The 72,089-nt window shown below is 32.5% G+C and overlaps 1 protein-coding gene across 1 annotated transcript; it reads left to right on the top strand.

Moving 5' to 3' along the window:
• The first annotated feature begins 22,116 nt into the window (after positions 1 to 22,116).
• On the top strand, positions 22,117 to 68,649 carry LOC147072661 (zwei Ig domain protein zig-8-like). The gene is made up of 5 exons (XM_085946254.1): positions 22,117 to 22,599; positions 28,505 to 28,721; positions 32,751 to 32,895; positions 35,832 to 35,998; positions 68,513 to 68,649. The coding sequence occupies exons 1-5, from the start codon at positions 22,117 to 22,119 to the stop codon at positions 68,611 to 68,613; spliced, it is 1,113 nt and encodes a 370-aa protein (XP_085802380.1). The 3' UTR covers positions 68,614 to 68,649.
• Positions 68,650 to 72,089: the final 3,440 nt, after the last annotated feature.

Genomic DNA, 72,089 nt, shown 5'->3' with positions numbered 1-72,089 from the left:
TGTCGAGGGTCCTAGGTTTGCATACTGGGTCTAGAAAATACACATATTATTTTTCAATTTGTGTTAGGAGTCAGAGAATGGATTTAATAGGTTAAGCTAATGGCTAACATCCATTTCTCGTAAAAGCGAAGATAGGCTCATAATATGATCGTCTAAAATGCTTATGAAAATCTATACTTAATGTTCTGCAGCGATTTTCATCATGAATCCTTGATCAATTTATAAATCATTATGGATATTCTTTTACAAAACTATTTTAATTTTAATTATACCATTTAATCCCTGTATAAATAGAATACTAATAATTACAAGATAAAAAAGAACTTTTTATATACCACGTTTTTAAATTTTCTGTTGAATCATATAAACTTGACAATTCTATGTAGGTATTAAAAAATATAGAATACTGAAATGTCATTTTGACATTCCATATTGATTTCCATAGCAACGCACGTATATATTAATAATTTAGTTGCTATGACACCCATAGCAACGAATTTTTTCCGAAATAACTTTCCATACAAAACAAAATTAACTGAAAATGAATTCAATTCTTTTTAAAAATGGCTAAAAGTATTAAAAGAATGCATTGTTCATATTATTATATTTGTACATATATTCTAAAAGCTTCAAATGTCTAGCTAGTCGAGAAATAAGTTAATCGATTGCAAGATTGGACAAACAAGAAAAAAATTATACTGGACACACAAGAAAAAATCTGTACCGGACAAACAAGAATACGAGCTAATAAAAACGTTGCAATAAAAATCAAAAATATCTATTTAAATTTACTTGTGTACATATTATAAAGTGAAATAAACGCAGTATTATAAAAACAGTATAAAGAGTGAATACAAAAAATGTAAAGTAGATACATGGAAGTACGCTGAATGAGCCAAATAGACACGATTTTAAGAATTTATAAAACAATTCTACCCATATTCATTCTAACGTAGGTGGAATAAATCAATATTTGAAGCATTTTGGTTGAACAGAGTCATTATTATATTTTATTTAGGTACGCTCACGATGGCTAAGCAGTAAAGTGTCAGCTTATAATTTCGTTGGTCTTGGGCTCAAATCTTGGGTCTAGAAAAGTCTTATTCTTCTTTTTTCACGCTGTCACGTCCCAGCATTGGGGCATATTATGGACAATACAAAATCGCGCAATTTCTCACAGTCCATTGACAACCTCTTACGCCATACCAGACCTGTTGCACGTAGATCGTTTTGGGTGAGGAACAACCGGCCACGGCAACAGAACCCTTGACGCTGTGCCAGAAGGGTACAAAGTGTCGCATTCTTTGGTGGCATCTGGAATACATGTTCCAGCTACGTAAAGCGTCTCTTCGTTATTACCTCAATCACCGACGATTGCTGTGTCCGCTCACGAACTCGAGTATTTGTAACACGGTCGTACCATAGTACCACTAAGATTCAGCGGAGACATCGATTCTCAAAACCAAAAGCCGATTTATTTGAAGCTTTGTAAGATGCCACAAATACGCGTTGAAAAACGACATAATTTGGTCCTCACAGAATACAGCCTTGACCTCCATGCGACTCCAATTTGGCTAAATGCAGACCCGGCCAAACTCATTCGGAAATACCTACCACCCATCTGGAAAACTCACATGTTATTTAATCGAAATGTTTTTAGATCCAAAATATGAACAAAATAAATTAAGCAAGTGGCTAATTTTTTCTTAACCTGATTACTGCCAGAGCCGAGTTAACTTATCAAAGCATGTATATTGCGTCAGGCCATGAACGAGCTAACTCGCGCGTTCTTGTGAACATCATAACTTCTGAATAATTGAACATATTATATAATTTTTAAAACACTTCTGAGAAAATATAATATTCTTTTCTTTCGACCAGGTCCGATCCTAATTGGATCATATGGGCCTCCACAGAGTTCGAATCCTGGGTCTGGCAAGTATACATATTGTTTTTCAAATATAATATAACAAATAAAAAGAACCTTTTTTGAAAAAAATACGACGCCTAGCTGGAATCGAACCTGCATCTATCGGGTTTCGCGCCCATGCACATAGACCACTATGATATATGTACCATACTTAATTGCGATAAATTTTAACTAATGGCTCTGAAATATTCATTGAACCGCTTTCAAATTGAGTTCCTGTTGGCAATCGGCTTTTGTATTTTTTTTAAATAAAAGTAGGTAAAACTTTACTGACTTACCGACGTCACGGATCACTCCAAGATTTTTTGTTGTAATTACTTGAAAATTTACCACTCCCACACACCATATGGAACATTGGGCCCATTGACCATAAAGTCTAGTTTGTAACCCCAAACTGTTTATTTGTAAGATCTTAAATTTAAAATGGTATTTCTTCTCAAAACGCGTGTTTTCGAATACCTAATAATATACACTGTTTTCAATAGCAAATATCTCATAAACGGTCGGAGATAGAAAAAAACGTATGATATAAAAATTTTAGGAAATTTAATAAGCTTTAAAATTGTATAAAACAATATTTTTATATTTAACTTGCTAATAATTTAATTAACTATTTTTTTAGTTGTTGAATTGGGATTTATTTTGTTCCAAAAATAGCTGGCCTACGTGTATCGACCTAGTAAAAAATAGCTGGCAGTGAGAAGGTTTAAAACAAAAATCTTTTACTACAATATCCACTCTATGGATGTCTATTATATTAATATGATATTAGAATCTAACAATGTGATGTAATATAAAATAATCTTTGTATGTATTCACGTTTTCCTTTTGTTAAATGTACCTAACTAAATCGGAAAAATACCACATGTAAAATGACTAATTTATTTGCTATATTGAATGACACGTACCGGCGGGGGGACATGCTCGTCGAAGGTCAAAATTGAGTTTTTATTGTATTTTCAAACCATGATCCTGGACACTCCTTAAACGTTGTAGATAATCTATTTATATAATTTTGAAGCTTTATTATCCTTTATAGTTATTTTAAACATTTGATGACTGCATAAAGTATTTTTGTTACATAAAATAGTATTCTTTTAAACCTCTCGCTATAATGTTTTAGAATATAGTCATATTTCGGTACATAACTGTGCAGTGGTGTTAAGATTTTTTACATTTATTAATTTTTAAACGCATTTATAAAACCATTAGCATAATTTATTGCGAGATAATTTTTGTAAAATATTCACGATAAAAAATTATATTGATAATCTCTGTGATCCCAAATTTGACAAGAATTAGGCATTTTATTATTCAAAAAATCGGCAAGATTAACACATTTGAAGATGATTTTAAAGATATTTATTATAAGCTATGTCCTTGACCATTCAAGTGTGATAAACATCTTATGAATAATGATTGCTTTATAATAATTATTGACCTAAGAATAAGGTAGTGTTTTTTTGAAATACGCCATTTCTTTTGTCATTCCCCAGTGGTTAAGCTACAACATACGGCCGTAGCCATAAATTGACAAACTATAATTGAAGTAGGGAGTAAAATGATATTGACGCGCGTGTTTGAACATGTACCTAACCGAATTTTTTTTTATTTTTTTTTAAACGGTACATGTTCAAACACGCGCGTCAATATCATTTTACTCCCTACTTCAATTATAGTTTGTCAATTTATGGCTACGGCCGTATGTTGTAGCTTAACTACTTGGGAATGACAACAGAAATAGCGTATTTCAAAAAAACACTACCTTATTCTTAGGTCAATAATTATTATAAAGCAATCATTATTCATAAGATGTTTATCACACTTGAATGGTCAAGGACATAGCTTATAATAAATACCTTTAGAATCATCTTCAAATGTGTTAATCTTGCCGATTTTTTGAATAATAAAATGCCTAATTCTTGTCAAATTTGGGATCACAGAGATTATCAATATAATTTTTTATCGTGAATATTTTACAAAAATTATCTCGTAATAAATTATGCTAATGGTTTTATAAATGCGTTTAAAAATTAATAAATGTAAAAAATCTTAACACCACTGCACAGTTATGTACCGAAATATGACTATATTCTAAAACATTAGAGCGAGAGGTTTAAAAGAATACTATTTTATGTAACAAAAATACTTTATGCAGTCATCAAATGTTTACAATAACTATAAAGGATAATAAGGCTTCAAAATTATATAAATAGATTATCTACAACGTTTAAGGAATGTCCAGGATCATGGTTTGAAAATACAATAAAAACTCAATTTTGACCTTCGACGAGCATGTCCCCCCTTATTAGGTGATGTCAAAACACATTAAATTAAAATTGTGATAGAAAAACATATTCTTATTAATATATTGTATAAATTTGATAAAGTAGCTCACGACTATATGTTTATGAAAAAAACGCCGATTAGGTACAACACAATTAAATTAATTACCCCTCTGCATCTATTATAATTCTATACACGAGACTACTATCGGCGGCTAGTTTATCAAATTTATGTACTTAGGTATTAATTATAATTATTGATACAATAAGTTGGTTTTAAATGTTACAATAAGTGCTATGTTTTAACAGCACCTCTCTAGGCTGTGTTAACTTTTAGAGCAAGATAGACAGTTTTGACAGTTTAGACGGCTAACTTATTGTAACAATAATAATTAATAAAAAAAATCAATAAACTTTAAAATATTACCCCAAACTAAGTAAGTATAATAAAATTCTATAAAAAGGGAGGTCATTGAACTGTATAATACTTTAAAACAATTGTGCATCTATTCTATACACAAGGCTGCTTTTGGCGGCTATCAAGGGTAGTTTATCATATTTATATATTAAGACTGTTAATTGTTACAATAGGTTGACCGTCTATACTCTAAACATTCGAAAGTGCTATGTTTTAACATCCCCTCTCTTGACGCTGAAGACGCACCTGGCGCGTAATGACCAAGCGGCCGATCGATGTAATTAAAGTGCATTTTAAAGGTGGTAATTAAAAAATCTCTAATTAGAAAATGCTCGTCTATCCAGCAGAATTAAAGGCATCTTTGTGGTCGTTTAGTGCCCCTTGGGTATCGCTCACCTAGCGACATTTCCAACCCATTGCTATTTCATCTGATTAGTGACTTTTATCACATCGTGTACTTTCATCTTCTTTCTTGCCCATTGTTTCATTTGTGTCCTTTGGGCGTTATGCCTAATATGCAGATACATTAATTCTGCGAAGATCTTATCCAATAATTGATTTATCCAATGCTTCTCATTTATTTTTAATTTATATCATGGATCCATGTTCTTTTCGCTTTTTTATATTCTGTTGTTCTATAACTGCAAAAGCATATACATACCAGTTGCGATCTTCTTCTCGCAATCTGAAGAACTACTCGAGTTGGGACTTTCCATAATTTAAATTATGGAGATAGTGATCATTCAAAATATTCTGCGGAAAGACGAAACCATAGCCTCCGCCCCTTGCTGTTAGCTACAGCCTACGCTGCATTGCCCGGAGGTCGCCGCGGGGAGGCCAGCATTGGCATTTTCCAACCTTTGTTATGAACACATCTACTGGCGTCAATGTGTCCACTTGGTTCAGGTTTAGGAATTTGTGTATAGGTGTGAGCGTAGAAAATATGCTTTATAAAAAAAATCTATTAAAATCTCATTTTTGGTCAAAAGTGCAGTTGGCTGGTTTGCAGACAAAGCAGTCAAACAGGAGGTCACGTTAAAATATTACAGTTTAGGCGCCTTATAGAAAATTTAATATTATCACCGAACAATTATTTTTATATAAAAGTTTGGTCATAACAATATCATGACATACTTGTATGTGAAACCGCAAACGACTGGGAAAGTAATATGAACTATACTAGATATAAGGTATATCTAGAGTTGGGTTTCGGAAATTCTCGAGAAATTTTCGAAATTTTCCATCCGGAATGTCGAGAATTGAAATTTTTAACATTTCGGGATTTCTTTATTATCAAATAATAATTGAAAGAAAACGATTTTCTATATGAAAAAAGTGTATAAAAAACACAAAACGTTCAGACTGATCGGGGCATTAAACACAATTAAGCCAACGTCGACTCAAAATGAGCGCAATTTTTGCAACATCAAGGAATTTTGTGTCTCAAAAGCGTACGCGATTGTCAGACGCAGCGATTGACTGTCTTTTTTGAAATTCCATTTTAAGAAGTAATGTTTTGAATTATTTTTGTTTTTCTACTTCTATTTTGTTTTTCTTCTTACATAAATAATAAAAAAAATCATATTTTTTGGAATTTATCTGTTTTTACACTGATTTTAAGATTTTTACAGGGTTTCTTAAATTCCCCGATATCTCGAGAATTCTTTTTTGGTTATCCCGAATTTAGAGAATTCAAAACTTATCATTTCGGGTAATTACGAATCTCGAGATTGAGATTTTCTCGGGAAATACCCAACTCTAGGTATACCTTTACATAGGTAGAATATTGTGAATAGTTATCAAATTTTAATAATGGCTTAATATATATATTATATCAAACTTTCACTGGGGGAGATACACTGTATTATAATTTAAAGAGCCCAGTATTCAACCATATTACATTATTGCCTATGGTAGTTTTTTTAGGTATCATGACAAAATAAAATAAAATTATTACCAAATCCGTTGGTAAAAGAGTACACTCATACATAATCAACGAAACTACCGAAAATCACGCAGTTGTGACTAAACAAAAAAAATAACAAAACACAATAACATCGTGGTTACGTACGTACATAATATACTATCTCACATTATTTTACAAATTTAAATAATATCTCTCATGCTATATACGAATTAGGGTTTGCAATTCCGAGTTCCTGCTTGATTTTATTGATCGCTGTACCCGGGATTTTTACAACGTTTTTCTTAGCTCGTATTCTTATTTGTCCGGTAGTTGTTTATCCAGTAAAAATCTTGCAATCGATTTTTAACTAACTTCTTGACTAGCTAGACATTTGAGACTTTTAGAATATATCAGAACACGATGCCAATACATTCTTTTAGCCATCTTTAAGTAGAATTAAATTCATTTTCAGTTAATTCTGTTTTGTATGAAAAATTTTTCGACACCATTATTGGTTGCTAGAGTCTGGGGTCCAGGCAACTAAATTATTAATAAATTATGTGTGTTACTATGGAAATCAATATGACATGTCAAAATGACATTTCAGTATTATTTCTATCAAGTACAAATTTTTTGATCGTTTAAGCTAGTCAAGTCAAGTTTATATGATTCAACAGAAAATTTAAAACGTTGTATATAAAAAGTTCTTTTTATCTTGTAATTTATTATGTTTATTTTTATAACAAAGGGGACTGTTTTCTTCTATATATATCCTAAGGATGGTGATCACTGACATTACAAGCATTGACAACAATCTTCTTCCATCTAAACCACGGTTTCCAACCTATGGATCGCGACTCCAAGTGGGGTCACCAAGGGTTTTCTGTAGGATTGTTGGCTGAAACTGTAAACATAAAAAATATTGATTTTGAACCAAATTGCACAATCGAGATAGAATAAATTACGATTTTGTTTTATATGTATTTTTAGTTTTCCAATGGAGAATTTAGGCATTAATTTTAAGTCATAGATTTTGTATAATATATCGTATTCGGAAATTTGTACGTAAACAGTTCACCGCAGGACACTTATTCGTGCGCCGCAGTACGTGAAACATGAGTTCGTGTTAATCAAATGACGAGTTCTTCATTGAAAATTTCACCATGGACTATATTTGTACGTATGCTACAACATGTGGAGATGTCTTTACTAGGTTAGGTTAGGTTAGGTTAGGGTTAATCTAATTGGAACAGTACTATTTGCAAACTATCGTCGCATTTTGTTAGATACGTACAAACGTATTCCACGGTGAAATGTTCAACGAAGAACGCGTCATTTGATTAAATGTTATACGAACTCATGTTTCACGTACCGCAGCACACGAATAATTATCCCACGATGAACTGATCGAAACTGACTGATCGAACTGACGAAAAAAATATCTACGACATATAAAATTATTGCTTTAAGGTACGGCCGGCGGCTACAATTAATGATAGGTACGTAAAAATATATTATGCTTGTAAATACAAATGATTATTTTGACATATTATTATATTCCCGTCGGAAAATTTGTTCTTTTCATTTTACATTAAAAAGCTTTATACACCATTCATGTGATGTTTCCCTTAAAAAACTGTTAATAACTGCTGTGATCCAAGAATTAATCACAGCGGGAATTCTGTGTTCACAACAACATTTTCATAACAGGCCTTTCATTTATGTTACATGTCAATGAACTTTTCTTTTAGATATTTTTCATTGATAAAATTATGGTGATTTTAGTATAGTATTTAGGTATTATTTATATATATTATATAGTATTTAAAAATAATAATTGAAAACGTTGAAAGTGTATTTAAATTCATTACCTTCAAGCTATAAGAAGATTGATCTCCTGATATAAAACGAAAAGGACTTCCTTTTTATCTGGGTTTGATTCCAGTAGAGCACACACCAACGATGGTCGAACGGCTTAAGCGTCGGTCTATAGTGTCGTATATCCTAGGTTCGAATCCTGGTTCTGGAAAGTACACATATTGTCAACATTAATATTATTATTAACAACAACGACAATCTGTTAATACTATCGACCGAAGGTACTTGATGTAATTTGAATTTAAATTCTAATGGATTTAAGTGTTGTACTATTTCATTTGGGTCGTTTTTTGCGACCCGGGTTTCGTCTTTCGGTATCCTTAGGCACTATGTACATTCACCAAAAGGTCAATACAAACAAAAAGTAGGTATCATGCAAATTGAATATTAATTGTTTAACTAATAACTATTTAAAGACGGATTTCATATTTTTTTTTACCACGTTTTTCTTAGCTCATTGTTTGTCCGGTGGTTTATTATCCAGTACAAATCTTGCAATCGATTTTTAACTAACTTCCCGACTAAGTAGACATTTGAAGCTTTTAGAATATATCAGAACACGATGCCAATGCATTATTTTAATACTTTTAGCCATCTTTAAGTAGAATTGAATTCATTTTCAGATAATTCTATTTTGTATGAAAAGTTATTTTGGAAGAAATCCGTAATCCAATCCACTATTATTGGTTGCTATGGAAATCAAAATGATATTTCAGTATTCTATATTTGTTTGTTTGTTGCAAAATACCAAAAAAATGATTTGTTGACAATTGCATTATTTGTCATAAATTATTAATACATAGAATTGTCAAGTTTATATGATTCAACAGACAATTTAAGAACGCGTTATGTAAAAGTTATTTTTATCTTGTAATCAGTTTTGTTTCAGTGGCTAGATAAAACAGATTTCTATATTTTGTATTACTATCCCAATCATAGTTCTACAACTTTCCACATAAATGGCATTACTAGTATTGATATGACATCAATTCGAATGTGAATCATGTCTATTTTGACAGTTAATTCAGCAGTATAAAGAGGTATTTGATAACATTAATTTGCTAATACATATTAATTAATATAGTCTGAATATACTTTACGTTTCGATTATTTATTTAAATTGATCCATACACTATCAGAATATGGTAAGTATATACAGTGAAAACATTCCTGAATTTTACAAAACGAGTTTTAACTTTAGGTTCAAATATCAAAGGATCCATTTTAAATTATAGAAAATTTAAAAACGTTGTACATAAAAAGTTCTTTTTATCTTGTTATTATTTATATTTTGTATTTAGAATTGAATATAAATGATAAATGAAATAATCTTCACTGACATTAACTTTATATCATCCTGTAATATATATATGTGTCACACAACAATGTATGGCTTTGGTACGGCATTATGAGTTGAAAAAGATCTCGTTTCCCGATATACTGCTGCCATATTGAGAGACACATTGCGCAACCGTATATACAAACCAACAAATACGCATGAAAATGAGTTGCAACATTGCGCCCGGTTTTGATTTATGACAGAATCCTAGTAGAGACGAAGGGGTGTAAGCATTAATCAAATATTTCCTACATGTATAGAAAATAGTGAAAACACATGGGCTAACATCTAAAGGATAAAGGGGAAAATCCCTGACATTTCGTGTTACGTAAACAACGTATCCGGAAATTTGTACGTAAACAGTTCACCGCAGGACACTTTTTCGTGCGCCGCAGTACGTGAAACATGAGTTCGTGTAACATTTAATCAAATGACGAAGTCTTCGTTGAACATTTCACCGTGGAGTATATTTGTACGTATGCTACAACATGTGACGAATTTTATGAGATGTCTTTACTAGGTTAGGCTAGGGTTAATCTAGTTGGAACAGTACTATTTGAAAGCTATCACCGCATTTTGTAAAATACGTACAATTCTACGGTGAAATACTCAACGAAGAACTCGTCATTTGAACAATTGAAAATGTTATACGAACTATGTTTCACGTACTGCGGCGCACGAATAAGTGTCCCACGATGAACTGCATACCTACAACTTATATGTAACCCGTAAACAACGCTATAGTTATTGCAGAAATAGAATAATATGATATTGAAAAAACCATCTCACACCCCTCTTTACTTATAGCGTCACAACGTATAGGAAGAATTTTTTTAAAACTCTATAACTTAGAATTATATACCAACACAACATTCATTAAGGCAGGTAAAAATTCCTTCGTAGATAACTTCATCAACAATTCTCACGGTCTTGTTCTTATAGTGACACTGAGTGCATTTCCAATAATTGCATAGGCAGGTGCGTATTAGTAATTTTATAATAATACTTAATAAAAAAATAAGCAATCTTATGAAAATATTAATGTCAAGCAGGGAAAACACAATTAATGAAAACTCGCTTACTCAACTGGGTGTTGTAGCACTTTTAAAGCAGGGTTTGCTGTACCGCACCGACTGTTTTCAAATATTAAATGGGCATTATGTATATGTGACAAACTTTAATACATTATATGAGACAGACGTAACTAATGAAAATAATATATTCTTTAACACGTGTTTTAAGTATATTGCATATTTTTCCACACTCGAGACCACCACATCGATTACCATATCCGGTAGAGTAAGTCTGTTTCTAATAATTAATCCAATCAAATAATATATTGGCATAATCGTGAATATGAGATACTTAACGTAAAGTCAGTTGTTATTAGCATACATTTATAATATAAAACAATTATATATGATACAAAACTGATCGCAAGTAGAATATTAATCAACAATAACTTGATTGATTTCTCAGAATATGCACGTAACATCAAGATTAAGATTTTTTTTATCTTTTGACCTTGTCCGATTCTAATAAGGTCATTATTATGGGCCTCCACAGAGTAGAGATTTGTATTAACACATTTTGGTTTTGAGCTTGCTCAACCTATTAGGTCCATACTCTGACTACAAACACACAATGAAAAACAATATGTGTATTTTCCTCACTCAGGATTCAAACCTGGGACCCATAATATTATTATAAGCCGACACGTAAGCCACTCGGCCATTTTGGGAGTCTTATAGATATATTTTAGGTACCTACATATAAAATAATTTCATTCCACGAAATTGGCATGAAAAGAGGGGGTATCCAATTTTAATGTTTCAGGCTGACATGTCCTCTTTCAAACATACCTACATATTTTTATAGAATAGCAATGATGGGCTATTTGAGAATTCATTTACAGAATTTTTAAAACAGTTATATATAATTTACAATCGCATGAATTAATTACCACCAAATAGGTACCTAAATATTTTATATAGCAGATAAACATTTACAAAAAATATTAAATAATACGCAACCGATTCGGCCCTGTATTATACTCCCTCAATTAATCGGAAAAGGCGAAACTTCATATTACGCCGATCATTTGGGGATTTATTCGACTGGAAAACTTTAAAATACATACCTTTCTACATTAATTGTTAGATAAGTCGTATGGTATGCATTTTATAAATTAATATATCCAAGGATAGGTACATTCTGAAACATAGATAATTAATCAAACTAAAAGTATAAGTTTATTTTATATTAAAAATCGACATTATTATGTTCTGATTAAGATAGAAAAAATACGTATTTATATATAAATAATTACAAGATAAAAAGAACTTTTTATATACAACGTTTTTAAATTTTCTGTTGAATCATATAAACTTGACTTGACTAGCTTAAACGATCAAATTTGTACTTGATAGAAATCCTGAATCAATATATAATACTGAAATGTCATTTTAACATTTTTCATATTGATTTCCATAGTAACGCACGTATATATTAATAATTTAGTTGCTAGGACCCCCTTAGCAAGCAATAATAGTGTTTTACTTTTAACGGATTTCTTCCGAAATAACTTTTCATACAAAACAGAATTAACTGAAAATGAATTCTATTTTACTTAAAGATGGCTAAAAGTATTAAAAGAATACATTGGTATCGTGTTCTGATATATTCTAAAAGTTTCAAATGTCTAACTAGTCAGGAAGTTGGTTAAAAATCGATTGCAAGATTTGTACTGGATAAACAAACAACCACCGGACAAATAAGAATACGACCCAATAAAAACGTTGTAATAATAAAATACTGCTAAATAGCTTACCAGAGAATACTGATTTAATCAAATTCTAAAAATCAACAATTGAAGCTATTAGTTTATACTCGTTTGTTTCTTAATTATTATTCAGCAAATACTTTTCCATCGTATGTATGTCACCATCATCAGTCTGAATCTATTCATTGCTGGATAAAGGCCTCTACAATCCGATTATAGGTACTTCTCTCAGTCCTGTGCGTTGCATCGCCTCATACTTTCGCAGAACTTAACCATTTTATCGATCCAGCGGCCTCTTGGTCTACCTTGCGGATTTTTTTTACCTCATCGATACCACTAAATTACTAGATTTATTAATCAAATGTCCCTTCTTCGAGCTATGTGTCCAGCCAATTTTCATTTGAGTTTTTTAGCAAATTCTATTACATCGCACACCTTTGTATGTTTCCTTATCCACTCATTTCTCTTTTTGTCCTTTCGCGTTATGCTCAGCATGCACCTCTTCATATCAGGTTGTGCTACTCTATGTTTCTGCATATCTCTTTTACTTAGGCTCCACGTTTCACACGCATATGTGATTACGGGAAGCACACACTGGTTGAACACTTTAAGCAAACGATACGTACGTATATTCAAAAAATATCAAATACAGCTATATTTGTTTGTTAAATAAAATTAAAACGGGGGTTGATTGCAAAATCGTTTAAATTCATCAGCCGCATTTTTTTATATATTTTACGACTATTTAATATTAAAAATGTTTAATTTATTAATTTTAACGATGTTAAGATATTTGATTTCGCTATTTGTCTTTTCTAATTGTTTACAGAAAGATTATTCTCTATTTGCAGTCCTATATGTGCTTGACGACTTTTTGCAATTTTATCTCAAAACACTAGAATATAGAGATTTCTGACTTTGAAATTAACGGCATCAATTCTGAATACTTTGTTACTGTCTACTATTTTTGGTTTTTCAAAAGGGGTGAGTCGTTCTATTTCCATATTAATGGTATGGTAAAATTATAATAAATAATAAATATAATAAGAATATATAATAAATATATAGATTTTTTTTTAAATCTTTACGTATATCCATCACAGTGAAATGATTTACTAGAATTTAGATAATGACCATATTATAAAATTAGAGACAAGATTTAATACACTACGTGGAAAACAGCAGGCACACTCAACTCGCTAATTAATTGACTATGAAGAAATCCTCATTCAACTCATCGAGTCCGTCACGAGACATACAGCCGTATTCATACAGTCTCGAACCGCACTCAACGCAGTTAGTGGTTTATCGGCCGAATAAGAAAACTATAAAAAATGCATACGTCACGAAGATGCGTACAGGAATGCGCACCAAACTTAAAATGACGGCGATCTGCGCGATCTGTCAGTGTCACTTTAATATACGTCTAAAATGAGTTCATCGCAACAAGCGTTTAGTAGGTTTATTTCGCCTTGATTGAAGTTAACTGCTCGTCGTCCTTCTATAGATGCTATAGATGGATTAATGATGGTAAAAATGCTAAAATTGTAAAAATGTATACAGTTATCGAGGATCGATGGAAATGTCAATATTTTCAATGAGCCCGCGAAGCTTTATTGCCATATTATGGAATTGTTTACTGGGTATACTTTATCCTTTTGTATAGTATAAAATAAATATGATATTATAACAAATCAATTATTTAAAGTTCATGGTCATTATTCAATTATAATTATTAAATTTATATGGTACCGTTTGCACATTTTTACATCTATTCACAATTTCTTAAATTAATAATCGGGGAATCAATATTTAAAAGTTGGTAACATAAGTCACGGCATGACGCGTATTACGTCAGCGACGTGACTTCACTATTTCACGGACTCTATTTAGGTATATGCATGAAAATTTGCATTAAATAGCTAGAATGCAGTTTGCTGTTATATGCATACGCCAGATAGTCAACGTCATTCCACTTCCGAATGAAGTCTATCTAAGCAATCACGTCTTGATCACATCGATCTCACCAGTACATCATTGCACGCGATTATAATATCACGTTATCATCCTTATTATTGTATTTATTGTATTCTTGTATCGACCTATAAACTCCCCACCAAACATCCACGCAGTAACGACCTTCTACATCTCGAGATAGATCGATATAATATATAGGACTTTTTTTAAATCCTTAAATATATCCATCACAGTGAAATGATTTACTAGAAGTAGACAATGACCATATAAAATTAGAGACAAGATTTAATACAATATATGGAAACAGCAGGCACATCCATCTCACTTATTAATTATTATTATTTTAAAGGGCGCTTTGCAATAAAAATATTTAGACAAAAGCTTCAAAACCACTGCTCTGAAGTCAGATTATAATTACAGGTTTCAAATTGTATAGTTTAATAGTTGCTACATCATACCTGAAATTAATGTAACCATTATTATCTTAGTATGCCTCAATTACTATAATAAATTATATCCATTTAAATACTATTATCTACTGGGTCAAACAGTTTGATTATATTTAGATTTCGTCTAAAAGTCCAAGGCCTTTTATTTTGGTTTGTCATTTTAGGATTCACGAAAGAGCTCATGACCCTTTAGTATGGGAGAAAAGGGAAAAAAAGAATAACGGTTTTATATTGTAGTGCAATATATGGATCAGGGGTTCTAAAATATTTCCATGCCCCACACCTTCAGGTAGTCTTTGATCAATGTTTACATTAAGGCTATACTTCAGTTGAGGCATGGTCTAAAAAGATCGTGGCTACCGCAGTACGTGAAACATGAGTTCGTGTATCATTTAATCAAACGACGAGTTCTTCGTTGAACATTTCACAGTGGAGTATATTTGTACGTATGCTACAACATGTGGAGATGTCTTTACTAGGTTAGGTTAGGTTAGGGTTAATTTAATTGGAACAGTACTATTTGCAAACTATCGCCGCATTTTGTAAGATACGTACAAACGTATTCCACGGTGAAATGTTAAGCGAAGAACTCATCATTTGATTAAATGTTACACGAACTCATATTTCACGTACAGCGGGACACCAATAAGTGTCCTGCGGTGAACTGTTTACGTACAAATTTCCGGATACGGAAAAATGTAGTGTTAAATAAGAAAATATCTATTATTATTAGATACTTAAAAAATAGCAAAGAATAAATTGATACAATATCTCAGACATGGCGGAGGATAAGAATGGATTTAACGATCATTTCGGGACAATATCTCTTATGGCTACTTAGATCTTTGATCGACTGGTTGGGGAAAGCAGTTGGTAATAAACTGTCAATTCGGTTGACATCATTGCCAACATGGCCAACGTTTAAGTCTCTGTGACATAAATAGTCGTAGTCGATGTACCTATGGTATAGTCAAACGAATGCGTATGGGTTAACACTTAAGACATAAACAAAAGCATATTATATTAGGGCCCGGTGCTATTCTATTAACCTATTAACCAGTGGCGAAGGGTGGAAGTGGGCTGTTAAGATCCCCCATAAATAGTGCACACTAAATTTTGACAGTTATATGTATTTGTTTTCATTGAAATAAGACTACAATTTACAGATGGTGTCGGTTAGTTTTTTAAATTCAATTAAACCCTGCGAAAACAAAGCAATAATAGATAATAGTATAAAAATACTCGTCTATCTATAAAATATCTAAAATTATGTCATTAAATCATAGATAACTTTGGATATTTTAAAGATAAAATAATATTTTTTATCTAGGTATTAGGGTTTGGTTAGGTAGGGTTTAATGAATTTAAAAAAATGAACCAATAATATGCGTAATGTGTATTCTTAATCCAACGAAAACAAATAAGTATGAATGACAAAGTCTGCACAATTTTGTCGTTTGCCCAAAATATACCAAAACTATTATGGTTTGGTTTAAGCAGGGTTTAATTGGTTCTTAAAAACTAACTAATACCATCTGTAAATTGTAGTCATAGTTCAATAAAAACAGATACGTATGACTAACAAAGTTTAATGTGCACTATTTATGGCGGATCTTAACAGCATACAACCACTCTTCGCTACTACTAGTAACACTCTCGTTACTGTAACGCAGTGGTTAAAGGTGGAGGTAGGCTATTTAAATCTGACATAAATAGCGCACACATTTTTTTTTTAGTCAAACGTATTTGTTTTCATTTTACATAGACAAAAATAAATGCGTCGATAGTGTTTGTTAGTTTATTAAATTCAATTAAACACTGCCTAACCCAAGCCACAGTAGATAATAGTACAAAAATATTCGTATATTTATAAAATATCTTAAGTTATATCATTAAACCATACATAGTTTTTGATATTTGATAGATAGAAGAATATTTTTTCTTGACAATGACTTGGATTTGGCAGGTCACAATGAACCAAAAAAAAACTAATTAATACCATCTGTAGTAATATGTACATATTCTTAATTCAAGGGAAATAAAGAAGTAAGACTAAAAAAGTGTGCACTATTTTTGTCAGATCGCCTCTAGCATATTACGTAAACTATTATGGTTTGATTTAGGCAGGGTTTAATTAATTTTTCAAACTCACAAGCACCATCTGCAAATTGTCTTCCGAGTTCAATGAACACAAATAAATATGACTGACATAGATAAATGTGCACTATTTATGTCGAATCTTTACAACCTATCTCCACCCCTCGCCAATGCTGTAATGTAATATTAGGTTACGTAGCCCATTAAACTACAAATATTTCAGCAAATATGCACTTAGTCATTTCCATTTCTGGAATCATCAATATTGTATCTAATTAAAAAGTTATTATTTAATAATTACAAGATAAAAAACTTTTTATATACCACGTTTTTAAATTTTCTGTTGAATCATATAAACTTGACATCTATATGTATTAATAATTTAGGACAAATAAGGCAATTGTTAACAAATCATTTTTTTGCTATTTTGCAACAAACAAACAAAGAAACAAATACAGAATGCGGAAATGTCATTTTGATTTCCATAGTCACGCACGTATATATTAATAATTTAGTTGCTAAGACCACCTACTTAGCAACCAATAATAAAATTAAACATAAGAAAATTACAAGATAAAAATAACTTTTTATATGCAACGTTTTTAAATTTTCTGTTGAATCATATAAACTTGACTTGACTAGCTTAAACGATCAAAAAAAATTGTACCTACTTGATAGAAATATATTGATTACGCACCTATATGTATTAATAATTTAGTTTCTAGGACCCCAGATCCCTAGCAACCAATAATAGTGGATTAGATTACGGATTTCTTCCGAAATAACTTTTCATACAAAACGGAATTAACTGAAAATGAATTCAATTCTGCTTAAAATAGTCTAAAAGTATTAAAAGAATGCATTGGCATCGTGTTCTGATAATATATTCTAAAAGTTTCAAATGTCAAGCTAGTCGGGAAGTTAGTTACAAATCGATTGCAAGATTTGTAGTGGATAAACAACCACCGGACAAACAAGAATACGAGCTAAGAAAAACGTGGTAAAAAATCGATTACATTATCCAGTAAATACATATTATAATTTGTTGAATAACCATCCGATTTTATTTACTTGAAATAATATAAAATAATAAATGCACATTACAAACAGAACTTAGCATTCCATTACGTACAATAGAGATAGATCTAAAAGTATATGCGACAAAGAGAGACATCCCCAATCGTGAGAAAGTGATAATATGAAAGTAAGGGATGAGTTCAAGATAGTACTATGACTTGTAGGCTGTAAGAATGATTGAGTTTTGATGCCTTTTTGATCATTTTATAGCGTATCTGGAAATTTGTACGTAAACAGAACACTTATTTGTGCGCCGCAGTACGTGAAATATGAGTTCGTCTAACTCTAACATTTAATCAAATGACGAGTTCTTCGTTGAACATTTCACCGTGGAGTATATTTTGTACGTATGCTCATGGCCCCTACAAAGGAAAGGCTGACAGGGCTCTAGCCTGGGGGCCCGGGCTCAGGAAGGGACCGGCATGGCGAGTCGACCAGATAAGTGATATAAACACACATCACAAATTCTCTCTAGTAGTAAAAAAAGTCACTATTTTCTTCAATAATGTTATTATTTAAAATTATTTGGTTGTACGATACAATTTTTAATTGAGTATCGATACTCGACTACTCTATAATTCAAATGGATGTATTAAAATATGTATACAAAAAAACACTAAATATACACATTAATTTTCCGCGTACACCATTTGGAAAACGCTACTGTAGAGCATCACACTGCCTTTATCTTTAACGATAGGTAGAAGGAGCCCGCCAAAAATCCTAGCCTAGGATTCAGCTTCAGAAGGTGGAGATGTCTTTACTAGGTTAGATTAGGTTAGGGTTAATCTAATTGGAACAGTACTATTTGCAAACTATCGCCGCATTTTGTAAGATACGTACAAATGTATTCCATGGTAAAATGTTCAAAGAAGAACTCGTCATTATTGATAAAATGTTATACGAACTCATATTTCACGTACTGCGGTGCACGAATAAGTGACCTGCGGTGAACTGTTTACGTACAACTTACATGTAACCAGTTTGAGTGTATAGATAGCAAATAATGATGAGGAAATCGTATTAGACTTATTTGTTTGCCAAACCATGCGTTTCCTCTTTACTTACTGTAATATTATCAATACCATATACAGTGACGTTACGTGGGTGTAGGCAGATTGAGCGTCGCTTGGGGTGGCAGTTACTTGAAGGGCGGCAAATCGAGGAGAAATAGCTACCTAAACTTAGTAATAACGAAAATATCTTTCCATTAAAAATTCAGCTTCCTGGTTGGAAACATAATATATTAATACTGCCCCCATAAGCAAAAAGGCAGCTTTTTGCCAAAGTCACATTTTGAGATAATGAGACATTAACGTTTTTTCAACTTTTCTTAATAATAATTTGTATGAATCATTTGATATATGGTATAAGCAAAAACCAGTATAATTTTAATCAATGCTGTGTTTTTGCTTATGAAACTCGTTATAATGTCTTTTTGTTTAGAATAACTACCGTTTTTGTGAAAAAAAAACGAAAAACAATATGTCGATTATTATATTGAAATAAATTTTATACCGCTTTTGACCTTATGTCAAATGGTTCAGTATTTCACGTAGAGTATTATCTGTATACTACTTCAATTTGTTATTTTTGTCGAAAAGCTGCCTTTTTCCTTATGAGGGCGGAATACACATAAAAGGTTTAACAGGACTGTAATTTTATTGTTTGGGTTCGCGATGTCTAGTTTACTTCCGTTTTCCTTCGGCGTCCTTGGTGACCACAAACGACACGAGCAGATTTGCGAGTAATTACAGTCTATATTTTCAATTTTGTTAGTAATGTATCCATGCAACATATTTCTTAGATATTGGAGTCATGGAAGGATGATAAAAAATACCGGACAAGAATGAGGCCGCATTTTGGTGCTGCCTAGGGGCGGCATTCTATCTAGGGACGTCACTGACCATATTATACTCCAAAGTGTAGGTACTTTACAATTTGTCGCGTTAAAATTGAGAGTAAAACCATATTTCTGGTACATCAAAATATGTCGGTGGTTATAACCACAAGTTTGAAGCGGACCCTTTTTTGAGTTGCTCCGCTCCGGAACCGAATACTTGCTTCAGCTCCGCTCCGGGTAAAAAAATTTTAATATATATTTATATAATGTACTTATACACATGTTAAAAAAATAATAATAAGTAGTTTTGAAATCAGGTTTATTATTCGTCCTTTTCATTATTAATTCTATTAAACAAAATTACCGTCAGCAAATCGTCTTTCATTTTCTGCCTCTTCTGTAAAAAAAAGTGAGGTTATTTATCACTCGGCAGTGTTGCTGTATTTCAAATAATTCTAGTGTTGCAAAGTGTCAAATATAATTTGGATTTTAGTACGAAAATTTATAATAAAAAAAAACATCCGGAGCAGTGGAGCAACTACAATTTTTCAGTGCTCCGGATAAAACCCCATTGCTCTACTGCTCCGTACTCCTGCTCCAAGCTCCGCTCCAACGCCCTGGTTATAACACTTTTTCAAGGTAGTATTGTGTCAAAATTCGAATTATATCTTCAGTATTAATCAAATTTATACATTTATAGTGTGTGATCGACTCGTAATTTTGCAAAATTTTACGTTCATATACAGAATAGTTAAATATGTACTCAACCTTCTTTAGAGCATACATAAGTGAAACGGCAAATAATTTTTAACTGTAGGTGGGACGAAATTTTTCACTCGTCGCCAATTGCAGACCAATAGTCGAGGTGTAAGCACGTCAATTTATTTTGTGATGGCGTCGGAGGAATATATTCTTAAATCGTGTAAAGATGACTAAAAAACGTTACCCATTTAATCGAAAAAGAAAATATGTCAATGAATATACTATTATTATTACTAATACAACAATAACATAACATTAAATGGACGCGTGTTGAATTTTTATGACAAATTATATTTCGTTCGGCTCGCGTCATTTTCACAATCCGCGCGTCGCCTAGTGACGATCTTTTTAGAGTATGCCTCAAATGATTTCAGACTTATTAATTGCACAAAACATATTATTAAACGGTGACAAACACTCCATAGCCTAGGTACCTTCTAAATTCAAAAAAATTTGAATTGGCTATTAACGTATTTAAATAAAAGCTTGATTAATAAGCTATACAAATAATATAATTTGCCAACGACATCTGACGTCTCTGTAAGAGAGTATTATGAATAATTATTATATAGGTACAGTAAGGTTAAAAAAATGCACATCGCTATCTGTCTTTGACTATTGTATCAGATTATTTAGCTAGGACATTACCTCACGTGACCTCAACACGTCTACCGTAATGTATGCAATACCGTAGTCTTGAAAGGCGAAGCCTAAAATATTTGCGTAAGTATACTATTGTCTATGACTGCAGCTTTGTCCAAAATGAGATGATTTAAAAAAATCTATATCCATACAAATATAATAGATTGTTTTTAAAAATAAAAAATAATTTTATCTAATGACTTTTGATATGTATATTTAGAAAAACACGTAAATTTACTCGTTGCTCAATTTTATATCGCTAGTGAGCTATTGAAATTTCAACGAACTAGTGTGCCCTTGTCATTAGTGTGTACCTACCTATTCATCAGTAGTAATATCGTATTATCTTCTTATTTCCCACCAGACAATTCTTAGTGTACTCTTTTTTCTGATCCCTACACCTACCCTTTTCCAAAGATCACCCTTCGTCACTGACTGTAATATAACTTTCTTTCAGTTACTACCTACCACATCCTACCTATTTAATTTGAAGCACCTGCCGTGGTATATTATATTATGACTACTTTTATAACATGATAATATATTGAAGTTTTTGAATTTGATATTATTCCTGAATTAAATTAATATTAACTTTTTCTTTGCCCACAGAACGTGCGATGCCATCTCTCCCCTATGCGAGTTTGCAAAACAATTTATCAAACAGCGAGCCTAGTTTCAATTTAAACCACATAGCAACCGAAGACAACTTTTACATATACCGCGGCACAACAATGCTACCGCGGTATTTACAATTGGGAAACCAGACCGTAGACCTCAACAAACTGTTCAAAGTTCCACAGGAATCCAACGGAGGAAAAGAAAAGAACCATCTGTCGAACGGACACAGAAGGATTCCGCTCTACGGCGTGGAAGATGGACCAACGAGAGAACAAGACTTTGATAGAAATAGTGAAGAGAATTCAAATCAGAATGTGTATAGTGAAGGAGGTAGAATACAAATTGGAAGTGATGTAGTGGATATTGATAGAAGTGGTGATGTTGTGAGTGAAAGTGAACATGTTAAGAGTAAAAATGGACATACTGGACACAGCGTTCATCCAGGACAGATGCCTTGGCTCAGGACGCAGTTCGAGCATGACAGGAGGCACGGGCCACACTTTGAAGATCCTCCGAAGGACAATACGTCAATAATGGTGCAGGCAGGCCATACTGCTCACCTGGACTGCAGAGTTAGTTACCTAAGAGATAAAACGGTGAGTCATAGTAACATTGTATTAATATTTCGTCTTATAAACTTTTTCCGGGTCTAGGACGATTTGGCACCGGGACAACTGGATGCCACGGAATTTGAAAATAAATAGACGTTAGGTACTTATAGGTACTCAAAAAAAAATATTTAATATTATTATTTATATTTAAATGATTATATTATGATTTAATAGTTTGTGAGAATGTAAATATGCAGGCGTAAATAACGATTTAATCGTGCATATGTTTAAGTTCCAACGAAAAAAGAGTTTTTTATTTTATATAAAGCCTTAGAGATGGTAATTCTCAATCCGTAATAAAGAATACATTATATTAAGAGTAAAATGAATTATACTAAGTAGTAGATAGAAACTGATTAAAATATCTCGTCTACATTCTGTATACGTGTCTAAGACAGTGCGGCGTCCAATTGTCCGGAGTCCAGTTGTCCCATTCCCCTTTTTCCGTAGCTAGAGTAGATGCATACATATCATTTACAAACAAAGAAATAGATAACAATTGGATCGTCTCGATGTTTGTAATTATAACCCCCATAAGGGATGGGGTAGCTGATGGGTCTCTAGCCTGGAGACCTGACGTGACAGGCTGAGCAGTTAAGTGAGATAAACACATCCCAAAAATGTGATCTAATTGTCAGAATATGCAGATCATTCATTTCGTCACTAAGAGACAGAAAATTATGATATAAATTGCAAATATTACTTATATAAATATATATAAATATTTTTTACCATACCCGACACTAATAAAATCATAAGGGCCTCCACAGGGTGGAGGTTTGTATTAACAAATTTTGGTTTCACGAGAAATGGATGTTAGCCACTTGCTCAACCTATTAGGTCCATACTCTGATTCCAATAATTTTTAGTATTTTTCATACTCAAGATTCGAACCGAGGACCCATGACATATTAAGCCGACACGTAAACTGCTCGGCCATCGTGATGTAATGTGCTGACTGAATGTGTTAATAGTGAATATTGAAAAACAATATGTGTATTTTCCAGACCCAAGATTCAAACTTGGGACGCACGATGTTATAGGCCGAAGCATAAGCCGCTCGACCATTGTGGGGGTTATTATGGCTGTGGAACTTATATAAATAGCTTCGTCTTGTATAGTAAATTTTTGGTAAACAACATTGTTTGTCGTAGCAAAATCAGTAGTGCGTCGGACCTCTACGTCGCTAAATGCGCCACTAATAGGGTATGATGATCTAAAATCTCTTCCAATAATAATGTACCCATCTCAAAATTGTAGACTTTAATTTGCGGGCCATGTAGTAAAAATAAATAATAACCAGCCTCCAAAGTGCATCCTGAATAGCAAGCCTTAAGGTTTCAGTGGGTCTATTCTATGCTTATCGACCGCTAAAGTGATAAAGTGAAAAATATTATCAAACTTAGGGTAGGTTTGTATCAAAATATTAGCACTTATTGTAACAATTACACGAAGCCGGTTTTTATTGTTGCAATAAGTGCTATATTTTAACAGCACCTATCTTGCTGCTGTTAAAATATCGCACTTATTGCAACAATAAAAACCGGCTTCGTGTAATTGTTACAATAAGTGCTAATATTTTGATACAAACCTACCCTAAGTTTGATACTATTTATCAATTTAGTGTTCGATAAGTATAGAATAGACCCACTGGTATATAACATAATATTAGTAGTGGATAAATGAAGTTATTGGAGATGGGTGGGTATTGCCCTGAGTTTTTAAGCCCCTAACAATAATCGTAATAAAGATCCTATACTATAACAATATTCATTTGCAAAAGTGAGGCCATTTTTCAAAGTCGATTATCTCCATATTCCACAACTTTAAGATAGTCGCAAGAAATCGTAAATCACATTTAGGATTGCGTATATAATGTTTTCTTTTACAAAACATTAGTTAATATAAAAAACGAATAGAAAAACGAAATGATTTAAAATTAATTTAAATTAATTAAAAAAAATTTTAAAATATGTATTAAAATATAAAAAAATGGCAGCTGATGAATATAACCGACTTTAAAGTCAACCTCTGGTTTTGTACTATTTTACTACAAGTACGATTGAAAAATATTTAAAAAAAAAGAATTGAGAAAAATATTTTAACAAAAATAATGGAGATAACAGAGTTTGAAACCAAGTGCAGTACCTAAGTCAATGAATGGTAATTTTAATAAATTTCGTCATGCTTTACCAGTAAGAATATTTTTAAATTAACCATATTTCTCATTTATACTCAGACTCATTGAGTTTATTAGAATACGTTATTTTCAACAAAGATTTCGTAAACCCTAATCACAAAATCCCCAGATTTCAGCATTTCCAGCAATTCATAAATCCCAGAATTGCAAACCCATAAGAAGCCATTTTGGGCGAATGTAAATAATACGTTAGAGCCCTAGCCCTAAACCCTTATTTGAATGGCAAAAATACCTTATTCATACCTACCTAATCTGAAAATTAAATAACTCGAATATGTCGAAGGAAACCTTCTTCTATCGAGCGGCAGCATACATATATCTTTCGTTGACTGCAAACCTATCACTGAATAAACTAAAATATCATTCCTTGATTTATGAAACTGGAATTTTTACAACGTTTTTCTTAGCTTGTATTCTTGTTTGTCCGGTGGGGTTTTATCCAGTACAAATCTTGCAATCGATTTTTAACTAACTTCCAGACTAGCTAGACATTTGAAACTTTTAGAATATATCAGAACACGATGCCAATGCGTTCTTTTAATACTTTTAGCCATCTTTAAGTAGAATTGAATTCATTTTCAGTTAATTCTGTTTTTTATGAAAAGTTATTTCGGAAGAAATCCGTAATCCAATCCACTATTATTGGTTGCTAAGAAGGTGGTCCTATCAACTAAATTATTAATACATACGTGCGTTACTATGGAAATCCAAATTACATTTCAGTATTCTATATTTGTTTGTTTGTTGCAAAATAGCAAAAAAATGATTTGTTGACAATTGCCTTATTTGTCCTAAATTATTAATACATAGAATGGTCAAGTTTATATGATTCAACAGAAAATTTAAAAACGTGGTATATAAAAAGTTATTTTTATCTTGAAATTATTGTTTATAATAATATTATAATGTTAATAATTAATTACCAATTAAATATTTTATTTTGTATTAATTAAATTAAAAACAGAGAAGTTAATAATTTAATCGTCTTTAAAAAATCTGGAGTCACATATCAGCGCATCTATTCCATACATAATGATGCTATCGGCGGCTATCGAGGTTAGTTTATCATATGTATGTATCGTGGTATTATAACTGTTATAATAAGTTAGTCGTCTAAACTGTCAAAAGTATCTATCTCGCTCTAATAGTTAACACAGCCAAGAGAAGGGCTCTTAAAATATAGAACATTTTGGCAGTTGAGCCGGTTAACTTGTTGTAACAATTAACCGAATCAATACATAAATATAATAAAATACCCTCAATAGCCGCCGATAGCAGCTTTGTGTATAGAATAGATGCGTAACTGTTTTAAAGTATTATACAGTTCGATGACCTCCCCTTTTAAAGAATTTTGTTATACTTAGTTTATTGATTTTTTTTATGTTTGTCTTTTTGAAAAGTTTTTCTTTACTCTAACGGTCGCCACAATACAAATAAATTGTGAAAATACGTTCAAAATGGTTTTAATAGCTCAAAATAAATGAATAAATTAGCTCTTTAAGAAATATATAATTTATCATAATAGTTATACATAAGCTTAGTTACGTATTCTCACTTATAATATAGTCGTGATTCTCGGCTTCAAATCCCGGGTAGGTTAAATTCATATGTTTTTTTCAATGTCCGGTTAGATTCAAAGCATGAAAATAATAAGTTGAGAAATATAATAATTTATTATAGTAGTGACATCAATTGGCGAAAATAATAAATGAAAGCTCGAGCGGTAATGCAGTTTACTGCATTTTCATTTGTTTTAAAAAACAAATGAGTCATGCTTTCACTTTTTATTATTTTCATTTGTTTTGAAACAAGTGAGTCACTTTTCGGTTGTTCCTTTTGATCCCATCATTAAACATGAATGATTGAAAATTGTTCTGTGTATTTATTATTTGCGAATATTCTTCCATGCAATAAAAGTTTTAATTGGTAGTACATAAAGAACACTACTTACATATTATTATCATATGCGAATCGAACCTAAATAATTGTGCACACTAAACTTTGTCAGTCATCCGTATTTTTGTTTTCATTGAACTGACGATACAAATAGCATAATTAACATGTTATGGTGTCAGTTACTTTTTAAAATTCAATAAAGCCCCGCATAAACCAAACCATAATAGATAAAAATATTTGTTTATTTATAAAATATCTAAAATTATGTTTGATTTAATCTATTGAGGACACACTAAAGAGGAGAAAAAAGTGGACCAGCAGCCAGATTTTACCACGTTTTTCGTAGCTCGTAATCTTGTTTGTCCGGTGGTTGTTTATCCAGTACAAATCTTGCAATCGATTTTAACTAACTTTCCGACTAGCTAGATATTTGAAACTTTTAGAATATATCAGAACACGATGCCAATGAATTCTTTTAATACTTTTAGCCATCTTCAAGTAGAATTGAATTCATTTTCAGTTAATTCTGTTTTGTATGAAAAGCTATTTTGGTAGAAATCCGTAATCCAATCTACTATTATTGGTTGCTAAGGGGGTGGTCCTTGCAACTAAATTATTAATATATACGTGCGTTACTATGGAAATCAAAATGACATTTCAGCATTCTATATTTGTTCCAAAATAGCAAAGAAATGATTTGTTGACAATTGCCTTATTTGTCCTAAATTATTAATACATAGAATTATTGTCAAGTTTATATGATTCAACAGAAAATTTAAAAACGTGGTATATAAAAAGTTCTTTTTATCTTGTAATTATTTTTAGTAAATTTGACAAGAGTTTACTAAAACTAGTACAACCATTTTTATTAAGTTTTATTTAATAAAAATATTTTTTTAAAAATTGTGTATGTATTGAAACCCTTAAATTTATAGTTATCTTTTTATATTATATGTACGTTAATTTGTATGGTTTAAAGAAATATCTAACAATAAGAAATACAACAATTTTACTTAGAACAATCAGCGAAATAGCTAAAAATATTTAATTGAGTTAGACCATTATCAGCATTGTTATGGCGATATTAGAACAACAATTATTATATTCGTATATTGTATAGACATCATTTCAAAACAGCTCATATATATACATACTAGAAAAAACATTTATTGTAAATACTACGTCCAAAGGGACTTGAACCAGTAACCACTGGATTCGCGACAATGTGAATTTCCAATTAAACTACGGGCATCTTACTAAATTACGACGATTTTAACTAGTAGTTGTTACATAAAATGCTTATCGAATTGCGTTATAATGTTGGCTATCGGTTTTAGTATATTTTTTTTTTTTTTTAGAATTATTAATAACCATGTCCTTGCTTTTTTGTACAAGGTGGTTGTTAGTAATTTTGAACAATCACAAACACCCAGGCTTTGAGAAAAACACATAAATGTTTTTTGTCATGACCGGGAATCGAACCCAGAACTCTCGAGTGGATGGCCAGCGCCTTACCCACTGCACCACGAGAGCCGCCTGGTTTTAGTATATTAAATTAAGATAGATATAAATCAATTCCTTAATTACTAACCGACGTCGCGGATTACTCCATTATTAGTTTTTATACTACGTACTTAGATGTATTTAGACTTTTTAATATGTGTTTTCAAATTATTTATATTCAATATAATATAGAATGTTCCATTCTCAAATCTTGTGTCTTATTCGTTGAACAAAAAAAAATATTTTATTATATATTTATAGTATTTTTTTAATTACTTGTATTTTTCTTAGGTTTCATGGTTGAAACGAAAAGCCGGAGAACCTCCTCGACTGCTGACCGTCGGTGCTCATACCTACACCGGGGATCCACGGTTCTCAGTCCAGTTCAGGTATCCTGGGAACTGGAGACTTCAATTGACTGCAGTCAACAAGACTGATGAGGGTGTATACGAGTGCCAGTTATCCACGCATCCGCCGACTGTCTTTAGGGTTTATCTGAGTGTAAATGGTAAGTGGATTTTAATATTATTAAATGCAGTGTCCCGTGAAGCCCACTGTGGTCAATTTTTATGATATAATCCACTATTAATAGGACATATTTTGAAAGAAAATTAATACTTACAGTAATTTAGTTGACGAGGCTTAAGGGAATACAAGCTAATCTTGATCTCAAATGGTCATGTATTAATATATCATGGAACACCTTCATGGAACATTAGGTATCTAAAAGTATACCATTCAATCATACATAAGAGATAATATTTTGTATCTAGATATTATAGTATAAAAAAATATAAAACAATATGTATAATTTGTATTTCTAATTCAACGAAAACAAATATGCCTGAATGAAAAGGTGTGCACAATTGTTTCGTATCGCCCCAAATATATCAAAATTATTATGTTTGGTTTGGGCAAGGTTTAATTGATTTTTAAAAACTAACCAACACCATCTGTAAATTGTAGTCTTAGTTCAATAAAAACAAATACGTATGACTAACAAAATTTAATTTGCATTATTTATGTCGGATCTTAACAGCCTACCTCCACCCTTCACCACTGGGGTACATAATATATATCTATTTACATTATATTGGGTCTGCGATATAATAACGTGCATGTCTACAATTTGAATAAGTAACAGGTTCAGTATGGCAACAATTAAATATTTCCAATGAAAACTTTTTAGTTTTGTTTGCATTATAAAGCGCTTAGTGTAATTATATTTTATATATACATATATATATATATATATATATATATATATATATATATATATATATATATATATATATTATTGCTTCCTTTTAAATTTGTATTGAATTATATGTAATGCACGAGAGAAGACATTTTGTTATTAAAATGTGTAAAAATGTCGAATAACTTTTCGAACGTAAATTCTAATTTTGAAAAATTGAACGGATCATTTGTTTTAATTGGGTTATGAAATAAAACAAATGATACTCGCATAAAAGTTTGACAGATGCTTACAGTGAGATAATAATATTCTCATATCGATTAATCAGTGTGTTATCCAAGAGATTTTAGTGTAGTTATAATAGAAAAATGGTGCTTTAACCTACTAAAACATTAAACAACATACACAATCTATCAAAACATTGAGACATTATGGATGAAGAAGAACCATCAGTTAAGCGGTGCCGTTTGACAAATACACGAGTTCAGCAATGACTTTCTCGGCAAAGTCAGGAGACTTGCATCAAGTCTGAAATAACAGAAAAACGACATTAACACAGAACATACACGTAAACGTATAAGAAAGAGGCAGTGACGAATGGTGGAGGTAGGCTGTGAATATCCGATATAAATAGTGCATACTCAACTTTATCAGTCAAACGTATTTGTTTTGATTGAACAAAGACTACAATGTGTAGAAAGTGTTTGTTAATTTTTTAAATTTAATTAAACACTGCCTAATCCAAGCCATAGTAGATAATAGTAATCTATCTATACTATCTAATAGTAGAATATCCATGTATCTTTAAAATATCAAAAATTATCCCATTAAACCATACATAATTTTAGATATTTATTTTATAGATTGAAGAATATTTTTTATCGATTATGCTTTGGATAAACAAGGCATAATGAACTTTAAAAATTAACCAACACGATTTGCAATATGTATTCTTAATTCAACGAAAACAAATAAATATGACTGAAAAAGTGTGCACTATTTTTGTCGAATTGCCCATAGCATGCTTAAACTATTATGGTTTGTTTAAGACATGGTTTATTATATTTTTAAAACTAACCAGTACAATCTGCAAATTGTATTCTAAGTTAAATGAAAACAAATAAGTATGACTGACAAAGTTTTGTGTGCACTATTTATGTCGAATCTTAACAGCCTACCTCCACTACTGGAGAGAGGTATACAGAGAAAAGACATATGAGAATGGTCTGCCACCTGTTAATAATGTATAGTTATATATTATATTATATTATAGAAGTTCATAAGAAAGTGGATAGTAAGCAGGGCCGGCGTATAGTCTAGACTAGACAGACTAGGCAATTTTAGGCCTAGGGCTCAAATTTTAACTTAAACCAAAAGTGGTGAAAAACGTTTTAAAAACAAAGCTTTCACCAAACTTTGAACTTCATCCTATATTATAATCAGATGAACTGAATTTTTAAAAAAATGTCTGTCTTTCATATATTTAAGAAAAAAAACATTACGCTTCTCAAAAATTTTAAGAAATAATTCACAATTTAACGCATGAGAGAAGAGATATTTTTTTTATTTTTCGAGGGGACCAGAATTAAGGTATCAATTCTCTACTGGTTGCATTTTTGAATGTTTTATAATATGTTTGGAATACTTAGTCCCAAATAAAAAATATATTTTCTTAACTTGTTCCTTCACAGTCTTTTTATGTATACCGCGGTGTAACTAACGAAAACATCATTAAATTTGCTTAGCGCCATTATCAACTGCGTCTATCAATTATCATTATTTGATTATTTAATTCGATAACTATACATAATAAGAATAAAAAAAATAATTAAAGACGGTATTGGTTAATTTTTAAATTAAATTAAGCTCTACCTAAGTTAAACCATATTCTTCAGATAGTGCACATTTTGTAAGTCATATTTACTTGTTTTGATTGAACCAAGAATACAAATTCTTATTCAATTCTTTCTTTCAATTCAATTCAATTCTTATCTAATTGTAATTTAATTCAACCCTGCCGAAAAAAAATATATTAAAGATATCTAAGATTATGTATGATTTAATGCCATTACTTTAGATATTTTATTGATAAAAGAATATTTTTTATCTTTTATATAATACATATTATGGTTTGGTGGCAGGGTTCGTGTCCGAAAATTTGTACGTATCCAGTTCGACGTATCACACTTCACCGTTAAATATTGTATCGGAAATATAAATGGTAGTATATTAAAGGCCGTCCAACCTCATTGAGTCATATAGCACTGAGATAAAATTCATGTCTAAATAAAACACAGTTCCTGTCGGCTTACAGGAAGCCAGCGGCAAACAAATTTTGAAAATAGCCGATAATATACTGGAGTATTTGTTAAGTTAGGTTAGGTTAGGTTTTCATTCTTGAATTCATGAATTTTGCTAAAATCAGCTATGAAATAAAATTGGAGTCCGTATAATATACGGTCATCTCTTTCCGATAGAAAGCTCACGGCGAACTGTGCTACGGTGAAATGTTTTTCGTATAATTTTGATGTAACCGCCAGGGTTATATTACATTAAAAAAACATATATTATTAGTTCAATGAAAACAACTTAATATGTCTGATAAAGTTTAATGTGCCCTATTTATTACGGATCTCTACAGCTTACTTCCACCCTTCGCCATTGCAACATTGAATTTGTTGTAGGTATGTTATAAAAGAATTCTTCGTAAAACATTTTTGTAAAAGGCCTTAGTCCCTCCTTTCACATTATACGGTTTTGACTGTACGGAAAAAATCGAACGATAAAAATCCGATTCGGCCACAAGTTCGTGCTCTTTTCTCCTTATACGGTTTATTCAAGGTTTTTTTCGGCACAGGCTCAGTTTGTGGTGCTGTTTGTTAGGTCACGTACACCACTGAATCATCGGTGACCGTCCGGGCACCTTGCTTACAGTGACAATGAACGGCTGCTATACGGCGCCGTTTCGTTTTTTAACCATCGCCATCTAATCTGAAAAGGGCCATGCTCTTCTTCACGCCACTGAAAGAATGTCGCCGTTCGATTTTTTGCCATACGGTCAAAACCGTATAATATGAAAAGAGCGTAAGGTGACATCACTCGCCACCGTAAATTAGAACAATAAAAATGTAAGCATTAAACTAACGGCATTTAGTCCAGCCATGTAAGTATCTAATTTTAGTCTAATTAATACCGACATTATAATAATTAACAAGACATAAGAGTAACAAAATTATAGTAGCTGAAGTGACTGCCTCAAGGGAGAAACCCATGTTTAGTATATTCCCATGAAATTCATTTGAACAATTCGTAATACATTAAGTGTGTTAATTTCTATAGCGCCTGAGGTGCAGATCGTAGATGAATCAGGTTCGCCTCTACGGGAGAAGTACTACGAAGCCGGGTCTACGCTTTCGCTACGATGCGTAGCACGTGCCGGAGGACCAGGCGTGCTGTGGATGCATGGTGCACGCGCTTTGCATAGGTAAACACATATGCAAACATACTATCATATATTATTATATATTGCATAAAAAATAATGTAGATTAGAAATGCTGCTGTCCAATTTTAGAACATAGCAAGGTACATTTTGTACATAAACATTGTATCTTAAAATACACAAATTATTAATGCACTTGTTTATATTTTTATTAACTAAGGTTTTAAAAAAAATCGCTATTGCGAAGCGAAGTTATACTTCTTTGGCGTAACAAAACAAAAACAAAACTTGTGATAAACTAGATTCTTTGACTAGCTCTTAATTAACTTCTTAAATTACACACTCAAGAAAAAGGACCGCTTATTGGAACGCTGTTGGTTTATTTCTATACACTTTAACTTATATTACTAAATTATATTATGGTTTCTCGTTGTTTTTATTTTTAAAGTACCAAACGTCAACCTGACGTTTAATCGTTTGTTTAACGTAAGGAATTGCAAATGGCCGACAATAATAAATTCGCTGCCTAGGCAACGGAACAATTCTAAACTATAATATTATACTGTATAATCGTCACGATTTCAGTACCATACTGTGGCATAAAGGTAGTGCGTTCGGCTGATAACCGAACAATCTGTGGTTCGAATCCAATCGAGTGCGTTTTTTTTCGTCTGAAAAAATAAATTATGTGTTACATGTCACATGCCAAAAATACACTCTGATCTGATTTCCCAAACGCGCCAAAAGAAGTATAACTTCAATAATATTATCAACAGAGAACTTGATGGAATTTAAATTTTCATTTTAGTTAATTTAATATTAAAACGCTTATGTTTTGTTGAAAAATATGCCCATGTGTCATTTGATTTATATTAGTTGATAAAACTTTTTTTGCAATACAGTATATTTGAAAAATAAAATTGATACCCAGTATTATTAGTTCTTTGTATTACTTTAAATAATGGGTTCTTTTAAATCGTAAGGCTTTTTTTTTCGTGTGGTTTTAGCGTGTTTTTGAAATTATAGATCATTGCAATATCTATTTTTATTGACCATAAGTAATTAGAAGCCTCATGATATGACGCGTATTATTAATTATTGAGATGGCATTTACGTCTTGGTAGAATTCCATTAAAAAAATGATAATATAAATTATATTAAATTCTAAATGTATATGTCGGTAATAAGGCTCGGTGGATGTTAATCTTCAGTATTGTTTATTTGTCAAATAATCTCAAAGTATAGGTACATGGTATAAATAAAATGGAAAAAAAAAACTCCGGAGAATTTGATCCGCAGTGAAACAACTCGGAGAGTAGAGCTGAGTTAAGTTTGAACAATTTGAATGATATTAGAATCATGTACAATGTTGTAGATATGAAAGAAGGTTAATTAAGGTTGGATAAATTATTGGGGTTGATCAATAATATATTAGGAAGTCGGCCTACGGCGTCTTGGGTCCCAGGTTTGAATCCTGGGTCTGGCAAGTACATATATATTGTTTTTCAATTTGTGTATTAGTCAGAGTGTGGACCTAATGCGTTTAGCGAGTGGCTGACATCCATTTCTAGTAAAAACAAAATCTGTTAATACAAACCTCCACTCTGTGGAAGCCCATAATATGATCGTATTAGAATCGGACGTAGTCGAAAAAAAATATCTTTCAATAGTCGAAATCACACCAATTGAATATTCTTAATAATATAATATACATAATTAGTTACGTAGGGTTTTGATGAATTAAACAAAAAATAATTTATTGTCATTGGAGATATATTATTGAGAAGAGAGTTATGGATACGTCATAAAAAGATAAATGAAGGCGTCCCCCGAAAAGAGGTCTATATGCAAAAACAAAATTGTTAAGGAGAGGAAAAAAACGTTTTATTCGATCATGGGGACCTTTGGAGTCTATTTGTGATAATAATTATTTTCATGGAAACATTCTTTATCATTGACATATTTTTTTTTTGATAATAAAATAAATCATAATGTAGATCCCTCTTCTACGGTATGCATTTTATTGTTGTTTTTATTTAATAAAACGCAATTTTTTTGTAGTACTGATTCCACTTTTAATTAATACATTCACTTTCAGTTGCAAATGTCTCAAAAACCTCATTAGTTTTAAATAAGTCTGTTATTGGAAAGGTATTATTGGACGGATAATTATTATGTACCTATTGTTATATTATTTCTATCGCTTTGAATTTTGTTTGATAAATATTGTTTTAAAAAAATGTATTCAGTTAAAAATGTCCCACTGAGGCGGACGAAACCGGTCCTAATCTATTGATTAAAAGTGGAATAAGTACTACAAAAAAAATACGTTTTATTAAATAAAAACAACAATACAATGCAGTTCCACCATGAATAATTGACAGTTAACAAAAATAAAAGTATGCATTTTAGTATTGCTAATATCTCAAAAACTGTGGCAGACAAAATAAAAAAACTTTCCAGCAACGTGAGCAATGCTATTTTCGGGGGACGCCTTCAAATATACCAATATTAATTGAGTAAAGATTTATTTGGTAAAATACCATTTTACAAAATGATAATATTATAAATTATGTTAATACAATTACTGCTAACCTTTTAATTACCTTTTAATTACCACATTTAAATAACACGTTAATTATATCTAATGGCTAACGACTCCAAACGTGCCAGTCGCGGTGTTAGCACCAAATGAGTTAAATTCTACAGATTTTTTAAGTCGATAGTTATTTTGGTTGTAACACCATTATTAAGACTACAAAAATAAAAGACTTATCTGTGCTTAAGTATAAAACTTATATTATATTTTACCATATTGTAAATAGCTAGTGGTTAACTTTAGTAACCTTTCTTTCGGCTTCACTTGCATGATATATAAAAAAGCTCCATTTACATAGAAGGAAGCTTTTCTTCAACATCTTTGTGTATAAGCTTTTATTTTCGCAGTTGTTGTGAAATAATATATTATTTGTATCAACAGAGACACGGAGAGAGGAGGTGTAAGCGTTCGCACGGAGGCTGTGGGCCAGAGAGGGGCCGAGAGTACGCTGAGATTGAGCAAACTGGGCCCTGGGGACGCGGGGAACTACACGTGCGCCCTTGAACAGCCGATACATGCCTACACCGTTCTCGTGCACGTGCTAAACGGTGAGAAAACCTCGATTATTTCAAGTCACATAGAAAATAATATCGCGGGGTTACTGTCAAAGTTTGTAAGTCTCAAAAACAAGCTGTGGTTATTTGGTATTATGTGGTTATTTTAAAATTTGTCATTTTTAAAATTTATTTATTTAGAAAAGAGTATTATTGGCATTACAGCGATTGGTCAATGCGCCATAATATCTAATAAATACAAATTATAAATATGACTTGATTACAAATAACAACCAATATAACAAGAAAGTATGTGCTTATGTCGATATTAAAGTAAACTGATAAATTCTTCTTCTTCTTCTCTTCCACACTGTCACGTACCAAACATTGGGGCATAGGGCAAGCATAAGTTGGCGTCACTTCCCTCGGTCCATCGCCGACTCTTGCGCCTCCCGCCATGTCAGACCTGCAGCACGTAGGTCGCTCTTGTAGCACCACTGCAGGGTGAGGGAGGGCCGGCCACGGTGACGGAACCCTTGAGGCTGTGCCACAAGGGTACGAAGTGCCGTACTCTCTGGCGGCATCCGGAATACGTGTCCCAGCCACGTAAAGCATCTCTTCGTGATAACTTCAATCACCGAAGGCTGTTGTGTCTTGTACGCCGAATCTTAGGGGTATGACCGCGTTACAAACACCCGAGTTCGTGAGCAGACACAACAGCCTTCGGTGATTGAAAATGATAAATACAATTATAAATTTAACCTAAATGATATAGTTAACAAGAAATAAATCAACCTTTATGGTGCCATAAAATAAGTTAATCGCATGATACACAGCATCATGAAACATCACATCCGTCCTGCGACGGGGTATCATGAAGACCATAGAGTTATGAGTGATATTGGTGGGAACATGAAAATTAATATTTGCCAGTATATACAGACTGTAAATGAACCCACGAAGAAGTAAAAAGAAATGCTTTAAAAAAGCAATCACTCTTTGGATGGACAAGGATTGCATTGATAGCATAGCCAGAAGAAAACTAGTCGGGAAATTCATTTTATTATCATTATCATAAGGAAATAATCCGTATGTCCTAAGTAGAGAAATCTAAGAAAGCTATTGTGGATTCGATCCAACTTAATTATGTGGACGGACCTGTTAGGGCTCCAAATAATGCTAGCATATTCAAGAATACTCATCACAAATGATAAGTATAATGTACGTAGTACTCGGATGTTTTCAAAAATGATCTTGAGACCCTCATAACAAAAGCAAGCATTTTGTAAGATCTTGTACTGATGTTGAGAATATTATGCTATTATTATGCTATAATAGAAGATGACATGACAGCATAATATTCTATAATATGGAGTATATTCTTTATTTCAGTAGGTTAAGTAGCCTATATATTGAATTTTCGACGTCACCATAATAGATTAAAATCGGAATAGAGTACATACATTCCAAACATAAAGTTTTCATACAATGCCATATAAATAAACTAACATTTTTATTAATGATGCTATTATATTATATATGATAACGATCTGAAACCTTCTCATAATGGAAAGTTTCCATAAAATTAAATGTAAAAAAAACATTGGTATTATCGATCTACTTTTTGAATAAATGGAAATTATATTATTATATTAATACTATCGACCGAAGGTACTTGACGGAATTTGAATTTAAATTCTAATGGATTTAAGCTTTGTACTATTCCATTTGAGTCGTTTTTGCGACCCGGGATTCGCCTTTCGGCATCTTCAGGCGCTGTGTATACTCACCAAAGGCAAACACACACTGACAACGAGCACTCTCAACTCTAACTTATATATTAAATCAATATAATAAAGAAGGTAAAACCTCTATTACCTACCTATCAAGTCAAGGGTCACAATAAAAAAATATAGCAAACAAATTATGAATAGTTGAAGTGTTAGTAAAAAACACCCCTATCTTATTAATAATAAATAATACACTCGATAAGGATTTATTATAATAAATCGTCAAACCTAATATTAGATCAACAATAAAACTACTTCACCCAAGAGGTGTAAAATAGTCCATTCTAGGAAAATGGTACGTATCGGAAATTTTGCCTTTGGTGAGTATACACAGCGCCTGAAAATGCCGAAGGCAAAACCCGTGTTGCAAAAAATGACTCAAATGGAATAGTACAATGCTTAAATCTATTAGAATTTGGAACTTATATATTGCATTATCGTTGTTCATTTTACATGCGTTACGAAGGGAGGGTGGAGGCAGTCGAGTCGAGACGATTGTTGATGGTCCGTTGGGTTGCCGATAGTTGGCTATAAATGTGGTATTTTTTCATGACGGATATCGTCAACTTACTATTAAAACATTGTAAGTCAGATATTGTGGGAAAAATTAAGTTTGTTCGACAAAATTTAAACAAAAAAACATTTTAAATCATATCAAAACCTTAGTTCTATAAACTAGTATGCTGTCCATATATCGACAAATTTTAAAAACTTGTAGGTCTCGTGGTTTCAAACATGGAATTAAAACCTCGTATTTCACAACCAGTATTAGCAGATTCATCGATTAGAGAGGTGTTTAAAATAGTGTTTTCATATGTACCCTCAAAAATCTTCTCAAACAGACTTACGAGGTTTTAATAGTAAGGTGACGATATGACATATCTAGCTCAGGCGGTTATATTAATATTTTCACGAGACAGAGGGATAATTTTGGAGATTTTATGAACCGGAACTGCGCTCCGGTGCGTTCTGGTCCATTTCGAACCCTATGCTTATTGATTTTTGAATTTTAAAATGGAGAAAACTACTAAGATGTACACTGCCACAAACTTATCTGAAGAATTGATGAGGGGCCATAGTCGATAAGTACGCAATCAAGACTCGCAACTTGACAGAATCTGACATTAGAATGACGTATTTAACATGGTGTCCATATGGTAGTTCGTAGTTCTATTTAAAAACTTGTAGGTCTCGTGGTTTCAAACATGGAATTAAAACCTCGTATTTCACAACCAGTGTCGGCAGATTCCTCGATTAAAGAGATGTTTAAAATATTGATTTTATTACGTTTTTTCCTTGTCTTCAACATTATTATCAAACAGACTTACATACCTACAAACTTATCTGTAGAATGACCAAAAATGGAACTACAAACTACCATAGGACGCCATTTTGAAAATTTCATTCGAATGCCATATTTTGTCCAGTTACGAGTCTTGATTGGGTAGTTTTTGACAGTGGCTCCCCCATCCCATTCTTCAGATAAGTTTGTAGGTCTGTACGAGGTTTTAATAATATTTTATCGTTCTATGATTCACCAGCGTAAAAATCGTAGGTACTAAAAGTTACCTCGTTTTCAATCAATGCATACTCCGGATTTTAAATTTGAAAAAAAAATCTGCTAACAAGCGACCTATATATGGACGTTAATTAAAAAGTATCCGAGGCCACATTCTCGCTGAAACTATTCCAAATTTAAAGCAAAATTCCCCACTCGAATTCCGGAGGAATTTTCACAAAAAAATGCATCTCCGGGTAGTGTAATTCTATGGCCATAAATTAGGGTGGCCTAGTAAAAAAGATTACTTCACTCCGAATCTGTCGAGATAACAGTTTAGCTGTGCACCAGAGCTCTCCAATTCGCGGCCTGGGTCCCGGTGCCTTAATTAAATTAAAGCAAGATCGTAGATAAGAAAGATATTACAATAACTACACATTCAGATCAACTATTTCTTTTATTCAACGAATACTTATTCACAAGATTTTAAGAATGCACCATTCTAATTATTGAAATGCATAATTCTGAAAACAATCATGAAAAAATATAAAGGCCGATTGATAAAATTTGTCGCAATTAAGCATGGCAGTTGAAGCATAGTGGTAATGCACAGGGCGCGATACCCAAGAGACGCAGGTTTGATTTCTGCCGGGTGTCTTAAAAAAAACTAAATTATGACTAAAAAGTGACAACCATATTTTAAAAAAATGATAAAAGATGAGTTTGATTGAATGAAGTTGAGGTCCTTTCTAATTTTACCACGTTTTTATTAGCTCGTATTCTTGTTTTTCCGGTACAGCTTTTTTCTTGTGTGTCCAAGATTTCTATTGGACGATTGAAGATTTTTAACTAACTTCCCGACTAACTTGACATTTGAAACTTTTAGAATATACCAGAACACGATGACAATGCATTCTTTTAATACTTTTGGCCATCTTTAAGCAGAATTGAATTCATTTTAAGTTAATTCTGTTTTGTATGTTTCGGAAAAAATTCGTTAAAAGTAATATTTATTTACTACTCACTATTATTGGTTGCTAAGTGGGTCCTAGCAACTAAAATATTAATATATACGTACGTTACTATGGAAATCAATATGAAATGTCAAAATGACATTTCAGTATTCTATAATATTTATTCAGTGTTTCTATCAAGTACAATAAAAAGTATTTATTAATACGTAGAATTGTCAAGTTTATAAATGATTCAACAGAAAATTTAAAAACGTGGTATATAAAAAGTTTAAAATTATTAGTTGATTCACTTGAAAGAGTTTATTTCTATTTTAATGCCATTAATTGGCTACAGTAAATCACACGAATGCCTTTGTTTCAGTTTATGAATTTGTAGGTATCTACTTCAGCAGTGGATATATGATGCAGATGAAAGACGGTCGTGGTTGTTTGTGATGATGTAGAAGCGAGAGTTTATTTACTGTTACATAAGTAGAGGGGTACAATCAGTACAATATAATAAATACAATGATAATACGGTGCGATGTGTTTCTACCGGAAACTTATAATTGAATAACCTTTCAATCAATTGTGATGCGCTATTTATCGACGTAGGTACTCACAATCAAAATAATATCTAAAAACTATATTTAGGAAATAACTATTATAATAATTAAGTCAGCTACCCTATATGGAGTTTACGTCATTGGATATGGCTGACTATGTGGGAAAATGGATATTGCGGAAATTATAATTGCAGTAAGCTATTTACTGAGTTTGCCATAATTGGGTACTACGGGAAATGGATATTAAGTAATAATTGCTTTTTTTAGTTATTAAATATCGCCGATCAATAGCTAACACGCATTGAGTTGTTTATCCCCATAAATTTAATAATAATATGTCACGTATGATACACATGTATGACAAGTTTACATTTCGTAAAAATCGAGAAAAAAATACGCACTTTTCTTTGTATAATTTTACAGAGTATGTATTGATCTATAAATTCCAAAACGCGACAAAACCTTACGTAAAAAAATATTTTAAGTCTCGATTTATTACAAAAAGTGCCAAGTCCGTGTTTCATATTATTTAAAGCTTGGTTGATTTCGCGCATGTACGTGCAATATTGGAAATGACGTCTCCCATGCTGTAGCATCCGGTAAGAATAAATCAAAACGTGAGGTACAAGTAGCGCTACGTTCAATTTTATTTTGCCTATATTTATTACATTTAAGAGTTTATCGGCTGAAAGAAATTGCCACTTGGTTCTAATTTCGACATAAAATACAACGGAAAAAATTATCTCACGTTAAAACAAATAATTGAAGCATGAAACATAAAAACGTTGTTTTACGCAAATATCGAATCGTGGATCTGTCGCTTTTTGTAATTAGATGCCTGAATTCAACTTAAACTACTGATATGTGGAAACATTGCTTTCAATTGTCAACATTCTACAGAAGGTTGACCAACAAAAAAATACATTATTAATACTATTATAATATTATGGTCAATGTTATTGATACAAAATGTATATAAAATATGTATGTATGAGAATGTATGGATGAGGATTTATGTATGAGGATTTATGTATGTATAGGTGTATATTAGGTGAGTTTATATAATTATATTATATTAGGCGAGTTTATATGTATTTTTTTAATAATGATATAAAAAAGTAGGTACCATGTAAGAGTATTATTAAAAACTAATATCTCATTAGTTAACCCCATTAATTATTTTTCTTAGAATTGACGATTTACACCTCTTGAATGTAGTATTTTTATTGTTTATAAATAATAATGATCTATTATTCGGTTTTGACGATTTACGGGTTTTTACTAATTAGGTTTTTTACTGACTCTTCAGCTATTCATAATTTGTTTATTATATTTTTTGTGACCTTTGACTTGATAGGTAGGTAATGGAGTTTTTACCTACTTTATTGTATAGATTTATTATATAAACTAGAGTTAAGAGTGTCCGTTAAGTGTGTGTTTACCTTTGGTGAGTGTACGCGGCGCCTGAAGATGCCGAAAAGCGAAACCCGGGTCGCAAAAAACGACTTAAATGGAATAGTACAGAGCTTGAATCCATTAGAATAAAAATTTATATGTGGGAACGTGGCATAGGATTGAAACTAACACCGGGCCGCGGTCTCATAGAAGTTGGGAGTGAATGCTTTGCACTATTGAATGTTGGCTCCAAGCCAGATGAGAAGGAATTCGGGGAAGTTTTGCTTTCAAACGAGCATTGTGTCAATCGCTGTTGCCCTTGCGGAAAATGTTCATTTATTTTGCTTAGTCATGCCATACTGATAAGTAATGCCTCTAGAGAGAAAAGCATTTACAAATACGATTTAGGCTTTGGATTTTACTAATACATTCGGTTATGCGATAGCGTATACACAGGGGTGAAGCGGAAATGTTTTTAATAAACCATTTCTTTTATCCAACGAATAATTTACAAGATTTTGAGAATGTACCATTTTATATATTGAACACACATAACTTAAAAAGTATCCGGAAATTTTTACGTAAATAGTTCACCGCAGGACACATTCGTGCGCCGCAGTACGTGAAACATGAATTCGTGTAACATTTAATCAAATGACTTGTTCTTCGTTAAACATTTCACCGTGGAGTATATTTGTACGTATGCTACAACATGTGGCAAATTTTATGAGATGTCTTCACTAGGTTAGGTTAGGTTGGGTTAGGGATAATCTAATTGGAACAGTACTATTTGCGAACTATCGCCGCATTTTGTAAGATACGTACAAATGTATTCCACGGTGAAATGTTCAACGAAGGACTCGTTATTTGATAAAATGTTATACGAACTCATGTTTCACGTACTGCGGCGCACGAATAAGTGTCCCACGATGAACTGCATACGTACAACTTATAATGTAACCAATTTGAAAACACTTGATAGAAAAAATCATATTTTTTATGTGGAATGTTCCATTCTGAAAATCTTGTCATTTAGTCGTTGAATAAAATAAATGGTTTATTAAAAATTGTAAGCAAGGTGAAGAAGACGTTATTTGACGAGAGCCGGGCGTCGGTTAGTAATTAGGGTAATTAATATTCGTTGATTTAATACACAACAAATGATAGTCAATAATAACGAAATTTGATAAGCATTTCATGTAGGACCTACTAGTTTAAATGGTCGCAATTAGATAGGAGGCTCGTAGCATAATTGGTTAATGCACAGTAGCGCGATACCAGTGGTTATACGGTTTTAAATCCCGTCGAGCATCGTTTTTCTTTTTCAAAAAATATGATTTTTTTCTAGTGGGTATATATATATATAGGGATAGTTTATTGAACAGAGTGGTGGAATTCTATAGTTTGCTCTATAATGACGCAAATGGAAAAAAAATGCGACTAGTTCAAACCATCTGAGGAACGATGACGACGAAAACTGTCTTCTTGAAGTCACTACCTATGAGGTAGAGCATGCAATAAGAGGCATGAAAAATGGAAAATCTCCAGGAGAAGATGGGCTTACGATCGACATTCTCAAGAGAGCCGGACAGACCGTGAACGAAGTGCTAGCACGGCTGTTCATAACCTGCCTACAGAAAATATCCCAGAGGCGTGGAAAAGTGCCTCGATCATCATCCTCCATAAAAAGGGAGATCAGGAAGACCAGAAAAATTATCGGCCAGTCAGCTTATTGCCAATTCTGTACAAAGTCTTTACAAAAATACTCTCCAACCGCCTAGAAACTGCTCTAGATGAGAATCAATCGAGAGAGCAAGTTCAGAAGAGGACGATGGACCACATCCAAGTCGTCAAAGAAGTTATATAACAGTATCAAGAATACAGACTGCCACTATACCTTGGTTTCATTGATTATGAGAAGGCATTTGATTCATTAAAAAAATCTTCTATTATAGACGCACTTAGCAACCAAGGAATTTCCAGATGCTACATAAACATATTGAACAGTATATACGGTGATGCCACAGCATGCGTGAAACTCCACAAACGGTCGTGTAAATTCCCCATTAACAAAGGTGTCCGGCAAGGTGATACCATTTCACCTAAACTATTCACCGCTACTCTTGAGGACTTATTTAGGAAACTTGATTGGGAGGAAAAAGGTGTTCCAATTAATGGGGAGCACCTCAGTCATCTGCGCTTCGCAGATGATATTGTTATCCTTTCATAAGACCCTAAAGACCTCCAAGGAAGAATGCAAGAATTCGCGGATGTCAGTCAAACGGTAGGCCTAAGGATAAACGTCTCAAAGACAAAAGTGATGAGGAACTATTTTCGGACCCTGCGATTATCTGTATTAATGGCACCCAACTCGAGCAAGTCAGCAGCTACGTCTATCTCGGACAGCAGGTGTCCATGAATGAAGTACAAAAGTACAAATCTTGCAATCGATTTTTAACTAACTTCTCGACTAGCTAGATATTTGAAACTTTTAGAATATATCAGAACACGATGGCAATACATTCTTTTAATACTTTTAGCCATCTTTAAGCAGAATTGAATTCATTTTCAGTTAATTCTGTTTTGTATGGAAAGTTAATTCGGAAGAAATCTGCAAGGTGGCGCTTCGATCGAATACAATGTTGCACTTTTGCGAAACGGCGTTCGACGATTTTGAAAAAAGAATTAACTCGCTTTCTTGTTTTTTGTTTGTTTGTTTTTTACTTCATACTATCAAGTACAAGTTTTAAAAATCTCATACCTATATGTTATTCAATTAATAAATATTTGAAAAATTCTTATAATTGCTCTCTTTATTACGCATTTGATCATTTTCTTTCAAGTTGATGGGATAATTCATCAAAAAAAATATTAACATGTAGAATTGTCAAGATTATATGATTCAACAGAATTTAAAAACGTGGTATAGGTATAAAAAGTTATTTTTATCTTCTAATTATTTCTTTTATATAAAGATATTTATTATTATTATTGATTAAAACACTTTGGAATATAAATTAACAATTAATAAGAATCGATTTTCCTTGCAAGGTATCTCAAGTAATTCAAGATAAAAGGAATTAGAGAATTTTTGTCTGTTTCACTCCACCCTAGTGGCCACGGAGAGAATTAAAATAATGTATTTCTTTGGAGATATTCACGAACTGTATTTCAGTATATTGTATTTTTCGTTTCTCCCACATTTTTTTAGACGGATACAATGTTATTACTTTCACAATAATATAATAATAATTGTACTAAGCCCCATAAATTAGTTTTTCAGTAGGATATTTCGGTTGTCACACCATTATCAAGAGTATAAAATGCTTCCCTTGTATAAAGACTTTAACAGTATTCCCAAGACAAATCACGAAATTTAATCTTGATTCAGTGATCCCTAACCTTTTTCCTTTGGAATAACTCTTGAATTTTTTTTTATAGAACATGTAAATGGCCAGTGGAATGCTATATTAGTTTTGACCGGATAAACAATACTAAATTTAACCCAATGCTTACGGGCCGCACAAAATTGTGTTTTTGCTAATTACTTTTCAAATGCAAATTAACACGTTAATAACAAAATTAATTAAAAGGGCCCGTAAGCACTGTGTTAATATCTTTGCCTGAGTACCACAAAAAAGATAGTAATATATTCTTATTCTTTTTCTTACAACTTTTGAACGACCAACACTTTCCACCGGTCTCAACCCTCTGCTTCTCTCAAGGTAAAGCGAAGCGTATCCGGAAATTTGTACGTAAACAGTTCACCGCAGGATACTTATTCGTGCGCCGCAGTACGTGAAAAATGAGTTCGTGTAACATTTAATCAAATTACGAGTTCTTCAATGAACATTTCACCGTGGAGTATATTTGTACATATGCTACAACATGTGGAGATGTCTTTACTAGGTTAGGTTAGGTTAAGTAAGGATTAATTTAATTGTAACAGTACTATTTGCAAACTATCACCGCATTTTGTAAGATGCGTACAAATGTATTCTACGGTGAAATGTGCAACGAAGAACTCGTCATTTGATAAAATGTTATACGAACTCATGTTTCACGTACTGCGGCGCACGAATAAGTGTCCCACGATGAACTGCATACGTACAACTTACATGTAGCCAGAGCGAAGGCTATCACCATCCAAGAAATACGAAGCATTTGGCGCCAACACCACATTTAGAAGGCTTCAATTAACTCCCTGGTCCATGGCTATAAGAGAAATATGGAAAACACTAATGTTTGTAACAATCATAAGTTTCGTGATAGTTGAAATTCTCCGATCTTTCCATATACCAGTGGCGAAAGCTGGAGGTAGGCTATTAAGATCTGCCATAAATAGTGCACATTAAACTTTGTCAGTCATACGTATTTGTTTTCTTTGAAATAAGACTACATTTTACAGATGGTTTTGGTTAGTTTTTAAAATTAAATTAAACCCTGCTAAAACCAAGCCATAATAGATAATAATCAAAAAACACCCTTCTATATATAAAATATCTAAAATTGTGCAGTTAAATCATACATACATAACTTTGGATAATTTATAGTTAGAATAATATTTGTATACCTATCATAGTTTAATAATTATTTTGTGTAAATATTATTATGTATTCTTAATCGAACGAAAACAAAAAAGTAAGAATCAAAAAGTGTCCAAATTTTTTTCGTATCGTACAAAATATACCAAAACTATTACGGTTTGGTTTAGGCAGGGTTTATTTGATTTTTAAAAACTAACCAACCCATCTGTAAATTATTGTAGTCTTAGTTCAATAAAAACAAATACATATGACTAATAGAGTTTGATGTGCACTATTTATGGCGGATCTTAACCAGCCTACCTCCACCCTTCGCTACTGCCATATCATCACCATCATCATCAGCCTGAATTTATCCACTGCTGGATGAAGGCCTCTTCAAGCTGCTTCCACTTCTCTCGATCCTGTGCATTGCGTTTCCACGTACTTCCGCAGAACTTTATCGTTTCATCGATCCAGCGGCCTCTAGGTCTACCTTGCCGACGTTTTGTACTTCTTGGATACCACTGGATGACTAGATTTGTCCAACGATTGTCTCTTCTTCGAGCTATGTGTCCAGCCCATCTCCATTTAAGGCTTTTAATAAACTATATTACATCGCAAACCCTTGTCTGCTTCCATATCCACTAATTCCTCTTTTTGTCCTTTCTCGTTATGCCCAGCATACACCTCTCCATACCACGTTGTGCTACTCTAAGTTTCTGGATCTCTCTTTTACTTAGGGTCCATGTTTCACATGCATATGTGATCACGGGAAGCACACACTGGTTGAATACTTTGCGCTTTAGGCACAGTGGAAGGTCACTTTTGAAGATATTATTCAGGCGGCCAAAAGCACTCCAGCCTAGCTTTACTCTGCGAACAATTTCATCAAATATACATCCATACATAGACATGTGTTGTCACATATAGATCTCGCTTTTCACCTGTTAGAGCTGAGCCATATACTGGTACGATATTGTGTCATCGCATTTTTTTCAATCTGTGTGCGCACAAACTGCAGAACGTGTAGATAAGTTAAATTAAACTCTAAAGATTGGAACTTTTCCTAAATTCTACAAAACCGCTCTCACTTGGCTATTTGTTGTGTAGTCTTTCGTAGAGCCCCAGATAAAAGCTCTAGAAATCCCGGTTAAGAATCACTATCGTAATCTTACTGGCAATAGCATTAATTACTAAAACGGTTGAGATTTTCTAGAGAAAATTGCGTGACTTTTCCGTACAATGGATACTTAGGCAACGACAAATCGTTTTTCGGCATTTTCTTGACAATTGCGTAGAGTCTGCGGTGGCTATTGCTACTACTTCACCATGTTCGATCCTTAGAGCAGCGATTTCCAAACTGGGAGGCGCGAAAAGTTTAACACGATTAATGTAACCACAGGTTTGCAGTTTGCAAATGCATAGTTTATAAGACGGCCGCTAGTTATAAACTATATATGAAAAACAGTCCTATAAAAGGTTGTTTGCAAACCTTTCTGAATATATGGAGTCTAATTTTATAATACTTCACTGCCATACGCGCACTGGCTATCTCGTGAAAAAATGAAATGAAAGGGTCAAATCATAATGTTGAAATTTCAGGAAAATTTGTTTAGGAACGATAATTTTGTTGTTAAACTTGTCTATTTGGTTGAAATTACAAAAAAAAAATGAGTGAATAAGTCAATGCAAGGACCACTAATGCATTCGCTGATTTAAAAAGACAAAGTAAAGGCATTCATAAAAAAATGGTTCGCCATGTTTCCACTTTTAAATGATTTCTGCGCCAGATATTTTGAAGCAAACAAAAATCTATTTAATGAGTTCTTGGTCAGTTGGCTAATGCACTTTTCACATTATTTTATTATTACTGATAACCTCAGCGATAGGTGGGCAGGCTCGCCAAAGATCCTGGCCTGGGGGCCCTCTTCAGGATGTGGAGCCCATGATAGAGTCCATTTGTCAATTAACGATGATGAATATGGATTGACTACTATTGAAATTGATTGTGCTAATAAGCACATTCATCGCATGAAAAACAAATTAATTGAAAAATGAATATAAGTAGTAAAACCTTGTTTATTTTTGTATTAGTACATGTTTGACTATTTAAAAAGGTATCTGTATTATTAATGAAAATGAAGGGGGGGGGGGAGCCGCCAAGATTAGATTTTTTTAAAGGGAGGCGTAGTAACATAATGTTTGGAAACCACTGCCTTAGAGGATCATAATATGAACCTCCTCAGAGTGGATGTTGTATTAACAGAGTTTTTTTACGAGATATGGATGTTAGTCACTTGCTTAACCTATTAAGGCTATACTCTGACTCCAAACACAAATTGATGAACAATATGTGTATATGCCAGACCCGGAATTTGAGCCTGGGACCCACGATATTATAACCCGACGCTTAAGTCGCTCGGTCACCGTGACCTAAAACATAATTATTATAGAATTCAATTTACAACAACCAATACATTAATTTTATTACTTACAACGGTGTCCGATTCTGATGGTGTAGATCACAGGTTCGAATGTAGCACCTGGAATATTCACATATTATTTTTGTTTAACAAAAATCTGTTTTTATTATCGATGTATACATATTCCTTCAATTACTGTATTTGTAACACTCTAAATCTGTTAATACCTCGGGCCTTCGCGTACCTTCGTTTACGAATCCATATTTCGTTAATAGTACTATTGTATGTATATATTATGTTTAATAATATACTAGTGCGGATTAGCCCACGGGCCCCCTTATGTGGTTTAATTCCTTATTGGGTAACACCACCACCTCATTAGATGGATTCAGAACTTTTAATATGGATATTATCATTAATAAAAAAATGCATAAGAACGTTGTATTGATGCCCGAGTTGTAGAGTACCAAACTATACCAAATTTTGATTAAATGTATTGTCACCACATTAACACCTATGTACCGAGTTTCAACTCTCTGGGTATAGGTACCTAAAGTAGGCTAAAAGGCTTTTTGAGCAGGAGATAAAAACGTTATCAGAATGTTGCAGATTTAGCTTAATATATTTTTATACTAGAGAATTGGTAATAATGTGTAAAATTAGATTTACAATATCTCTCCCCCCCTCAAAAATATTAATACCTGAACAAACGTAGAGGAAAAAAGAAAAATTGAATGACGCAAATTAACATGGCTTGAATCCGTTCATATAGACTCTACCATACTGAGTCTTCAAAACTGGATATAGTGCAGCATATTAGGGATTGCAATACCGGTATTCCAATACTTATCAATACCGAAATACCGGTTTTAAAAATCCAAAATACCGGAAATTTCGGTATTAAGAAATCACACTCATTTACGTTTTGAAAATGAATTTAATATTATTTTTCAATACTTTGTACTGTAATTTCTATTAAATTGAGTGTATAAGGTATGTGCTGCTAAAATTAAAATATATTGACTGAATCCAACATAAGTGAAATAACAACAAAATAAAATCCAACAACTATACATATGTATTTATATAATTGTCCGGATAAATTAACATAATATTATTCCGGAATAGAAAACATCTGTGACAAATTTTCAATTATTCTATAATACAATAATTATCGATCTGTAAGCGTTGAAGGAGCTTTTCCTGCACCCGCACTTATGTGCACTTAATGAACTAGCCTTTTAGAAGGCTTTAGTTAAAATTATCAATATATTGAAATTATTTGTAAAAATCACCAATTCTACAATATTACGATCAATACATATTTTTAAATGTCAACATAATAAATATAGATAGGTGGGTTTTTGCTATAAAATAATGTTTTAAAAAGATTTTAATAGCTATATTTACTGTTTTATTATGTTTTAACGAAAAAATTATGTTTTAAAAAAAAAATTCTATGTCACATAGGACTTACACCTGGAAAGTATGTCGTCGGATTCTTAATACATAAAAACTCAAGAGAACAACATAGAAAACTTCATAGGTATAACAGATAGAGTAGCACTATTGAATTTAAAAAAATACAAGGAAACGAATTATCTCTCATACAAGTATTATACGTACCCACAGAAAAAGCGAAAGAAGAAGAAAATGATACTTTTTATACAAATGTAAACAAAACTAATAACCAAGCACACAAAACTTTTATAATAATGGGCGACCACCTAAATGCAAAAATAGGCCAACCCAGACAAGACGAATACTTAACTACGAAATCAAACGGGTATGGAGAAAGAAACCAGAGAGGCCAGAGATTAACACTTTAGAGGAGGCCTTCACCCGACGAGGGGTTCTTACAAACCAAACAAAGTAATTACATACCATTGCTCAATTTATAAACATTATCAAATAGTATTACATACAAAAAAAAATTATAATTAATATTATATAATATGCTATAAAATAAGTAGATAATACAACCATAGATAGATATATTCATAGGTTATATATATATTCATTAGATATAGTCATTTAACTGTTTTTTACTTTTGTTTGTAAGAAATAAAAAGGCTTTTTATTTTATTAATTATTATTATTATGTTTTAACGAATACCGGTATTCAATAATAAAAACCAAAAAACCGGTATTGATATTTCCATTTGGTATTGCAGTCCCTACAGGATAGGTTTGAGAGGAGAATAGTAGAGCCAAAAATGTTACATGTTGGTCATAGCTGCTGTATGCATGTTTGTGGTTGCTATTGCAGATTTTATTAAGATATTAACCATTGTATCGACTTATCTCGCTTTGGCACCTCTCACTTTCTCTCTTATTATAGAAATATACGGTAAGTTTATAAGTTAAAATGTGCAAAAATATAATATTATAATATTCACAAAATAATCACTTCACGTGAACTTAATCCGATTAGGGACATAATCCCTCTAGGTCTAATAAATAATTGCTCAATTCAATTGAACAATTACTTTCGAATCACGGTTTTAGTGGGTGAATTGTTTACCACAAAAAACACTACACATTGTTTTGACCGCGTGTGGATCAGTTCCTAAAATAGTGAAATACTCACAGCAGTCACGCAATGATAATGTTGGAATATTTTACGATTCAATTTTTATCCACTGACTCGCAATCGCCGGGTAATTTTGTTGCGTTGCCATGAAATAAAGAATAACAATTGTTCCGATTTTTAACCAGAGTCTAACTGGTATTATAATAATATCCAATCTTGGAAATGTATATATTTAAGAGTTGCCTAGAGTCATTGCAATACCGAATGAAAATGTCAATACCGGTTTTTAGGTATTTCTTATTGAATACTGGTATTTCTTAAACATTAAAAAAACAGAAGTAGGTGATTATCAATAAATATAGCTATAAAAATCTTTTTAAACTCTTATTTTATAGGAAAAACCTATTACGTTTATTATGTTGACATTTAAAAATATGTAAGTATTGATCATAATTGTAGAACTAGTGATTTTTTACAAATAATTTGAATATATTGATAATTTTAACTAAAGCCCTCAAAAGTTCATCAAGTGCAAATAAGTCCGGGTGTAGGAAAAACTTCTTAGATTCAACGCTTGTACAGTCATCAATGATACAATTATAGAATATTGAACATTTTTGTCACGGATGTTTTCTATTTCGAAATAATATTATGATAATTCATCGCGACAATTACTTACCTGTATAAATATATTTGATCCCTGTTGGATTCACTCAATATATTTGCATTTTAGCAGCACATAACACATTTTCAAAAACGTAAATGAGTGTGCTCTCTTAATACCGAAAATTCCGGTATTTTGGATTTTTAAAACCGGTATTTCGGTATTGATAAATACTGGAATACCGGTTTTGAAATACCGGTATTGCAATCCCTACTTACATATTCCAACAATCGAGATTTCAGATAATCGCAAAAAACCAATAGAGCACTGTTTTTTTGTAATTAGAAGAAAACTAATGAACTTCCTTGAATATTAATGAGTGAGTGAATCGATTTATATATCATTTTTTAAATATATATAATATCCGTACTTCTAAAGCTGCAGATACACAGAATACTATGAAAAATATAGATGATTGGTTCGAAAGGCCTTGATGACAGAACTCACATTATTCATTGAAAACTGTGAGTTATGACATCAACAGTCAAATTTGTCAACGATTTTCATATTGTTTAAAGTAAGTTTTAATAGCAAACTATTTAGGTACTTGGTATATATTAATGCCTTTAGAATCACTTGGTAGTCGACTCTAGGCGACTGTGTTATAACTATGATACATTAAAATTCATTACAGACAAATAGTGTGCATATATTTTTTTATGCATATATTTTTCTATACAAATAATAAATAATTTAACTGAGGATATTAGTTTAAAAGTCGGTTACCTCCATTTCTACCTTTTTTTTTTTTTTTTTTAAATATTTTTCGTGATTCTGATTCCGTCGGTACTATCACATCGTGTGCATATTCATAAAATATCATCCCAGAACCAATAATTTCTTGTTAAATATAATTAAGCCGGAAGTTGATTGCAAATTCGTTTATATTCATTAGCCATTTTTATAGTTTACGATTAACTTTAAACATATTTTTTTTATTAATTTTAATGTCATTTAGGACATTTTATTTCACTATTCACATTTTCTAATCGTATAATAAAATGTTTGCAAAAATAAAAATACCTATTTTCAGACCTAAATCTGCTTGACGGTTTTTTTGCAATATTTATCTGAAAGTGGCGGAATATGGTGGTAACCGACTTCGAAACTAACAGCCGCAACTTATATAATATTTCAAAGAATTGCCCTGTGCAATAATATATTGCATATGAATGGTTCTGAATTCGAGTAGTGAAAAGATGCAGGGGTATTCTAACATATCACTGAACTCAAAAATCAATAAAAAACGTAATAATATGTCGTATTTAGGTAGGTTATTATCGAGAGAAGTTAACTTTCAGGCGTGCTATTTTTTTAACACAGTCACTTATGACCGCGTTAACCACGTTAGGTAATTCTAGTTGGATGCATTTGCAATCAAATAAGACGCAGTGCCGTGTCTTTAGCGTCAATGACATTGAGATACTTTACGAGCTGTTTGTTGGCGAATTTACAATCTGCCTGTAAAGTCGCTCAGTATCGTCATCGAACAAGCTAAAAAGCAGATTGTAAACAATCTACCGAGAAAAGTTGAAAGCCGGTCAACTTTACACGCTACACTCCGGCGTGTGGGCCTACTGCGTCTGCGCAGTAGTGCGTAGTAGCGACCTCCCGATGAAAAAACGAACTACGTTCTGTCAAAATAGTCGCTGGCTTGTTGGCTTTTCAGCGAATGGAAAGTTTTGTGTGTCATCATCACAATCGCAGTAGCTGAATCGTCCGCTTTTAAATTCGCCAACAAACAGCTTGTAAGTAGTTCAATGTCATTGACGCATTACCAATTATTATTGTAGATGACTGCCTTATAAATGACCGATACCCGAGTGGTATCCGTGTTATTTTTGATCGTGTTTTCCACATTAACTAATTAGAATAGCCTTGTTGGTCTTGTTTTATAGAGAATCCATATTTGCAAGTGTCGGGTAATGTTTTTCAATATGTATGCTTATGCAAACATGAAATTACTGTTAGATTTTTATATTTATATCATAGATATTGCTGCATTCGTCAATAAAATATTACCAGTGTTGTCATTATTGTTATAGAAACATACCCAATGTACATAATTAAGTTAATAATATTTAAATATTGGGACATTAAATTTATAGTAACCAACGATGGGAAGTGCCAACTCTAGTGTATGTATTAGTATTTTGAATTATTATTCATTATTAAGAGCATACTTCAGTGAAATGGCAAATAATTTTCAGCAATAGGTGGGACGTAATTTCGCAAGCGATGCCAATCGGAGAGCGATAGTCTACCTGTGAGTACGTCAATTTGTTTTGTGATGGCGTCGAAAGAATTAATTCTTAAATCGTGTAAAGATGACTAAAAAAAGTTACGTATTTAATCGAAAAACAAAACATGTCAATGAATATATTATTATTATTACTTAAATAACAATAATATTAAATGGACGCGTGTTGAATTTTTATGACAAATTATGTTTTATTCGTCACGCGTTATTTTCACAATCTGCGCGTCGCGCAGTCACGATCGTTTTAGACCATGCCTCAGCTGAAGTATAGCCTAATGCTTATTTTAATAGTGTGTGTACATTCAAATTACTTGCCATATGGCAGCCATAAATATTATTTTGAACAGAACCCAATCTGTGGACCATAGATAATTGACAACATTCTAATATAAAATACATAAATGCCAACCACTAATAGCGTAAATGTGTAGGCATGTAGAAAATGATAAAATAACGTTCATTGAGTCATGCGGGTGTTGATGTAGCGCGGTACGCGTGAGGTGACCTCATTGTTGTTCTAGTGATTTCGGTAGATTTTGCTAACTAACAATGTTCATTTTTAAAGGTTCAAGATGTGCTACGGGATGGGAACATCAATCTGATGACATTTTAAACATCAAGAAAACCGACATTACACACTTTTTTCATGTTTCATGTTGCTAAAAAACATTCATAATAATATAAACTATCTCCAATTTCCGGAATGTGGGGAAAAATTTTGGACGACGACAATACCTACTGTATAAATTAAGTAATTAAATTGTTGCTATTTGACATTTTAAAATACGTGGGTGGCGTTAGAGGGGGCAGTTAGTTCATATTTTTGACACGCGGTCACGTTATACTGATAGTCAAAAATCACCACTTTTCAGGAATTTTCATGTCATGATAAAAAAAAAATTGCGGGTTTAATTGCCTATTTATTCGATGTTTTCCGTTTCGTGTCATTTATAATAAAAACATTTCGAGACAACAATTTCACGCGATGCTTTTGAATTACACATTACACGAGTCAAAATAATTACGTAATTAATATTCTTTACTGTTAATGCTTGGTGAAGGAGATAGTAGTTAAATAAATAACAGCGCAATTATTATGGTTAATTATTTTTTTCACTTTAACCCACACGTAGAGTGCAAACAAATGTGTTATATTCTATTTAACGATAGTAATTATTTTTTTAAATGTACATACTGTAAAAATATACTATCGCACATTGACGTAAAATATAAATATTCAAAGAGATCGCAATAATTTTAAGTTAAAATACAGAAAAAATAATTACAAGACAAAAAGAACTTTTTATATACTTACAACGTTTTTAAATTTTCTGTTGAATCATAATATAAACTTGACTAGCTTAAACGATCGAAAAAAAATGTACTTGATAGCAATAATACTGAAATATCATATTGATTTCCACAGTAACGCACGTATATATTAATATTAATAATTTAGTTGCTAGGACCCACTTAGCAACCAATAATAGTTTTACTTTTTACGGATTTCTTCCGAAATAACTTTTCATACAAGACAGAATTAACTGAAAATGAAATCAATTCTACTTAAAGATGGCTAAAAGTATTAAAATAATGCATTGGCATCGTGTTCTGATAATATATTCTAAAAGTTTAAAATGTCTAGCTAGTCGGGAAGTTAGTTAAAAATCGATTGCAAGATTTGTACCGGACAAACAACCACCGCACAAATAATAATACGAGCTAAGAAAAACGTTGTAAAAAGGAATTAAAAAAGAATGTTAAAAATATTTATCAAATACTATTTCTAGAAACCCCATTCAGGTAGATGTCGCCGTATAGCTTTTGTTATATTTAAATATAATATACATACGTCTCTTATTATATTCTTTTTAACACTACAGCAGGCCAAGAGACCCAATAATAGTGGTGTATTGAAACAATCTTCTTCTTCTCTTCTTTCACCTTGTCACGTCCCAACATTGGGGCATAGGGCAGGCACAAGTTGGCGCCACTTCCCTCGGTCCATCGCCAACTCCTGCGCCTCCCGCCATGTCAGACCTGCAGCACGTAGGTCGCTTTTGTAGCATCGCTGCAGGGTAAGGGAGGGCCGGCCACGGCGACGGAACCCTTGAGGCTGCGCTACAAGGGTACAAAGTGCCGCACTCTTTGGCGGCATCCGGAATACATGCTCCAGCCACGTAAATCGTCTCTTCGTGATAACTTCAATCACCGAAGGCTGTTGTGTCTGCTCACGAACTCGGGTGTTTGTAACGCGGTCGTACCAATATACCCCTAAGATTCGGCGGAGACATCGATTCTCAAAGCTCAACAGCCGAGACTCTTGAAGCTTAGTGAGATGCCATGTCTCACAGCCATACAGGAGCACAGGTAGCACACACGCGTTAAACAAACGACATTTAGTCCTCACAGAATACAGCCTTGACCTCCATACGACTCCAAGTTGGTTGAACGCAGAGCCTGCCACACCCATGCAGATTCCAAAGTAATATACGTTAAACAATAACATACTTTGAAAAAATCACCTAAATATCGTAGGTTTTGTGACCTCACCTGGGATCAAACCCGGAGCCGATTCCAAGCCTAGTAAAAATATCAATGTATTAAATTTCTTTACTAGAATCACAATCGATGATAGTAGTGATGACATATACTTAATATTATTATTATATTGCTGTTTTTTTTTTTATCTACATAATATCATCTTGTTATGATTTTATTATATTTATATTATATTTTATAGGTACCTGTGTAAAGTATCTACACAATTTGTGAGCAATGAGCATTCTTTTAAGATTTGATATAATTTAGTAACTTGGTGACTAGTCTGAACTGTTTCGAGGCCCCTTTTAATTTTTCCGACGAATCGATCGCGTCATTCGCTTCAAATAAAATCGCCACTGCCCACACTGCGTTAAAGTGCTTATAGTAGGTATATCTTATCTGTTTTTTTTTCTTCAAAGAAAGCAGTATGTGAAATTTGAAAAAAGAACAAATTTATTATCAATATGATTAACACTGTCCCCTGAAATAAAACAAAATAAAAAAGCATTTTAGGTTTTGTCATTGTCTGAAGAAAGCGTCCACCCGAATATGTGAATTTATCATTGTGAACGTACGTAACAGCAGAGCATTGAATAAAGTTTGACTGGAATTACTTTTTTAAACAACCTCCAACACTCCAGAGTACCATGGCGCTAACTTTGAATACCACTGCCTAAAACAAAAACGAAATTAAAAATAAATAATATTACTTTGTACGAAATTCAACCCTGGTAGATTATGCGAGATTTTTATCATATTGTAACTAAGCACTTATATAAAGCTTTTTATTGCTAAAAACTGTGAAAGAGCAGAAATATTTCCCCTAAAATAAATGCCCCAGAATATATGACCGTACCCAACATATATTATTGTCATATGTATACATATATTATAATATACGCTGCGTTACACTGTGATATGCTTCGTGCCAAACGGTAAAATGGGAGATGGGACGACATCAAATGTCTATTTAAGTGTTTGTTTGCATGTACAAAGTATATTATAATGTTTTATCATTTTTTTTACGTTTTTAATTTACACGAATCATGGGAAGCCTATGATATTATAATATATAACAATTAGTAAGTAATGTGGTATCATAATAGTTCATAAATTTGACACCGGCGTGGTAGATATTGTATATTCAGTAACAATTATTAATGAACAATATTTATATAATAAAACCATTTATAATGAGTTATCCAACTTGTGGTGCAAATTTCACAGTCCTGTAAAATATTTCGCGCATAATTTTTGACATATTATCAGTTGAAAGTCTACAATTCAACGCAATGGATCATTTATCTAGCGCATAAATTATAAATAATTACAATATGAAAAGAACTTTTTATATATTACGTTTTTAAATTTTCTGTTGAATCATATAAACTTGACTTGACTAGCTTAAACGATCAAAAAAATTTGAACTTGATAGAAATAATACTGAAATGTCATTTTGACATGTCATATTTATTTCCATAGTAACGCACGTGTATATTAATAATTTAGTTGCTAGGACCCCAGACTCCTATAGTGGATTGGATTACGGATTTCTTCCGAAATAACTTTTTATAGAAAACAGAATTAACTGAAAATGAATTTAATTCTACTTAAAGATGGCTAAAAGTATTAAAAAATGCATTGGCATCGTGTTCTGATATATTCTAAAAGTTTCAAATGTCTAGCTAGTCGAGGAGTTAGTTAAAATCGATTGCAGATTGCGGATTTGTACCCGATAAACAACCACAGGACAAACAAGAATACGAGCTAAGAAAAACGTGGTAAAATTGTACAGTCATACTGCGAAATAAAGACAAAATTCACCAGAAATCATCGCCCAACTGAAGGCTGTATTCGTAAGCTAAGTAAAAAAATTGAAGAGACTGTGTTTTGAACCGCTTGACACATGTACATGTTTATTCAGCCCATTCACGCGAAAAACATGTTGAACTGTGGTCAAAGAGCCAGAAATGTCGATTTCAAGAAAATCGCAGGAACTTGTCTTTTCATACAGCGTTTTATGCTGAATTTTGACAAAAAAACTTTCACCTACATCCATATAAAATCCGGCTAACGCAAGAACTACAGCCAACGGACCACGGAAAGCGTCGCAGATTGGGTCTAGGACGATTTGGCACCGCGAACTGGCCTCCGCCGATTGGCCTCCGGTAATTGGCCGCCGGTACAATCGGACGCCGACCCAATTGGCCTCCGGGACGATCGGACGCCGGTACAATCGGGCGCCGACCCAATTTGACACCGGCCCAACTGGTCTCCGGGAGAATGGACGCCGCACGGCTGAATAAAATGCGCAAAGGAAAAGACCTACGTAACGACTTGGTAGAGAAAGTAGACGCGACACTTTAATATGCTTCTATCTACTTAGTGGTTGTATCTTATAATTGTTGGTCTTATATAATCTTATATGGTTGTATGCGCTTAACGTATTTTTATTATGATTAATAATAATTATTACTTATGCTTTATGCTGTTTATAAAAAGAAAAGAATTCTTTCCTTGTCATAACTTGAAGATGTGCATAATTAAGTGGTTTATTGTGTTTACCTATCTATTCATATTTAAAAAAAAACAAATATTAATAATGAATTGGTTGGTTAAAATAATATCTTTCAGCGTTTTTTCGATTTCATGTTATTATAATTGAACTTTATGTGTGTACATAATCCGTAAATAAGTATTTTGAAGATTATGAAATTACAAACAATATAAGTAAGTAAACTACTTGAAAGGTACCTACATATTACATTATATATTATGTTGACAAAGCGAATTTGTAACTTTATTGGAAGTTTTAGTTATTTAAACACGATTTTGAATACTGAATAAGTCAATCCTCCCAAGTAATCGTTTTATACCTTATCATATTATAGGTTACCCAGTTTGGGGGTATCCATAATTTTACAAATAACATGTTTTTATTTGATGTAAAGTTAAAAATCCATACCTACCTAATAATTAGTTAATGGATATCTACAGTTTTTTTAAATTGTTTTATTTATAAAAAAATTGACAATTAGGTACCGTTTTATTGTTAAAGGTTTTCAAATTAACTTTCGCATAGAATTCTTAAATCATTGGTTTTGTATGGCAATTAATTATATAATATTATTCATATTATTTATTGTATCTAATACCTCATAAGTAATGTATTTATATTCTTTATAAATATATAGGTTATTAAGTAATAGGCCTACTTGGAGTTATACAAATACTATCGGACGTATTGAGACATTTTGTAGTTGTGAAAGAGTCCATTATAATATGCAATTGGATTTCTACAACCATAATCCTGTATATTTTTTAAATACGGTTATCAGCACCTTTAAATGATTGTATTTCTGAGGCCTTTCCTTGTTCATTACATTAGAATCTACTAAATAAATAATATATATACCTCAGAGGCAGACGGCGGCAACTGCCATATTCTCAATTTAGATTAGAGAAAAAAACAATTTATATTTTTGATGAATGCCTATAACTAATAAGAACTAAAAACATAAACAAAAGGTGATCATCTTTTTGGTAAATTTAATTCATTAAAGCACTGTTAGAATATTTAAAAAAAATTAAACGTTAAATTAAATTTAGAATATAAACTAAATTATTATTAAAATAAGCAGTAATAATTAGCATCATATTGCCTCTAAATAGCCCATCATTCCGACACATTGTCTTGATCCCAAAGTCAACCGACAAGAACTTGGCAATCATTTAGTTAGATAGTCACCACGATTGACTGTAGGACATATTAAAAATGGTTTCATCTTAATTATTTTGTCAAAAACTCATTTCTGAAAAAAATGGAGTTGCATTAATCTGCTTCCGAAGAACAGGAATAACGTTATGGAATTATTATTCAATCGTGAATTTATCATAAATGTCACAAATTTATATAAGTAATATTACACTGACACTGCCACAATGATCAAAGAAAATGTCTATGACGAGGATTATACATTTTTTTAATTTTACGATTTTTAGTTGTTATGAAAATCTGCCCCGAAAATATACGAAAATATATTATGGTCTATGTATACAAAGGTAAATTTTTTAAACATCTCAAAATACTATTACTAAGTAGATAATGCAAAAGTTAAAAGCATTAACCCTACAGAATGCACCTAGATCAGTGATGGCGAGCCTGTGACACTAGTGTCACGCGAGATAATTTTTCATGGCACGCGAATGTTTTATTTTAAAAAGAGAAAAAACCTACTATAATTTAATAATATACAAGAAAGTTTTGCAAATAAATTAATGTTCCTATAAGTAAGTATATAATATTAAAAAATGATAACGACAGAGTAATGCGTGTTTTCTTCGGTGTTTAATATTATTTTTACCAATCGATGAAAGTCAGGCAAAAATGACAGATAAAAATATTCAACCAACAATGATGACAACTTGATGAAATTTATCGGCAGTCATTCAAATATAAACAGCTGCTTATTATTTTACCTCAAACATAATCGCTAAAAACGGAAAACCGCTTAGTGATAGGGAATATTATAATAATATGAAAGAAGCGTTGCTAAAATGCTTCCACGATCTCCTTGAAATTTTGAAAACAAGGAAAAAATTATTCAACAAATAAAAAATTAGCTTTCGGCTAGAAACACGGTGAAAATATAACTCGGGAACTTAATTATAATCTTTAAACTTTTTTAATAGCATTCTTAAAAACTGGTTTTCATCTTTTTCTCATGAAAAACTGCTCGGTGTGTCAGACAGTCGAAAAATTATAATAGGGAAATTTTGGCCGGCGTACGTAAAAAGGTTCGCCAACCCTGATCGAGATAATACTATTAAACCTATTTTTCTCCAAAAAAGGGGTTTTCAAACTGTGTTCACTCCTATAATTCTGTTTAATATAATATTTCTTTTATTGTGTTAACTGTCAATTCATGGTAGAAATGAATTGTATTATTGATTTAATTTAATAAAACGCATTTTTATCGTACTGACTAGACTAGCCACTGGGTGGACGAAACCGGTCGCAGTTATAAAGGTTCATCTGATTGGGTCATCGACATATTTAATATACATATTAAATTCTGTTCATTTCTACATATTAAGTCATAATTTGTGTTATGCTAATAATTAATAAATTTATAAATACGTGCTGCAATATAATCAGTTAATGTCGATTTAATGATTTATTTTCTTCCAAACTCAATAATTACCCAGTATAACCTAACTAAAAAAATACGACATCCAACAGGATTCGCGCCCAGACGCGTTATTGGCAATCGGCTTTTATATTTTAAATCAAAGTAGGTATTGAATTATCGATTTCGGGATCACTCCAGTGTTTTATAAATTATATTTTGCTGATATTTTTGTTTGGCTAGGTACAATGAATCTGGAAGAATCCACTGGATGGCCCTGCTCTTAGACTATTAGCCGATGAGTTAGGCATTTTTCGAAATTCTTGTCCTATTAAAAATATTTTAACGCTATTATAATATTTAGTGTGATTCTCATGAAAATGACCAATCATTTTTAACCCCTGACTAATGATGTAGTTAGATTAGATTATTTTTAAATACCTGGGGCCTTAGCGCGTACCCAGGTATTTCCACAGGTAAATTAAAAATAATTCCCTATCACAAACATCGGCTTCCTAGTGATTTATATAATAGGTATTATATATTTCGACGTAGTTACACAAAAAAATACAACTCGTAAAAAATAAATAAAATAAAATCGAGTTGGCTTGAAAAACAGCCTTGGTCAGGTGACAGGTGGTGGTATTGACTTTTGTTGTCAAAGAGGATATATAATTATTAAGTTTACCCTGTTACTTATTCCAATTCTTTATACTATTTTTGTTATATTAGGTATACGTATTCATATTCTGACAGTGAATTTGGACGTTTTTGACATTTTCATTTTTTGTGACATTTTCTTCAGAAATAAATATTTATCTTCTTCTTCTTACTAAGCCATCCCCTCGGAGGTCGGACACCATCAAGGTAATATTAGCTTTGTCGTCTGCTACCTGGAATAGTTCAGTGGAGCTGCACTCGTACTAATCACGGAGGTTTTTAAGCCACGAAATGCGGTGCCGTCCTCTGCTACGCTTACTATTAATCTTTCCTTGAATGACAAGTTGGGGAATACTGTACTTTTGTCCTCTCATAATGTAGCCGAGGTACTGTAGTTTACTGGTTTTGATACTACGTAGAACTTCGTGGTCCTTCCATATTTGAGTAAGAACTTCAACATTTGTCACCCGGTCAGTCCAAGAAATTTTGAGGATGCGTCTATACAGCCACATCTCGAAAGCTTCAAGTCTCCGTGACATCTCTTAGTATAGCGTCTATAATAATGTTTATAATAATGTATTAATGTTAGCTATACTATCTATCTTTCAACAAAAATATGTATTGATGAAATACACGTCATGTAAATTAAAGGTGAAATTTTTAACATATGAACATTTCGACTTAAATTAATATCTACTTCACTCTACTCCAGTTATTTTTAAAATAATGTAAAAAAATAAACCACACTATGAAAAAATATTCATTTACCTATGCACCATGCTGAATTTTTTAAGTCAACTTTTCTTGAAATCATCTAATGTGAGTTAGCGCGTTTTTTATAAAATACGTTTAGTAATAAAAATGGAATAAGCAATTTTAAGTCGAAGATACCTACTACCTATTTCAAACGATGGTGTATTAATAATAATATACACCTACATACAAATCCGCTTTGTATTGTTACATAATATATAATATATAATTCGCATTGTTACATAATATATAATAAAGTAGGTACTGAATACGGTATAGTTTGCTAATAAATTAGGTATGTGGGTACCTTTCAAGTGGTTTACCTACTTATATTGTTTGTAATTTCATAATCTTCAAAATACTTATTCACGGATTATGTACACATATAAAGTTCAATTATAATAACATGAAATCGAAAAAACGCCGAAAGATATTATTTTAACCAACCAATTCATTATTAATATTTGTTTTTTTTTTAAATATGAATAGGTAGGTAAACACAATAAACCACTTAATTATGCACATCTTCAAGTTCTGACGAGGAAAGAATTCTTTTCTTTTTATAAACAGCATAAAGCATAAGTAATAATATTTATTAATCATAATAAAAATACGTTAAGCGCAAAATATATTAGGTACAACCACTAAGTAGATAGAAGCATATTAAAGTGTCGCGTCTACTTTCTCTACCAAGTCGTTACGTAGGTCTTTTCCTTTGCGCATTTTATTCAGCCGTGCGGCGTCCAATCTCCCGGAGGCCAGTTGGGCCGGTGTCAAATTGGGTCGGCGCCCGATTGTACCAGCGTCCGATCGTCCCGGAGGCCAATTGGGTCGGCGTCCGAATGTACCGGCGGCCAATTACCGGAAGCCAATCGGCGGAGGCCAGTTCGCGGTGCCAAATCGTCCCATTCCCTCGCAGATTCGCCGTTTGGGTTTTTGGAAGAGCTGATAACCGTTGATGATTTTTCAAGGAAAATCATCTCAGTGATGAGTCACATATTCATCTCAATGGGTACGTTGATTAAGATGGTACTTCAGTGAAACAGCAAATAATTTTCAACTATAGGTGCGACGAAATTTTGGACTCGCTGGCTATCGGACAGCGAACGTGGAGCTGTGAACACGTCAATTTGTTTCGTGATGGCGACGGGGGTATTAATTCTTAAATCGTGTAAAGATGACTAAAAAACGTTACCCATTTACTTGAAAAAACATGTCATTATTAGTAATATAACAATAAACATAACATTAAATGGACGCATGTTGGATTTTTATGACTAATTTTATTTCGTTCGGCGTCATTCGCACAATCCACGCATCGCCTAGTCACGATCTTTTTAGACCATGCCTTAATTGAGGTAGGTATAGCCTTATTAAAAATATAAAACTGTCGTATTAGGGGTGAGTAAAATCTACAAATGATTCAAAAGAGGTCGTTGCATGCTGCAAATTTTACTATTTGGTGCGATGGGCTCAAAGCTACTTCGTACTATTAGAGCAACCATTACTATTTTACATACATTTTTAACAATCATGTTGTTACTAAAGTGCCATTATCTCAGCTCGACATTATTGTGGACTGGCTACATTCTACATAACTACGTTCAAATATAGCGTCCGCTATGATAACTGACTTGTAGCCCGAATTGGAAGATTTCAATTTGGGAAACATGTGGTTCCAACAGGATGGGTCCATATGCCATACAGCGCGTAAAATACTGGCTTTTATAATAATATTTTATAAATAAATAATAATTTCTAATAATAAAAACGTGGTAAAATCCATTATAAAAGGGTCGTTCTTATATTCTATTAAGCAAGAGGTTTGTTAGATGTAATTTCACTCAAACTTTGAGCTAACCAATTAATGGATACACGTATCTCACTATTTTTACTTTTATAATGTATTTTATAATAAAACACTTATACTAGGTAGTAGGTACAAAAAAACGGGTTGATAAAATAACTACTCTATATAACAAGCTACGAGTAACTAATGAGAATGATTTTTCATCTGATATAAAAAATATATTCAAGGATTTTATCTCTCACGTTTATATGGAAATTTATGTAATAATAATAATATATTGTCTCATTTATTAGCTCTCTCATATAAATGAGAATTTTTTTAATAATCATTCATTGTATACTTTAAAAACAATTAACTTTATTAAAACCAAAATTAAATCAAACATATTAATATGAAGATATTTATTATTTATGGATTGTTCAGTGATGGACGAAGTTATGTGGAGATCCTACGATCAATAGGATACCAATATACTGTAAAAATCAAATTTCATGTTCGATAAGGCTTATACCTCAGCTGGGGCACGGTCTAAAACGATCGTGACTACGCGACGCGAAGATTGTGCAAACAACGCCTGCAGAACAAAACATAATTTGTCATAAAAATTCAACATGCGTCCATTTAATGTTCTGTTTATTGTTCTATTAGTAACAATAATAATATATTCATTGACATGTTTTCTTTTTCAAGTAAATGGGTAACGTTTTTTAGTCATCTTTACACGATTTAAGAATTACTACCCCCGTCGCCATCACGAAACAATTTGACGTGTTCACAGCTCGACTTTCGCTCTCCGATTGCCAGGGAGTCCAAAATTTCGTCGCACCTATAGTTGAAAATTATTTGCCGTTTCACTGAAGTATGCTCTTAACCATATTATAGACCTCCATATTATGATGGAGATTATATTAATATACGTTTGTTGAGGAACGATTATTAGTTATTGGTCTGTCTGTCCATACACGGACAGAATTAACCAAAATGGCTTGATGTAAAGAAGCTTTCGAGCAACACAAATATAATATATCCCTCCAAACCAACTACCCCGCACCACACTCGGTCTTATTCAAGCGAATCACGAGGTCCTACGTTTGGTGTGAATTATCAACAGTTTGTTATGCCTGGAAATGTCTCAGAAGCAGATACCAAACATTGAGGTCACCACGCACTCTAGTGTGCTTTGACTGAGTTTACAAAGATCCATAAGAGAGACGAGCATAGTCAAGTTACATAAACAATAATTAATTGATGATTGTAATTAATACATATTAAATACAAAAAAAAATACGGACATACAAAACTATGTGAAGGTATCTTCACGTCCGCAATAAAATTAGCCTTTGTGGCGATCAAGTCGGACGGCCCGATAAGCCCCAATAGCTAATTGGACCGACTTGAGCATCTCTACCTTTTCTGACCACATTCTCGGATATTTCCAGAGGAAGTGGTTTGCATCCTGTAGTACTACGCCAAATGGACTTGTTGGTCGGGTGTCTCAAAGAGCTTGGCAGCGAATCCACCGTGGTCAGTCAAAAAAATAACTAGTGTAGTGGTCAAGAGTCAAACCGGTTATCCCAATAATTGTCATTAAACATTCGGAAACGACAAATACGTATCGGCTTATAATGTCCAGGGTCCCGGGATCAAACCCCGTGACTGGCAAATTCACATTTTTTTAATACGTGTTTGGACCCAATCGGTTGTTCAATTGGTTAAAACCCATTCATCGTAAATACAATAATCTATTGATAGAACTTCCACTCTGTGGAGGTTCATATTATTATGATTCTCTTAGGATTGAACATAGCAGTAGCGAGGAGTGGAGGTAGACTGTTAGGATTCGACATAAATATTGCACACTAAACTTTATCAGTCATACTTATTTGTTTTCATTAAACTTGCTTTTCCCTCTACCACCCGCCACGTCTCCACACCAGTTATGCAGGCGTATACCGTGGCGTAACGAACGATAGGCGCTGTTCAAATTTGTGCCGAAAGTGTCCCAGGAGCAACTTCCCAAGACCTTGGTTGGCGTGCACCAGAATGTGCGTGATTCCTACTTCCACATAATGTATTACAGTCAACTTTCGATGAGAAAAGACCTTCTCGCTCGCCGTATAATGCCACAAATTTTTTAAAAGCTGAGAAAATTTTCCTTGTAGATACCAAGTCGCAATGGCCGACCGGTCCAACTGAGGGTCGGACTGACTTGAGAAGCTCTTAACCTCGTAACCGACATATGGGGGCATTCCTAGAGGAAGTGATCGGCATCCTGCAATTCGCCACATAAGCAAGTCGGAGATTCTATTAGGCCAAGCTGACAGCTTGGAGGCAAAACCACCGTGTCCGGTTAAGAACTGAGAAGTCCAGTGGTCTGGAGTCCATCTGGTTATCTCCATGCAGCACTTTATATTAGTAAAAAACAAATGCGTTTGTCTGCCCTTGGAAGAAGTGATCCATCGCCCCTGCCACGCACGCAGCGCCGTGTCATTAAACTAAGAATTCATCTTGCAGATGGTGGTGGTTAGTTTCTAAAATTCAAATAAACGATGCCTAAACCAAAAAATAATAGTTTAGGTATGCTATGGGCGATCCGACAAAAATAGTGCTCACTTTTCCAGTCATACCAGTTTCCATTTCCAGTCGAGTTAAAGATACATTAAAGGTGGTGTTGATTAGTTTTTAAAATTTATCAAGCCCTGCCCAACCAAACCGTAATCGATAAAAAATATCCTTCTATCTATAACATATCTAAAAATATGTATGGTTTAATGGCATAATTTTAGATATTTTATAGATAAACGAATATTTTTTGACTGTTATCTACTATCGGTTGGATTAGGCAGGTTTAATTAAATTTTAAAAAGTATCAGACAGTATGCACACATTGTAGTCTTAATTCAATGAAAACGAATAAGTTTGATAGTTAAAGTTTAGTGTGCACTATTTATGTTGGATCTTTACAGCCTACCTTCACCCTTCGCCACTGATAGTGTAAATGTAAATAATATTGTGTAAATGTAAATGAAATTTATTATTAATTTTGTTTATTTTTTATCTACAGAAAGTCTCGCGGAGCTGCAGCAGGGGTCCAGCACGTGCGGGCCGCCTGCATTGATCGGTCTTCTAGTCGCAGTGTTCTTCGCTATCGGCGCCATCAGTTGAAAGTCCCTGGTCAAACGTATTGTGTCCAAACGAAAATGTAGCAATATTGACTCTGTATAAAATTATTAAGAATATTGCAATTAAAAAAAATGCAATATACGACAATATTAATAATTATTGTGTTGATATTTGTATGAGAATAATAAATTATTAAAAAATGTAAGTATCTATGTTTGATTATTGTATTACGATAAGATTGAAAATAAAATTTTATACACTACGTAATATTATAATTATGTAGGCATATTTAATTAAATTAATACTGTCGACTGAAAGTGCTTGATGGAAATTGATTTATAATGTAAAATATCTAAAAAATAATAGTTATTCTTTTTATATCTAAGAAATGGTTGATGAAAGACAATATTCCATGCCCAGTTGGTGGATATTTTAACTGTCTGTTAATTTGATTGTGTGTGATGTTTCGGTATATAAACCTCGATTGTTCTGAGAATGGGTTTTGGGTTTATAGACAGAAATAGTGAATAGTATCAATAACTAAATAATTAAAGTAGAATTAGCATTTAAAAAAAATATTATTTACCTTATCAAAATGGCGTGGTTACGAAATAAAGTACTGAGGATTAATAAGTACTTATTAGCAATTATTTACCTGTCATTAAATTTTATTTATTAAATTATTAGCAAGTGCAAGTATGTTATAACAAAAATTTGGAGAGATCCTGAGACCGGTTAGTAATTATTAATACTTATATGACACACATAGCTTAGCAGAAGAGAACATGGGTGTTTTTTGAAAATCAGTATTTAACTTTCAAAACTGGACATGTCCCATATATTCCCGAAAATGAGTTATTATCGGAATATCATTCTATAACCTCATACACACTTTGTTGACTTTCAAAAATAGCCACATATTGAAAAGAGGTTTCAAAAAGTAGGTTGACATTAAAATAGGGACACGTCCAACGTTGTTGACATTCGAAATGAGGCATGTCACTTTCAGCTAATGGCGGAACTGTATTGAGTCACGTGACCAAGTATGTTGTCATACAATCTGACAGTTTGGTTTTTGTCGCGTGCGTGTTTTCGCTCTGTGTTTTTATTTGAAAGTTCATTTATCTCTGATGAGTGAATACTGGACATGTCCAGTTTTGAAAAGTAACCACTGCAATATCTAGTGGTTATAATATATTTCTCACAGGTGTTTTTTTTTTTAATTATGTATGTTACATTCTTAAATCTTGTGAATTATTCGTTGAATAAAAACTGGTTTATTGTATTAATTGACCCGGTGTTTATGTAGTATAATATTGTTGTCCAAAACAGCTGTTGACAATTCAATAAATAATCAAAAAATGTAGAATTTAGTGTTTGTTTTATTACCATTAGGATTGTATCAGTTTATTGTTTAACTGATGAAGTCAACAGAAATTTATCAATTGTCGTAGTTTTAACTTGCCTCTTTATTTAACTGAATACTTACTAATTCGATATGATTTTTTTCAGAATCCATACACGTAATGTAATAGTAAAATGATTATATGACACTGTTATTATTACCTCACTTAATTCCTAACGCATTGTAAAGGAAAATGAATTTAAAAAGACGGATGACTTGGCATTCACAACATATAAAAAAAATCTATACAAGTATTTATACTTCTAAAAGCAAAATTTTGCAATAAGCATATCCATGCGGTTAATGATATCCGTAATCCAGTGCATATGAGACTGGCTTTTCATTCAAGGACTCCGTGTTCGAATCACAATATATTTATGTGAAATTTTACAAAAGATATTTTCGTTCTTTGCGTTTACTGAAAATTTCACTTTTTCACTTATGACACTTGGATGCAAAATTTACAGTAAGCAGAACAGGATTATTATATATTTGTAGTAAGATGGCAAAACATCCGGTTTGTTGTCAAATTGAGTTAAGTACCTATGCCTGCAGACTCGTATCAGTGAGATTTACAAGATATCAAAATATGGTATGTCTAGGTCTTATAGCATGGCCCCCACCAAGGGGCTCTAGCCTGGGGGCCCGAGCTTAGGAGAGGCTTGGCGTAGTGGATGAACCAAGTAAGTGAGGAGTGAAAAGGGTTGCAGTCAGTGCTTCAAAATATGATGCTTAGTGCCGACAACTCAATAATTCTCGTGAATTTATTTAAAAATATAAAAAGCGTTAGAAATACCCTAATTTTACCATTTGGGAAACACTAATGTAGAACATCATACTGCCCTTAACCTAGGCCATAGGTAGGGGGGGGGCGCTAAATCACCTGGTCTGAGGGCCCGCTTCAAAATGTGGGGGCCATGTCTTTTGGGTTGAGAGAAATAATCTGTGTCAATATGTGATATGTCCATTATTTGAATGTCTTTCAGAGTTTAAAATTGCTCTCCTAAATAATTTAGAAATCACTTTTTACCATCTTACTTATTGATTTATCGATCTGGTAAAACTACTTAAGTCGAATTAGGGTGTAAAGGATTTTTAATAATTTCATTGTAATTTTCTCGTTCCACCAAAGTTGAATTTTCGATTTACTCAGCGTTTTTATGTGTCGTTTTTTGTCGTTCAACTGTATAATTAATGACAGATGAAAATCAATTGATAAGTGGTAATTATATTTCAATAAAGTTTATCAACTTGTAAATTGAAATGTACGAAGTCAATGTTCTTTCTCGTTTTGTCGCTTTAACAGTTTCCTATAGTAACCAAGGTAATAACAACTCGCATGGGTACGTCAAACTTGTTTATTTTATTTGACAGCATCTTCATTCAAACATAAATCGATACATGGAAACATTTTTGTAAAACATTCAACATTTAAAAGACAGTTGGATATAAAAAATCACCAAGTGAGAATGCGGCATTCAGTTGCTTTACCCGAACATCACAGAATTATCAGTTTGTCGAAGGTGTAATTGATTCAATCACTGTATATATATATAGATAAATCTGACTTATATATATTGTACCTACTAAAATTATTGGATGTAAGAATATTCTTCGCCAACAATTCTTCCCGATCCCAATTATTCTACTCCGTCAATTCATCGCGGCATATATTCAAAAACCATATTAGGTATGTTTAATCAACGTCTAAAAGATTGCATACATACCACTATCGTATATATAATATAATAATTCCTAATAGTTTAAATTAAAGACAGTACCTAATTGAGATAATAAAACAAGACGGTTTGACACAATATAATACAATTCTTAAAAATACAATTACAATATTTTATTAAATATATTAAGCGTACTTTAATTATTAAAGTCGACACATTTTGGGCAAAGAATTTTGGGCAAAGAATTCTGGATGAAGAATTTTGGACGAAGAATTATGGCGAAGAATTTCCTGGATACCAAAATTATTATCATGTAAATAATATTTAATTTTATATACAGGATTATAAAGATTGTTATTAATCACTTCACATAATATTTCGTATAAGAAATTCAATTACTACATTTCAATCAAAGATTATTGTATTTAACCGAC

The sequence above is a fragment of the Rhyacophila brunnea genome, unplaced genomic scaffold (assembly GCF_057557595.1).
Source record: "Rhyacophila brunnea isolate RB1 unplaced genomic scaffold, BYU_Rbru_1.0 scaffold_19, whole genome shotgun sequence".
NCBI classification, from domain to species: Eukaryota; Metazoa; Arthropoda; class Insecta; order Trichoptera; family Rhyacophilidae; genus Rhyacophila; species Rhyacophila brunnea.
Note: the sequence above shows the minus strand (reverse complement) of the source record. Positions and strands in the feature narration are given on the sequence as shown.

Coding starts and splice junctions, on each gene's coding strand:
- LOC147072661 (XM_085946254.1), top strand. CDS start 22,117: ATGCTACCGCGGTATTTACAATTGGGAAACCAGACCGTAGACCTCAAC. Junction 28,722..32,750: donor GGTTTATCTGAGTGTAAATG/GTAAGTGGATTT, acceptor TAATTTCTATAG/CGCCTGAGGTGCAGATCGTA. Junction 35,999..68,512: donor TCTCGTGCACGTGCTAAACG/GTGAGAAAACCT, acceptor TTTTATCTACAG/AAAGTCTCGCGGAGCTGCAG.